General features: G+C 39.6%; 1 protein-coding gene across 3 annotated transcripts; it reads right to left on the reverse strand.

Moving 5' to 3' along the window:
• Positions 1–2739: 2739 nt before the first annotated feature.
• Positions 2740–39103, reverse strand: LOC309489790 (uncharacterized protein). Of its 3 annotated transcripts, none has more exons than XM_082158701.1 (3): positions 39026–39103; positions 9651–11757; positions 2740–2857 (listed from the first exon to the last, which is right to left on the reverse strand). In XM_082158701.1, the coding sequence occupies exons 2-3, from the start codon at positions 11483–11485 to the stop codon at positions 2833–2835; spliced, it is 1860 nt and encodes a 619-aa protein (XP_082014827.1). In that variant the 5' UTR covers positions 11486–11757; positions 39026–39103; the 3' UTR covers positions 2740–2832. The 3 variants fall into 3 exon arrangements, with proteins under 3 accessions (XP_082014827.1, XP_082014826.1, XP_082014825.1); XM_082158700.1 differs by having other exon boundaries at positions 39007–39100; XM_082158699.1 differs by lacking the exon at positions 39026–39103 and adding an exon at positions 21746–22317 and having other exon boundaries at positions 9651–14686.
• Between the last annotated feature and the right edge of the window lie 32986 nt (positions 39104–72089).

The following is a 72089-nucleotide window of genomic DNA, read 5'->3' on the forward strand; positions in this document are numbered from 1 at the left end:
GCAATGTTGTGTTAACATTCCATGAACGTTATGCTAACCTTAAGATAACGTTCCAGCAACGTTATGCAAACCTTAAGATAATGTTCCAGCAATGTTGTGCTAATGTTCCAGCAACGTTATGCTAACCTTAAGATAACGTTCCAGCAACATTATGCTAACATTCCAGCAATGTTTTTCTAACATTAAAATACCATTCCAGCAACGTTAAGCAAACTGGACATTTCAACATTTTTAGAACGTTTCAAGTCAACGTTCCCACAACGTTCTTAGGACATATTTTTGTTAGCTGGGTCAGTCATCAGTTACGAATACTTCCCTCTATAAGCTGACGAACTTGTGCTTCTGTCCACATCTTCCCTTGAGAGGTTTCATCATGATTTTGCACACTGACTTTTTAAATGTAAATACTGTTTAAATGATGGACCTTGACCTTCTGCTCCACCTCCTTTAGCCCAACAATCTTTTCTTAAGTGACTACGCTTTCCACAGTTGCTGCAAATCTTCAATCACTTCTCTGTGTTTATGTTGTATTGAACTGTCGCCACTCCTCTTCGATTTGGCTTGTTTCCTTCTTCATTGTTTGATCTCATAGCCATCTCTAAGCGGCCAGCCCATTGCATAATTTGGTCAAATGTTTCACCTGGGTTGACTCCAAGTGATAAAGCTTGTTGGTATTTTGAACTAAGTCCATCCACAAGTGTGTCAGTAAACTGCACATCATCTCTGTCCGGTTGTTTCTTAGCACAGAGAGCCCATCTCTCGTAAGCATTCCACTTACGCAGAGCATATTCATCTGGAGATTCATCATCCTTTTGCTTAATCAATGTCACTGATGTGAATGGAATTTTTTCACTTCCCAAAATTTCTTGGATTTCTTTTCGAAACACATCTAATGTTTGCCAAAGACCCAGGGGTCGTCCTTGGTCATCAATCCACAGATTTATCCATTGGGCTGTTGTTATTGAAGCTGGCAAGCGTTCCCATCTGCAGGGCTCCAGACTGCGACCAATTGGTCGCATTTTGCGACCATTTTTCCTGCCGGTGCGACCAAATATTTATTTAAGTAGCGCTGGCGCGACCACAACGTTGCCGAGCAGCGAATCCAAACAAAATGAAAGCGGAACGAAAATGAGCTACTCCTTTATGCTTCACGGACCATTTATTATTTCAGACCATTATAAACAGCGTAGCCATGAGCGCAGCGCCACGAACTTGCCAGTCGCAGGCCGATCTCGATCACGTGACACTGTTACTAGGAGATCCAGACTCTGGAGATCCAGTGAAGAAATCCATTAAATTCGCCTCAGAATTAATAACATAATCGCTGTGAGATCTAGTGAGAAACATTCCGATTCTGCGCAGAGTTCTCTGTTATAAACCATAGATATCAGATCAAACAGCGCTAACGTGGAAACCAGGAGAAACACTTATAGAAGGCTTTCAGTCCACAAATCAGCGACATTCACCATGGATTTAATTTAGTAACTGTAACCATAATGTGACAGAAATAGTCAAACGCTTAGATGTACTAACTGTTACTCATCTTTATCCAGCACTTCAAAACTATCATATATAAATGTTATTTTTAATGTGATGACCAACACATTTTTTATTCATCCTTCAAAAATTGTCTTATTTAAACACTCATTTAAAAATAATAAAATAAATAAATTACCATTGTAAACAGTAGGATGCTTATTGGCTATTTTCTCTCCCTAATATAATTTTTTTTCACTCGGTTTGCTTTTTAATTAATATTAAGACATTATGAATGATAATTAAAGTTAATTTCATCTACACCCTAAATTAAGCTTAGTGCTTTATTGTCCGCCCCAGTGCCACCAGATATTTTTTTGCAGAACTCAGTGGCTCCGGTGCCGCTGCCCTCAGATGTTAGTCTGGTGCCTGTGAACTTGAAATAAAACTGCACATTGTAATATCTGTACGTTAAGTCTATTTATTATTAAATAATTTGTCAGTATTACAGTTATTTTGGGGGAAATTTTAATAATTGCATTGCAAGCTGATTTAAGGTGTGCCCCTACATTTTCTGCTTGCGCTCCTAAAATTTTCAGTCAGGGGCTACAGCGCTCCTAGTAAAAAAAGTTAGTCTGGAGCCCTGATCTGTCTCTTGGGATTTTAGCTTTCACAATAGTGTGTATGTCTTTTAATGTCATTTGATGTGCTTCAACCAGAGAGTCTAATTCTCGCCAAAACTCTGTGTTTGGATCTTGTCTCTTCAGAGGAGGCAAAGCTGTGAGAATGGCTTGACGTTCTCCTGGTGTGAATGGTCTCTCTTCTGTCATCATTTCAGATTGTAACTTTTCCCTTTTAACAGCAGGTGAAGAAAAATCAGGACCGTTCTTGTCAACTGTGATCATGTCATCTTGTATAAACACTGAATATACATTACAGTCTTTCCAGCACACACTCAAAGTCCCCCAAAGTCTCTCTTCCCCACATCTTCACAAAATACATTGAGTACAAATGATTATGAATGTATATAAAAAGTATAAAAGAGATGCATAGTACTACTGATTATGAATATTAATAAAAAGTAATAATAATACTAAAAGCAACAGTAAAAGTAATAATAATACTAAAAACAACAGTAAATGGTGAAATTTGTGTCTTCAGTTTATAAGGAAAAATACCACACTGAATGTGTCATTTAGTAAGCAAAAAAGTAGAATAGAGAGAAACAAAACATGTATTAGAAAGCATTTAACTGAATATTAACTTTTAGACAGGAGACGTTGAACTTGAATGTGCTTCCCATTAAACCAGGCCCAAGGCCATGGGTCGCCTGATCAAATGTCTGTCAGTTCCTCCTTAAATACCCGAAGTGTAGGTCTTCCTGCAAATGAAATGCATAAAGATTTGTTTCAATGCACACTGATAGTCATACAAATTTTTTTTTAAATGTATGTCAACTGCAGGCTTCAGTTTGGATATTGAAAAATTAACATCCTAATTTTTCGTTCAAAGTTTGTTTTTATTGTTTTTAACAATATAAAATCACATTCACAATACCCAACCCCTTAGAATAGCATCCATACTGTCCATTAAAACAAAATGGAATTGTAAAAACCAAGTATACATACAAACATGCTAACAAACATTAACCTCCAACCAAATACAAATACATACATAAAAAAAATAAAATAATAATAAATAAAAATATATAAAAAAAGTAAAAAAAAATATATATATAATAATAATAAAGTGTCCATAGTAGTGGCATTATTTAAACAGACTTATCAACATATTCAATAAAAGAGCGCCACAACTTAAAAAAAAAATTTTCCGATCCTCTTAGCGAATATCTAATTTTTTCGAGGCAGAGACAAGACATCATATCTTTAATCCATTGAGTGTGAGTGGGTGCCAAGGGGTCTTTCCACTTTAATAGTATTGCTCTACGTGCGATCAGGGAAGAGAAAGCAAGGACCTTACACCTTGAAGCTGACAACCATACCTCCTCTGGAGCGACTCCAAATATTGCCACCAGAGGTTCTGGCTCTAAACTATACTGAAGGACTGCAGAAAGGGTGAGAAATATGGATCGCCAGTAATGCTCTAAATTGGGGCATGTCCAGAACATGTGAATTAACGTTCCCTCAGCACATTGACATCTATTGCACATAGGGTTAGTACCAGGAAACATTTGAGATAGTTTAACTTTAGATATATGAGCTCTGTGTACTACTTTACACTGTATAAGCGAATGCCGAGCACATATTGATGATGAGTGGACTTGTTTAAGAACACAGTTCCATGTGTCTTCAGAGAGTGGTCTATCAAGGTCTTCCTCCCAAGCTCTTTTAATGCTATCCAGGGATGAAGATGCCAGATGTATCATTAAATTATAAATAATAGCAATTGCGCCTTTAGCTATTACGTTACATAGCAATTGCGCCTTTAGCTATTACGTTACATGAAAGAAACCTATCTAAAGGATTTTCAGAAGGCATCGTTGGGAAGTCTGGTACAAGTGACTTAACGTAATGTCTTGCTTGCAAGAATCTAAAAAAATCTGACTTGGTAAGACCAAAACGTAATACCAATTGCTCAAAAGAAGCGAATACATTATTCACAAATAAATCTTTGAAACATTTTATCCTCTTGTGAGACAAACTCTTGAATGAACCATCCTGCATCGAAGGTGGAAAAAAATGATTACGAAACACAGGGCTAAACATCCTCATTTTTAAATATTTCCAGGACTACTTTCTTTTGTGGAGTAAACTTGGTGCCAGGAACATTAATGAAACCTTATTGTAAAGCCTTTCTCTGCTCTGTGTAGTAATGTTGTTGCGTGATCGAGATCGGCTCACGAGTGTTTGCGCAGCTCAGACGAGTAGCGAGGTTAAAAAGGTCGCAAAATGTGACCATTTAGTCTCAGTCTAGAGCCCTGTATAGTGCTGTATTTCTGCTTTACATGAGCGTGGCGCTGTCAGAGAGCAAATATGTGTTTGTTTTGCATTGATCTGAACTGACAAATTAGACATTCCTGTTGGTTGAACACAAGTTAATGGATATAAATCAATTAACAAAGTGTCCTGTGCTCACCACACACCGGCTATAGGTGGAGAGGAGAGATTTGGCTATAGGGTGATGTGTGGCTAACTTACACAGAAGAGACTTTGTTGCTCAGCACATGAAAATACATTTTTGTTTGTAGAGGGCACATACTCATGCAGCGACCAGCAGCGAGGCACGTTTTGTCTTATGTTACATTTGTTTATTATTGTTTTGTTTATTTTTGCACTAAATAGAAACGGCCAGAGAAAGTGAGAAGAAATTGATTGACTTTTTCCTTGCGCTGTTTTGTTGAGAAACAAGTAGCATAGAGTGGACCGCTTTGATTTTTATTGATGACGGCGTTCCACATGGTGGAAACTCTGAATGAGTTGCCCAACCCAACGCACATCCGATACAGCAGGGACTTTCTCTTAAAGCTGCCGTCGGCAACATTTTTTTGATCATATTCAGTGAAATTGACACTATAATCCGACAGAACAACATAAATAAGGTGGTTTTAGAAAAAAACCCGAGCTTCTAACTCCACCTGGAGCGTGTTATTTGTTTTGCAAAAATCCATCGCTCCCGCTTCATCAGGTCCAATCAGCGCAGGGGGGTGTGAGATCTGACTGTCAATCACAGGTCGTGCACACGCCACAGATACCCCCTCACTCGCGCACGTTAATATCACATGCACACGCCACGCCTGAAGTTCGCCTGGAGATTGCATGAAGCGTGATGGCGGAGAGAAAATCTACTAACAAGCTTCCAATTCCTCGGTTATTGCTATCTATGGATAGATTAGCCAGGGCAGCCTACCTCCGAGTCCATGGTGTTGATAGATGCTGAAGAGACGGACGCGTTCACAGAAAATCAGGTACACACGCACAGTGACGCACTGACGAGCACGACCTCGATGGGAGGGTGCTCGCTGGTAGTGGGGAGGGGCATGAGAGTTGTAAACATTCAAAATTTTGGCTAATCGACCCAATCTGCCAGACTTGCCGACGGCAGCTTTAAAATGGAGCAACTTTCAGGTCAACAACCCTCCCTCGGATTTAATCTTCCCTAACCTCAACTGTTTCACCGATCAATCGATAGGAAAAGGATATGTCATCATCCACGGGGTCTCCTCAGGGGTGTGTCCTCTCACCACTCCTCTATATTCTTTATACTGATGATTGCCGCAGCCGGTATGAAAATAGACACATTTTAAAATTTGCAGATGATTCTGCTATTGTCAGTCTTCTCTCCTCTGAGGAAAGTGATCATGGTCCTGTTGTTGAAGATTTTGTGCTCTGGTGTGATAGGGCATTCTTTAAATTAAATGTAGAAAAAACAAAGGATATGCTGATTGATTTTAGGCATAAGTCATCAACTCCACAGAACACTACCATCAATGGGCAGATGGTGGGATTCGTACAAACGTACAAGTATCTTGGCAGTTTGATCGACAATAAGTTGCATTTTAATTCTAATACTGAGATGCTCTGCAAAAAAGGCCAACAAAGACTGTTTTGCCTTCGCAAACTGTCAAAGTTCCGTGTCGATAAGACCCTCATGACCCTTTTTTATAAATCATACATCGAGTCTGTATTTACATTCTCAGTAATTTGCTGGTATGGTAATCTCACTGTCAAGGCCAAATCTGCTCAACATGACATCATGACTTTGCGTAAACATACACGCCACTTTCAAGTCAAAAGTGGCGTGTTATCTATATGCATTTTGAGCTATCCGTGTGTATGTTCACGCCGAAACGAACCGTCATCTTCCGCGTGTATGTCTACGCCGTTAAATGTCCGAGCGAAACGGAGCAAAATGTACGTGAAATAATCATGTTGGTCCCCTTTGGAAAACGTGTAGATGTCACAGTTTAACAGCCTCAGACGTGAATCTTACACGTACCATTATCCCCGGACGTTTGCTAATCCTACCCCTAAATCTAATCATAACCATTTCTTAAAACTATAGGCTACAATTATAAAGAAAAACAACAGACAGACAAGTATAATCACAATAATTAATTTAATGAGAAAATGTCAAAATCGGTACCAAAAGTTGTTCACGTGATGATGTGTCGCAGTCCTCTCTGGCAGTGGTTTTGTATGAGGTAACAGACAGAGCAGAATTTAAGTTATTAATTCAAATCCATGAAAACGTTAATCCGTCTTCGGTTCGGTTCGCTCTGAGGGCTGCGCGGCAGTGCGCACTTCATTTCAAATGTGAATGTGCATGACGCAATCTGTGACGAAGCAGGCGAGACGAGAGCCAATGAGCGTTTGATATTACTGCCGTAACCATAGTAACCTGTCGCTTCTTGAGGGCGCAATTTTTGAATTTGAATTCATAACAAGCGCGGGGTTTGACGTTTACTGGATAAAGGGCTGAGTTTGGATCTTTTTCTTGCAAATAATATATGGATTCTGAAGGTTTGGATTACATCAAGCTAATAAAATTGGTGTATTTTGTGAATCGATGTTGTGTTGTAAGGTTAGTATAATTATGGTTCTATAGGAACCATAAATAAATTATTGTGATTATACTCGTCTGTCTGTTGTTTTTCTTTATAATTGTTGCCTAGGTAGTTTTAAGAAATGGTTATGGTTAGGTTTAGGGGTAGGATTCGTGGCTCAAACTATCTTTTAATGCCATATTGTTCATAAAAATGCCATTTTCCTACATATCTGTCCATTACGTTTTATCATTTTAATATTGTCCATAAAATGGGTATGTTTAGGTGTGGGAAGATTAACCCCAGTGACGGGTAGGTTTAGGGACTTTTAGGGAGTTGGGGTAGGTCATATCTATATATGAAGAGTTCAGATGCAAAAGCCTCTAAGTGCCATCTGAAATTTTCTTCTAGAATGATCATTTTTATCAAGCTCGTATATTTAAGTTCAGTAATTTCACTTAAATGACAATTAATAGGTAATTTTCATTGCCATTTAAGTGAAATTACTGAATTTAAATATACAAGCTTGATAAAAATGATCATTCTAGAAGAAAATTTCAGATGGCACTTAGAGGCTTTTGCATCTGAACTCTTCATATACAGACTAAGTAATGTAACGTTAAGTCAACGGCGTTGATAAACACGCTGAAAAGCGATTATGCGTGTTGATAGCACGCCAAAAATGGAAATCGAATTGGCGTGTCATACATACGCCATTTCATGAGATCAGTCTGGTTATCTACGGCTCTGTGTAGTAAATGCAGCAGTAATTTATCATTCTTTCTAACTAATATTTCTGTCTTTCTAACTGATCTATCTATCATTCTTTCTTTCTAACTAATCTATCTATAATTCTTTCTAACTAATCTATCTATCATTCTTTCTAACTAATCAATCTATCATTCTTTCTAACTAATCTATCTTTCTTTCTAACTAATCTTTCTATCATTCTAACTAATCTATATATAATTCTTTCTAACTAATCTATCTATCATTCTTTCTAACTAATCTATCATTCTTTCTAACTAATCTCTTTATTTCCAACTAATCTATCTATCATTCTTTCTAACTAAACTATCTATCATTCTTTCTTTCTAACTAATCTCTTTTTCTAACTAATCTATCATTCTAACAAATTTTTCTTTCTTACTAATCTATCTATAATTCTTTCTAACTAATCTATCTTTCCTTCTAACTAATCTATCTATCTATCTATCTATCATTCTTTCTAACTAATCTATCTATAATTCTTTCTAACTAATCTATCATTCTTTCTAAATAATATATCACTCTTTCTTTCTAACTAATCTCTTTATTTCCAACTAATCTATCTATCTATCATTCTTTCTAACTAAACTATCATTCTTTCTTTCTAACTAATCTCTTTCTAACTAATCTACCTATCATTCAAACAAATTTTTCTTTCTTTCTTTCTTTCTTTCTAACTAATCTATCTATCATTCTATTTATAATTCTTTCTATCTAATCTATCATTCTTTCTAACTAATCTATCATTCTTTCTAACTAATCTTTCTTTCTTTCTTTCTTTCTTTCTTTCTTTCTTTCTTTCTTTCCAACTATTCTTTCTTTCTAACTAAACTATCAATCAAACTTTAAACTACTTTAAACTTCAAACTACTAACTTCTTTAAACTTCTAACTTCTTTAAACTTCTTCAAACTCTCTGGTCAGGCTTTCTCAAGCCAACTCAAACTTTTTTTTCTAGTTTCTCTTTGTACACATATAGGCCTACATGCTTTAATAGACGTATTCACGTCTAAACACAATCTAAACAAACTATTATTCAATGCATTACTTCTATATAACTATATATAAAGTTGCTCAAGCAAGTAGTAAAATATTTAACCATGCACTTATATTAAAATCGCATACATAAATAAATCTTGCATGTCACAAAGAACTTGTTTTTCCACCTCCATGAATGAGACGAGTGTTGTTCATTATGTCGCCTTGTTGAAGTAAATGTAGTTTTCCTTGATTTGTCCCCGTCTTTAAGTAAAACTATGATTGTGAAAAATAGTAGAATTTAGTTAAATGAATTTATGGTGAGATTACTACATTTTATTTTATTAAATGCATGCGCTGTCACTTTAATTCAGCGTGTGCACACAGCAGATATAGACCCTGGTGCGGAAACGATCACTGCACTGCTGTATACGCACCGGAACTGGAACGGATTGCCGGACCGCAACCGCGTGCAGTGTGAAAGCTCGAACCTGTTAACATGGGTACGTAAAAAAATATGCACTGCATACGCACTGCAAACAGAGTATGTGTGAAACGGGCGTCACACTCCACGCAGATGCCGAAAGTGTCGCCTTTGTAAGTGACGACAACGATGTGTGAACGACCGTGTAGCTGACTCGTTTGTTAGCATTGCTGGAGGAAGAGAGTCATCTTGCATTGCAAGAGTGCTATACAAAAACGGTGTTACAAAAACGTAAATTATAGTTCGCCTCAAAGTTTTTTATTTGTGAATTTATTTAATTTGTATTATTTCTTCCCCAAGCTCATAAAATAAATTTGGGTCGCACATAAATTGACAGGGTCGGTCGGAAACCAGAACCAAACAATTTTTTTTAGGCCTAGGGTGATGTGTGTCTAACTTACAAAGAAGAGACTTTGTTTCACAGCACATGACAATAAATTACCGTGATCTCAGACTGTGTTTAAGTGGTTTCTCCACTGCATGGATCTTCATGTGTAGCTTCATGTCACTTTTAAAATCAAAACTCTTCCGACACTGATCACACGTGTGCAGCTTCTCTCTGCTGTGGATCCTCTCATGTGATCTCAGATGTGATGATCGATTGAATCTCTTGTCACAGTGTGAACGCTTGTACGGTTTTTCTCCAGTGTGGATCCTCTCATGTTTTTTCAGAGATGATGACTCACTGAATCTCTTGTCACAGTGTGAACACTTGTAAGGTTTTTCTCCAGTGTGGATCCTCTCATGTTTTTTCAGATCTGCTGACAGACTGAATCTCTTGTCACACTGTGAACACTTGTAAGGTTTTTCTCCAGTGTGAATTCTCTGGTGCAGTTTTAAACCGTCCGCTGTAATAAAAGTCTTCTCACACTCAAAGCACAAGTACTCTCTCACACCAGTGTGAGTTTTCTGATGTCTATGTAAATGATGCAGCAGTGAAAAACTCCTTCCACACACAGAACATGAATGTGGCTTCTCCTTCATATGAACTGTCAGGTGTCTCTTTAGGTCTGATGACCTAAGAAATGTTTTGCCGCACTGATCACATGTGAACAGCTTCTCTCCGGTATGGATCATCATGTGAACATTAAGGGCTGATGATCGACTGAAACTCTTCCCGCACTGATCACATGAGAACGGCTTCTCTCCGGTGTGGACCATCATGTGAACATTAAGGGCTAATGATCGACTGAAACTCTTCCCGCACTGATCACATGAGAACGGCTTCTCTCCGGTGTGCATCATCTCATGTGTTTTCAGATGTCCTGACTGACTGAATCTCTTGTCACAGTGTGAACACTTGTAAGGTTTTTCTCCAGTGTGGATCATCTCATGTGTTTTCAGATGTGATGACACACTGAATCTCTTGTCACAGTGTGAACACTTGTAAGGTTTTTCTCCAGTGTGAATAATCTGGTGCCGCTTTAACTTGTCCGCTGCAGTGAAAGTCTTCTCACACTCAAAGCACATGTACTCTCTCACACCAGTGTGAGTTTTCTGATGTCTATGTAAATGTTGCAGCAGTGAAAAACTCTTCCCACACACAGAACATGAATGCGGCTTCTCCTTCGTATGGACTCTCAGGTGTGTCTTCAGGTCTGATGCTCTAAGAAATGTTTTTCCGCATTGATCACATGAAAACGTCTTCTCTCCGGTGTGGATCCTCATGTGAACATTAAGGGATGATAATTGACTGAAACTCTTTCCACATTGATCACATGTGAATGGCTTCTCTCCTGTGTGGATCCTCATGTGAATCTCAAGACTTTGTTTGGTTGTGAAACTCTTCCCACACTGAGTGCAGGTGAAAGATTTCTTGGCTCTTCTTTTCTTTAAAAAAATATTTTTAGTCTTTGAGCGACTCAATGGTTTTCCTTCAGGATTGACATGATGTTCCTCCTCCACTTCACTCAGTTCTCCACTATCCTCACTCAGTTCTTCACTCTCCTCCTTCACTTCACTCAGTTCTTCACTTTCCTCCTTCATTTCACTCAGTTCTTCACTCTCCTCCTTCACTTCACTCAGTTCTTCACTTTCCTCCTTCATTTCACTCAGTTCTTCACTCTCCTCCTTCACTTCACTCAGTTCTTCACTCTCCTCCTCCACTTCACTCAGTTCTCCACTCTCCTCCTCCACTTCACTCAGTTCTCCACTCTCCTCACTCAGTTCTTCACTCTCCTCCTTCACTTCACTCAGTTCTTCACTTTCCTCCTTCATTTCACTCAGTTCTTCACTCTCCTCCTTCACTTCACTCAGTTCTTCACTTTCCTCCTTCATTTCACTCAGTTCTTCACTCTCCTCCTTCACTTAACTCAGTTCTTCACTCTCTTCCTCCACTTCACTCAGTTCTTCACTCTCCTCCTCCACTTCACTCAGTTCTCCACTCTCCTCCTCCACTTCACTCAGTTCTCCACTCTCCTCACTCAGTTCTCCACTCTCCTCCTTCACTTCACTCAGTTCTTCACTCTCCTCCTTCACTTCACTCAGTTCTTCATTCTCCTCCTTCACTTCACTCAGTTCTTCTCTCTCCTCCTTCACCTCCATCGGGTCTGACAGGAAAGAAACAAATGTTACATTTAATTTTCAGTACATCAAAACAATTCAAAGAGAGAAATATAAAGTGAAAGGACATGAAAGTGAGCCCTGATGTAATAGTAGAAAGTAGACAACTGCTATAAAATATTATGATAAGTTGATGCCTTTTTATAATTGATTATATGTCCTTGAAACTTTCCATGAACGAAGTAAATTTATCTTCCAATTATTATATTTAAAACATTATAGGCACAAATCCCATGTTTCTTTAGCAATAACTATTAATTTGATCAATGACACAATTATCTAACATGATATTAACATTAAAATATACAATACTGCCATGTTTCGTTACCAACTTTGAGATTGATATTTATTTGACTAAAACCATTAATTATTAATGGCCGTTTACACTAGACTTTTCCTTGCACTGACTTCCATTCATGCGCATGTTAAAGTGGGACACCAGAAACACAAGCTCAAGTGAATTACCTTTTGACAAATAACACAAGTGTTTAGCATTCAAGTGGAGTGGATTGTTTATTTTAAAATTTTTACTTATTATTATTTGTTATATGTTAAATTTATGTTGTGAGTCGAAGCCTGCAGCCCGGGCCTGCTGAGGCCACGCTGGACAGCACAGCATCCTGAACGTATCAAGAAGGCCAAGAGTTGATCGTTGCCCATTCAGTGATGGTCCCCCACAGTATCAACAGCAGTTGAGGCCAGCAGAGAAGAGAGAGAAGGGCTAGCGAAGAGGCCCTTTAAAAGCAATCATTTTGATCTTCAAAGTACCAATTTATAGAGACCAAACATGGTATGCGTGGGGTTACGTTGACTGTTGGTTCTATAATAAAATACATAGTATCAAAGGGATAATAGTATCAACAGATACTAGTATTTAAAGACACAACACAAGACAGTAAATCATTCACAAAATGTTTTGGAATGCATATTAATTTCATGTTTATCAGTTCTTCGATAAATTAATGCAGGAGAGTCTGTTCTAATATCTGTAGGTTTTGTAGCAGAGGCCCTGTTCACATTGCTAAGAGTCATAAAACCAACTTATCTGATCGTGGTCATGGTGACGAAGACCTTCTTGCCCTGTTTTGGGGGATGGGGCCACAGATCCCAGAGTGAGTTCTTTTGTTCATTATCATTTTTTAAACTATAACAAATACTTGTGCCTGACTTGTCTCAGTCATTACACACACATCCAAACTTTAATTGAGGATAGTAAGAGTGCAAGGGCTTTAGATACAGCTTTGGATGTGACTAGCTTATGGCTCGTTTCCACTGAGCAGTACAGTACGGTACGGTACAGTACGGTACGGTTCGGGTCTGTTAACCATGATCTGGCTAGCGTTTCCACTGCCAACAGTACCCTTACTTGATAGGCGTGGTGTTTCGATCGACGTCATTTTCGCGCGAAGAAGAACATAGTAAACCACAATGGATGACATATACAGCAGATCTTGTTCTTGCTCCTCGACATGTTTGTCACAAGAAGACAAGCGCCGACATTAGGCTTTTCTCAATATTAAGTACGCAAAGTTTGTACTTGCCATGTGCGACTCCTACATGCAAATGGTAACATACAGCGCGTTCTTAAAAGCGTCACTCAGCTCGCGATCTGCTACTCCGGTTATCTCTGTTACTCTGTATGTACATTTTAAGCAACAATAAAACGAAATATGTTATAAAACACTACTCTGCCTCTTTTCGTTTTCATTTAAATAAATTAAACATTATAGGGACACAAATGTGGTTCATGCGCAACGCATATTGATTATTCACTGCACGTTATACGTTATTCTATTTATAACAAAACGAAATTTAAAACACAAGCCTAACGTTACCTCTTTTCGTTTAAATAATACAAAAAATTACACATATTACAGGCAATATATGCATTTGTACAAATGTTGCAATAAACATCAGTGATAATCTTGTAATAAGAAAATGACAAGAAACCATATTTCTTTTTGTAAAATTTCAGTTTTATCAATAATAGCCAATATAAAAGTTTAAGTAAAAGGTACAAGAAGCTATACAATAAGAAATAAAGCAAACAATTCAGTCAAATGTCCAAATGCTGCGCTCTAGTCTAACATTACAACAGTAAAGTTAAATACAAATAGCCTATAATATGAAACTAAACTTAGCCCTCAGCCAAAACGATTGACAGGGAACGAATTATATATTCACGAGACCAAAGATCGCCCGTTAGGTCTGCACAAGACGAATTATATCTCATGTTTTAAAACCACTACCGTCGGAGTCATCGGCGAACGTCAGAAGAACTAACTTAGCCGAGGAAAGGCTCATCCAGCCGGGAAACATGAGCGCCGAGCGCCCGCTGATCGCATGGATCTCACAACCGGGGAAAAACAAATCATCTTTATAAATAAACCACAGATTTGAGCTTTAAACAACTACATTCTCGCCTGAAAAACTCTTAAAATTACATTTCGTGACACAGTAACAGTAGTATTATATTAAACTGTATATAAAAAAATGGCGCTTCTTATGTTGTCATTCCCCTCGTAGCACGCGCAAGTGACGATTCTCTGTCAACCAATCAACGTCCTGCAGTGAGTCTAGCTCCACCTTTTAGTACCGTACCACTGTGCTAGGTACCCCAACGGAAGGGTACCCAAAAAGTGGTACGGTACGGTTCGGCTTTTTGGTACCATTCTCAACTTTTGGCAGTGGAAACGCAAATAAAAGGGTACCGACCCGTACCGTACCGCTCGGTGGAAACGCGCCATTAGTGAACACTGTCCATTGTTGGGTCCCCAATACCGACTAAGCTAATGAAAGATATGCTTCCAAAGGTCATAGATCCTCTTCTTAATATCATTAATTCCTCTTTGTCATTATGATACCACATTACTGAGACTGCTCTCATTAGAATCACAAATGATTTGCTCTTATCATCTGATCAAAATGTACAGACAAAATGTACATTTTTGCTCCTGTCTGCCTCGCTGCCTGCTGTGAGTGTGTTTGCTCTGTGCTGTAAGCTCCGTCTTAGCCTCGTATTTTCCTTGTTTTGAACCATCATCTACTACAATTTCTAGTTGTTTATACTACTACTAAATACAGCTTACCCAACATCGCTAGCTTCCGTTACTACTAGCACAGCACGCTAGTAATTCGCTAGCCTGTAAACGCGCGCCACCCGTGTGCGCTCAGCTATTTTTATTTATTTATTTTCTCTCGCGCGCTCGCGCCTTTGAGTTCATAAAAGCTCAGGTGAGTAAGAAACACTCAACAAACACGGTGAGTAATGTCTTGTCCTGTTATTATCATGCGTCGCGTCTGAATACGTTGTTGTTTTTGGAGCTCTATCGATTTGATTTATAATTCTTGATTTTTCTCGCTGCCTGCTGTGAGTGTGTCTGCTTCGGTGCTGTAAGCTCCGTCTTAGCCTCGTATTTCCTTGTTTTGAACCATCATTTACTACAATTTCTAGTTGTTTATATTACTACTAAATACAGCTTACCCAACCCTGACATCGCTAGCTTACGTTACTACTAGCACAACACGCTAGTAATTCGCTAGCCTGTAAACGCGCCACCCGTGTGCGCTCAGCTATTTTTATTTATTTATTTTCTCTCGCGCGCTCGCGCCTTTGAGTTCATAAAAGCTCAGGTGAGTAAGAAACACTCAACAAACACGGTGAGTAATGTCTTGTCCTGTTATTATCATGCGTTGCGTCTGAATGCGTTGTTGTTTTTGGAGCTCTATCGATTTGATTTATAATTCTTGATTTTTCTCTTTAAACTCGCTTACAACGAACATTTTCTACTTTTCCTCACTGAGAAGCACTAATGTTACTGCTCAAACCTCATTGTTACAACGCGGACTGTTGAGCAGACGCGTCTCAAGCCTATTAGTGATCCAACGCTGCATACTCTTAAAGGTTACGTCCGTGGATCACGGCTGAACGCGTCTTCTCCACACTCACTTATAAACAAACATTTTTATTTTTAATTTTTTTAGCCTATCGTGCGTCTACTCTACACCCCTACCACTAAAAAACCTAAAAAAACCTCATAGTTACAACGCGGACTGTTGAGCAGACGCGTCTCAAGCCTATTAGTGATCCAACGCTGCATACTCTTAAAGGTTACGTCCACGGATCACGGCTGAACGCGTCTTCTCCACACTCACTTACAAACAAACTTATAATATAAATTAGTATTAATATTGATAGCATCACTGGTAGCTTCGTTGCTAACTCACTGTCCATCTGTTAAAATGGCGAATATATCAGATGTAAGTAGTCTACCGCTTGGTGCAGGTGAGGACACATTTGAGCTTCACGCACTGCAGTCTGAGCTGGAAGCTGTTGAGAAACAGATCCACAACCTTTTATTGAGACAGGCCGAGCTGAGAGACCGGTGTTTGGCTCTTGAAACATCACGCGCCGATGCACACAAATCAGTGTTTAACGTTACTAACCCGCTGACTCCGACCGCGTCTACTCCGTGCGTTCCTCAGCATCGGTCGCGATCAGCCATGGTCTCGTTCACTCCGGCTCCAACACGCCACCACGAAGCCTGGGTGGTTCCGCAGCGGAAGACGCGAGTCAGGTTTAGACCAAGACTTTCTCCGACCCTCCCGGTTTTCGAGTTATCGACACAAAACCGCTTCTCCCCTCTACGCGAAACAGAACGCGATGCTGTGATCATCGGCGATTCCATCGTTCGGCATGTACACGCTACGTTAGGTAAAAGTAAGGTGCAAAGTCACTGCTTTCCTGGTGCTCGTGTTTCTGAAATCGCTGCTCGCGCTCCCGAGATCCTGAACGGTGACGAGCACGTCGGAACTGTGGTCCTGCACGCGGGAGTGAACGACATCAGGCTGCGCCAGACGGAGATTCTGAAGAAAGACTTCAGGAATCTAATCGATACGGTACGCAGCACATCGCCTGAAACAACGATCATTGTGTCAGGACCGCTTCCCACGTACCGACTAGGGCATGAAAAGTTCAGCAGATTATTTGCGCTAAATGAATGGTTAATGTCATGGTGCAATGAGCAGAAACTGCTCTTTGTAAATAATTGGAATCTGTTTTGGGAGCGTCCTAGGCTTTTCCGTGCTGATGGCTTACACCCAAGCAGATTCGGAGCGGATCTTCTGTCAGATAACATCTCCAAAATGTTAAATACCCTTTGACTAGTAACCAAAAGTCCAAATCATAGTCTCTGCTGCACCAATTCAACTGATATAAATACTAGTGTAGAACATTGCATAGAAACCGTGTCTATTCCTCGTTTAGTGAGATCAAATAATAAATCTAATGCAGGATCTAGGAAAAATCTAATTGTTATTAAAACAGAAAATGTTGCTATTAGTAAACAAAAACTATTTCTAAAGCTAGGTCTTCTAAACATTAGATCACTCACACCTAAGGCAGTTCAGGGCTCTAGAGTGCGACCAATTTGGTCGCATATGCGACCAAATTTTGTAAGTGTGCGACTAACATTTTTCCTAAGTCGCACCGGTGCACCTAACGTCCTCGCATCCGCTGCCTCTCCACGGACGTTTGTTGGCGTTTGTTCTCCTTTGACGGAACTCACACTCTTCTCTCACGCGGTGCCACAGCTCGCACAACACGACAGCCCTGCTTAATAATGAGTGACGACGGAGGACAGAATTAAACATTCAAACGTAGCCTGGTTACACTTAAGGTCTGTTATATTAGTCTGATTTTATTTAAATTTCGGCTTCCAAAGATTATAAAAAAATATATATTGAGGTAAACCCATTAAAAACTATCTAACTACGCGCAACTTCTTCCCTTCGCAGCATTAGGCGGTCATTTCTCCCTAAAACTCAGAATCAGAATCAGCACGATCAGTGATTGTTGTAAATGCAGTCTAGCTACTGTTGCTAAATTGCGGGACGCGTTTAATAACTGAAAGAGATATTAAAAACACAAAAATCTGCGCAAGAGATGCTGTTCGCATGGCGGCGCGCGCTCCGAAACAGACCGAGACCGGCCGAGACAAGCAAATTATACTTTCGGTTTCATGTGCAGATTGTGCGCGTCTAAACGATCAATTGTACACAAAAGCGTGTCAATTACCGGCTTTGAGATTCACTAAAACAGTTTATGTCTTAAATGGACGTAGTTATGGAAATAGTTGGGAGAAAATGGTGCATCAGTAGTAGCCTATTAGATCTGCATTCTGCACCCGGTCTTAAAGGGGCCGCAGTCTAATAAACATGTTGACGATTGCGCCATTACTGTAAATCAAACAACAAGAGAAAAATCACTCACAGCTCTTGAAAGAATAACTTCAGCTTTAATAAGCATTAATCTATTTATGATAAATTTTACAGTGTTATTTTACATTTTATTACTTTATTAGATTTCTTTTTAGACCATGCCTGAACAGTAATGTTGATAGGCCTTCCTGAAATTAAAGCACTGTGTAGGCCTATATAAAGTGTATCTTTGTTTAATTGTTTATCTTTTGTTTATCTATTGTTTATCTTTGTTTGTTATATATAAAACAAAAAGAACCATAAGAATACAGTTAAAGTACTGTATCGATAAGCAGTATCGGTAAGAGTAGGAATACCGTTAATAATTGTGCTTCAAAAAATAAATAAAAGTTTTTACCTACACCTTCTTGTTTAAATTCATTTACATAATATATATGAATGTGTATAGAGCGTAATAAAAAGGTGACCTTAAAATTGTGGCGTTAAAGGTGATACAGCCGAGGAAAAATTTGGGTGCACCCAAATTTTGTGCTGGTGCACCTAAATAAAAAAGTTAGGCGCACCAGTGCAACCAAGGCAAAAAGTTAGTCTGGAGCCCTGCAGTTATTGTAAATGAAATAGTCACAGATAATAGCTTCGATATACTTTGCCTTACTGAAACCTGGCTTAAACCAAATGATTATTTCGGTATTAATGAGTCTACTCCTCCTGGATACTGTTATAAGCATGAGCCCCGTCTGATTGGTCGTGGCGGAGGTGTTGCAACCATTTATAAAGATATTCTAAATGTTACCCAGAAAACGGGTTATAAGTTTATTTCATTTGAAGTACTTGTACTAAATGTTACGCTCTTAGATGTTAGAAAAACATCCCTATTATCTCTAGCCTTGGCTACCGTATATAGACCGCCAGGGCCTTACGCTGATTTCCTAAAAGAGTTTGCAGATTTTCTCTCAGACCTATTAGTCAATGTCGATAAAGCATTAATTGTTGGAGATTTTAACATACACGTAGATAATCCAAATGATGCGTTAGGAGCTGCGTTTACAGATTTATTAAATTCATTTGGGGTCAAGCAAAACGTCACCGGACCAACACATCGTCTTAATCATACACTCGATTTAATTATATCACATGGAACCGATCCAACCGATATAGATATCATTCCACAAAGTGATGAAGTCACTGATCACTACATGGTAACTTGCATATTACGTACTGCTGTAATATGTCATGCGGCGTCGCGTTATCAACCAGGCAGAACAATCCTCCCATCCACCATAGATAATTTCTCAAATTGCTTATCTAATCTGTCTCAGCTGCTGCCTGAACCCAAACAAACAGATGAACTAGAAGAACTAACTAGCACTATGAGCACCATTCTCTCTAGAACATTAGATGTGGTTGCACCTATTAAATTAAAAAAGGTCAGAGAGAAAAATAAAGCACCATGGTATAACAATACTACGCATGTTTTAAAGAGAGAAACGCGTATTTTAGAGCGTAAATGGAAACAAACTAATTTAGAGGTCTTTAGAATCGCGTGGAAAGACAGTATGTCACGTTATAAAAAGGCCCTAAAAGCGGCCAGGGCTGAGCACCTCCGCAAACTAATAGAAAACAACCAAAACAATCCAAGGTTTTTATTTAACACCGTGGCTAGACTAACAAATAAACAGACGTCACCCGAACAAAATATCCCGTTACAGTTCAGTAGTAATGATTTCATGAACTTCTTCACTGAGAAAATAGAAAGCATCAGAACCACAATTGTAAACGTTCAATCTTCAATCGCGCCTTATAATTCAGCTTCAATTATCACCCCGAAAGAACAATTACAGTGCTTTACAACTATAGAACAAAAAGAGTTAAATAAACTTATCACTTCATCTAAAACAACAACATGTTTATTAGATCCTATACCAACTAAACTACTGAAAGAAGTGTTACCTGTAGTGGAAGATCCTCTCCTCAATATTATTAACTCGTCTTTATCTTTAGGTCATGTTCCAAGAACATTTAAACTGGCAGTTATAAAACCTCTCATTAAGAAACCACAATTAGATCATAATAATCTAGCAAATTATAGACCCATTTCAAATCTTCCATTTATGTCTAAAATATTAGAAAAAGTGGTGTCCGCTCAACTGGGCTCTTTCTTGCAACAAAATGATATCTATGAAAAGTTTCAGTCTGGATTCAGACCGCATCATAGCACTGAAACTGCGCTCGTTAAAATCACAAATGATTTACTTTTAGCTTCTGACCAAGGCTGTATCTCAATACTAGTTTTACTTGATCTTAGTGCTGCGTTCGATACTATAGATCATACATTACTCTTAGATCGACTACAAAATTATACTGGTGTTCAAGGACAAGCACTAAGCTGGTTCAAATCATACCTATCTGACCGCTACCATTTTGTCTATTTAAATGGAGAAAAATCGATCATAACTCCAGTAAACTATGGAGTGCCGCAGGGATCTGTATTAGGCCCTCTGTTATTTTCAATATATATGATGCCACTTGGAAATATTATAAGGAAACATGGAATTAGTTTCCATTGTTATGCTGATGACACTCAAATATATATTTCATCACGGCCGGATGAAAACGCAAAATTTTCCAAATTGACAGAGTGTGTTAAAGATATAAAAGATTGGATGACCCGTAATTTTCTTTTATTAAATCCAGACAAGACAGAGGTAATACTTATCGGTTCAAAAAACCGCCCACAAAACCTCGCACAATACAACTTTAACATCATAGGATGTCCTGTTACTTTATCCTCTACAGTAAAAGACCTGGGTGTTATACTCGATTGCAACCTGTCTTTTGAAAATCATATTTCATATGTTACAAAAACAGCATTTTTCCACCTTAGAAACATTGCTAAGCTACGTAATATGCTATCAGTTTCTGATGCAGAAAAGTTAGTTCATGCATTCATGACCTCGAGACTGGATTACTGTAATGCTTTACTAGCTGGTTGTCCTGCATCCTCAATAAACAAGCTACAGTTAGTCCAAAATGCCGCCGCTAGAGTTCTTACTAGATCAAGAAAATATGATCATATAACACCGATTTTATCATCACTGCATTGGTTACCTATAAAGTTCCGTATTAATTACAAGGTATTGCTACTGACCTATAAAGCCCTAAACGGCTTAGCTCCAGTCTATTTAACGGATCTTTTATCACCCTATAATCCATCGCGCTCTTTAAGATCACTAAATTCAAGGCTTTTGGTCATACCTAGGATATCCAGAACCACCAAAGGAGGGAGAGCATTCTCACATTTGGCTCCAAAACTCTGGAATAGTCTTCCTGATACTGTTCGTTGCTCAGACTCGCTCTCCCAGTTTAAAACTAGATTAAAGTCGCATCTCTTCAGCCAGGCATTCATATAATCCTACAGTTCAAACTACAATCCGGCCTCTAGCTCATAAATGCCAGAGGAGAACTGGCCCCCGACTGAGCCTGGGTTCTCCCAAGGTTTTTTTTCTCCATTAGGTCACCTGATGGAGTTTTAGGACACCATTAGGTCACTTGATGAAGTTTTTCGGTTCCTTGCCACTGTTGCCTTTGGCTTGCTCAGTTGGGGATATTTTGGGGATATTTAATTTAATTTTATCAATCAATAAATTCCTCTTGAAACAAACTTTGTTGTATTATTTTAATTTAATACTGTGAAGCTGCTTTGATACAATCTGTATTGTGAAAAGCGCTATACAAATAAACTTGACTTGACTTGACTTGATCATGGTTGTATCTCTCTATAAGTGTTACTCGATCTTAGTGCTGCATTTGACACTATCGACCACAACATCCTTTTAAATAGACTCAAACACTTTGTTGGCATTAGTGGAATTGCATTAGCATGGTTTAAATCATACTTATCTGACCGTTATCAGTTTGTAGCAGTAAATGAAGAGATGTCTTATAGATCACAAGTTCAGTATGGCGTACCACAAGGCTCAGTACTAGGACCGTTGCTGTTCACTCTGTACATGCTACCATTAGGAGATATCATTAGGAAGCATGGCATTAGTTTTCACTGTTATGCTGATGATACTCAGCTCTATATTTCTTCAAAACCTAACGAAACTTACCAATTCACAAAATGAATGCATAGCAGATATAAAAAACTGGATGACTAGTAATTTCCTACTACTTAATTCTGAAAAAAAACAAAAAACAGATTCTAATTATTGGACAAAAAAAAGTCCTCACGTAATAACCTAGAATACTGTCTAACACTTGATGGCTGCTCTGTCAAGTCTTCGTCGTCGGTGAGGAACATGGGTGTGCTCTTTGATACCAATCTTTCATATGAAAGTCACGTGTCTAAAAAGATCTAAAAGATATCTAAATTACGCCATATGCTCTCAATGAAAATGCAGAGCAATTAGTTCATGCGTTCAAGACATCAAGGCTAGATTATTGTAATTCTCTACTGGGTGGTTGCCCTGCACGCTTAATAAACAAACTACAGCTGGTCCAAAACGCAGCAGCTCGAGTTCTTACCAGAACCAGGAAGTATGACCATATTAGCCCGGTTCTGTCAACACTGATGTCCCTATTAAACATCGTATAAATTTTAAAATATTGCTGATTACTTACAAAGCACTAAATGGTTTAGCTCCACAGTACTTGAGCGAGCTCTTAACGCATTATAGTCCTTCATGTCTATTACGATCTCAAAATTACGGGCAGTTGAAAATACTTAGAATATCAAAATCGACTGCTGGCGGTAGATCCTTTTCCTATTTAGCACCAAAACTTTGGAACAATCTTCCTAACATTGTCCGGGAAGCAGACACACTCTGTCGGTTCAAAGCTAGACTAAAAACACATCTCTTTAACCTAGCATACACATAACACATTATAGACTTCTATAATTCAATGTTAGGCTGCATAGATAAGGTCAGCCGAGACCGGGAACACTTCCCATAAATCCGGATGTACTCGTTACATCATAAGAAGAATGGTATCTACGCTAATATTAGTCTCTGTTTATCCCGAGGTTTACCGCAGTCCGTCGGATCCAGGCCGTATCCAGATCTGATTAAGGACCAGCGCCTGGACATGACAACAACGCAGTCCTGAACTGTCAACTAGTCTTCTCCCCTATGAAGGCCTCCTTCCCTTTACCTCTATACAGATAAAACGTTGTCGGGATAATTCCGGTTCGCGTGGCTATGAAGACGCGACGACAATTTCTGTATTATAAATCTTTAAGGCATAAAAAGTAGTTTGTTGAGAGTTGATTTTGTGAAGGACAACACGCCTGCGCACATATTCAAACACGCATACGTCAACGCCCGAACACGTGATACACATATGCGTGCCTTCTGCATTTTCCCGGATTTGTGTTTCAGAGGTTTGCGCAGAGAAAACGGGTAATCATTTGCACCTTCGAACCTATTTCAGGGAGTGCGTTCTCGAGACACTAGGCACTTTTTTGTGCGGATGGGCAGCCGGAGCGCGTTAAAGGGCACCTATTATGGAATTTTGAAAATTACCTTTCATGTAGTGTGTAACATAGATCTAAGTGAACAAAAACATCCTGCAAAGTTTTATAAATGAAAGTTCACCGTAAAAAAGTTATTGTCTCTCAAAAGTAGGAGTCGACTCTGAGTCAATTTAATGAATCGTTTTTCCAATGAGTAATTTTCCTTTTCGTTGTGACGTCAAGACGGAAAAATTTCAAATTGGCCGCGCCCACTCATTGCGCACGCACGCAGACACCAGGGAAAACTTGAAAACATCATGTCGACAACAAAACGCTGTGTTCTGAATTGCGAATCAAAAGCGATCTTTTTTCACTGCCCAGGGACTAGCATGTGAAGAATCAGTGGCTAGAGTTTATATTTACAACTATACCACGCAAGTAACGTTATAGCCCAAACCTTGTGTGTTGTGTAAGTTACGATCAGCGCAGCTTCTAGGTCTGTGAAATGTTAGTCGTTGTTATTGGATTTGTCAAAGAATAGAGCACAACCTTGTAGTACTGCAGTGCTTTGTGACACCTTGAGGCTGAGACCAGCAACTCGCCCTAGGGTGCCGGCTTGGGACCTGGCAATAGTTTTGGAAGGCCTGTCAGGGACTCCATTCAAGCCCCTAGATTCGTTCTGACTTTCAAGACCATCTTTCTTCTAGCTATTTCGTCCCTCAAAAGAGTCGGAGACCTTCAGGCCCTTTCGGTTTCTCCCACCTGCCTTGAGTTTTCACCCAGGATGGTCAAGGCATTCTTATACCCTAAGCAGAGATGCGTCCCGAAGGTGCCGACCAATATTCCGAGGCCTATTGTACTGCAGGCTTTCTGTCCTCCTCCGTTTACTTCTTCAGACCAGGAAAAACTGAATCTCGTGTCCAGGGCGAGCACTGGATACTTGTGTCCACAGGGCTGCCCAGTGGAGAAAATCAGATCAGTTGTTTGTCTGCTTTGGATCACCCAAGAAGGGTCTTCCAGCCTCTAAGCAGACAATCAGCAAGTGAATAGTTGAGGCTCTCTCTCTTCCCTATCTCCCTAACTATCTCTTCCCTTCAAGAGGTTTGTGATGCGGCGGGTTGGTCCTCGCCGCTCACATTTGTGAGATATTATAGCCTGGACTAGTGTTGTCACGGTACCAAAATTAAAGTATTCGGTACCAATACCAGTGAAAATCCACGGTTCTCGGTACCAATTTCGGTACCAAAGCTTAATTTAGATTAAATTTACATAATTATATTAAAGTGTATATCACAAAGATGGAAACTGTAGTATTAAAAACACTTTAAAATAAGATTCCATTTGTTAGATAACATTAGATAAAATGACCTAACAAAAAAAACAATAGTTATATACTGTCGCAATTATTCTCCTTTAGGGGTTAATTTAAAAATACATTTTTAAAATCAAAAGTTAACATTATTTCTGTTAACATTATTTAATGCACAATGAATGAAGTGAACAAACATGACCAATCAAGTGTTTTGTATTAAATAACATTCACAAACATTAATTAATGTTGTAAAAATATATTGTTCACTCAATGTGTTATGTTAGATAACGCATTAAATTATGTTAATGAATGGTATCTTATTGTAGCATTACCAAACTATACAGGAGATAAAATATGTTTTATTTGACTTGACTATACTTTTATTTAATCCAAAACTGTATTCATATTTAACTTTAAAAGGGCTTTTTAAACCTGCTAAGAGTTATCCAGCCAAGAATAAGACTAGAACTGCTTTTCTGACGGACTGATATTAATGACGGCTTTTTATTTCTCATCTCCATAAATATATCTAGTAGTAAAGCTAATGCAAGGGCTAGAAATCAATTAATAGGCCTATGTCACACTTCCTCGTCGTCATGGAGAGCGTTTGTACTCCCGTGGCGTCTGTCGTTGCTATACATCCATGAACGCACATGGAAAAGCGAGCGCGCCGCTTCTATTATGAGCGCGCTTGCCGCGCGGCATTTGAAATAACGTATCTGCACGCGCAAAAACATCAGCACCACATCAGCAGCAGCACCGCCGATCGCCATCAGCGCTTTTATGAAGAGGACGCAACTGCACGCGCTTCGGGCATGCACGCGCATCAAGTACCGGGTTTGAGAAAACCTGGTACCGTGACATTTAAAAAAAAATTTGTACCGACTTGGTACCGAAGTACCGGGTCTTTTGACAACACTAGCCTGGACCTGGACGTATCTTGCCGACAGTTTTACATACAGGCAATTTGGCATATTGGGAATTCTTGTTCCCAAAGCGTCATTGATGCAGCGCGAGTTCCCTCGAAAGAGAAAGTCTCAGGTTACCACTGTAACCCTAGTTCCCTGAGAAGGTAACGAGATGCTGCGTCGCCCTGCACATACTTCCTGCATCCCTGTGATCGACTTTGCTTTGGCTCTCGAAGCTAGCGCCGGTTGCACAGGATGTGCTTTTATCCTTTAAAAGCCCGTGACGTTCCTTCTTTCCAATGGACTAGTTGACATACGTGCTTCAGACGCAATCACGTAGGGGCGTTCCCAAATCATCATCGACGCAGCGTCTCGTTCCCTTCTCAGGGAACTAGGGTTACAATTGTAACCTGAGACGTTTTCTTTGTAACAAAATACTGTTGAAAAACAAACAGAACTAAACTACATTGTGGAGATGATTCGAGCACTAGGGGTAGGAATCTCTAGGCACCTCACGATTCGATTACGATTCAGAGGGCTGTGATGCGATGATAAAACGGTTATTGATGTATCTTTTTTCTATATATATTCTTTTTTTACTTCCAATATATTTTATTAATTAAACAAATGGAAGTGATTTGACAATAAATGTAGCGATAGAGTTTGTAATTCGCTTTTCTTTTTCCAAGTTGGGTGGAAGCTTTTAAAGTTGTCCTGGTTTCTGATCAGACGTGTGGTTTATAAAAGAATTATGCACCGAATTTGAATGCTTCCAATTAGATCTCGCTGCGATGTTATTAATTCTGCTGTGAATTCAAACGCTTTCTCACTGGATCTCCCAGCGCTGTGTAATAACAGTATAGTGTGATTGAGATCGGACCACGAATAAACCTGTTCTGTTTCATTTGATGTTTCTTGTATGTAACAGTAGATTGTAATGCAGAGGGTGCCAGTCGGATTTCTCGCTCAACCATCATGCGTCTCTGCCTTTCGTCAATATTTCGTTATCAATGAACATTTCCGAAATCGGAAATTGATTTTTGACATTTGTGATTCGATTCAGAATCGTCAACATCGCGATGCATCTAAGAATTGATTTAATCCCCCACCCCTATCGAGCATGTTGAAAATGATTCTTCAATCAAGTTTTCTTGCATCTACGATTAAATGTAAATTAAATGGCTACCGTTTCATACTGAGGTAACTGAGGCTTACTGTCTACTGTAAACCACAAATGATATATTGCCTATTCCACATCTCAAGCACAGGCATAACGCTTGCCACAAAGAACCGGCAAAAGTAACGATTATGCGTGAGTCTGTCAGTGTCGGCTGCAAACAAAGTTGGTGATGCTGACTCGCCATCCTCGCAGCACTTAGTGAACGGGCCTATAGAAAGAAATGCACACTTCATACGAATTAGCCTACATAAGCAGAGAGTAGGTCAGTTCTTTTCGGTTTGAATTGTTTTGTTTAAAAGTACACATTTCAAGCTTTCTATACATATTTCTCAGGTCTGTGAGGCAAGTATAGCTTATACACTGAGTTTTTGTTTATTTATGAGGCGAGCTCCAGTTCACGCGCCGGTGTGTCCTGATTATATTGTCTGCTATATTTGCTTCTTATTTATTAAATCCTTAAATTAAGTTACAATTTATACAAAACGAAATTCACTATATACGTATAAGATGAGTAAGATCATAAGATGCCCAATATATCAGGAGACATATGGGGAGGGTCAGACATGATTTTGACCACTTAAGTTTTGATTTGTAGAAAGCCTTTTCGTTAAGAATTTTGCCTTCTCACATGGTGACACAGGTTCGTGGATCTTAGTGTTGTGATTTCGGTTTCATGACGTATATCGCTACAGCCCTAATCAACACTTATTCAACAAGTCATTCGGGATCACCAGCAGATCAACTCACTTTATTCTGAGTGTTTGCTGTTAGAAACACATTATTTGAGTCAGATAGATGACAAAAGCCTATTAAACTGCTCAATTGAAAGACAATACTGTCATTTCTCACACTATGACATGGATAAAACATCAATAATACATTTTACACCATCATGACTATAAGTTTGCGTGTGCACTCGCAGCCTTTTGTTCTGTGCAAATGTAAGTTGTAATATTGTGTTTATTTTGTGTAGGCCTATTTATATCTGATTTATCTCATACAGGATGCATTTGGTTAAGAATTAATGTAGTAAAGTGTATGGTATTGCACGTACAGTAGGGCTGGGCGATAAAACGATAACGATATGTATCGCGATAGACACGTAATCAATATCAATAAAAAATGCGTTCAATAAAACGTTCAATAATTTTCTTTTCTTTTAAAAAAACAGAGGTTGTGAAGCAAGTTTGGTTGCATGAACAAAGGCACTCACTCTCTGGTAACCTAGCAACGTAGGGAGTGTGACACGCTAAAGGGGTCGCACACCGGACGAGAAGCGCAGCGCCACGCCGCGTCGCGTCTAGTCTAGGACAACTCGAGGTATCGCACACCGGACGCGCACTTTCTCAGTTTATGGCCAGCAATATTGTTATGTTTAAGGACATTAAGATCATGTTTGTACTAGGGATCGACCGATATGCATTTTTCAGGGCCGATGCCGATACCGATTATTACAGATCAAGTAGCCCGATAACCGATATTTTGAACCGATATGTGTCTAGTGTAAAAATTTAAATTAATGTCAAAATTAAGAATAAAAAGGCCTCTGACAAAGACTCTCTTTAAATTATTTTAACATATCTTTAATTCTGAGAACTATTCATAATAACAACATCATTAATAATAACAACAAACATAAAAAGTAGTGGGAGCATCCAAATAATAGAGGTGACTATTCTGTACGCGTGTGTGAAAAGCAGGTGATTAGCTGCAAACAGAGGTGGGACAAAGTCATTGTTATGCAAGTCACAAGTAAGTCTCAAGTCTTTGCCCTCGAGTCCCGAGTCAAGTCGAGTCAAAGATGAGGCAAGTCCCGAGTCGAGTCAAAAGTCAAAGCCAACAAGTCTCAAGTCGAGTCCAAAGTCCTACCATTTTAGTTTCGAGTCATTTCAAGTCCTCTTACCACAGAAATAAAATGTATACAAATCATGTACGTCTGTAAGATTTGTATTTATTTAAACCTCTTTTTATACAATGACATTAATCAAATACAGTAAAAAACAGAAAATTAAATTTTCACAAAAAATGCTTGTATTTCAACAGCATATTGCACTAGAACAATGCACAGCATGCAGCTTCAGTCCTGTATTGTATTAACCTCATATTGCAAAACAGTTTAACTTTCAAATAGACATGGGTCGTTTTAGCCTAAACCTTTTTAAACATGTCATCAATAAAATCCTCACTCCTCAAAATTATCACTTCTGAAAAACTGGACCAACCTGATAATATAATTGGAATGCGTGTTGCAGTGCGTATGCGGTGCAAGACCAGCACGCGCAATAGTGCTTTCACATATGCTGCGTTTGCAGTGCGTGATCCGCGGCTGTACCACAAATACATACTCACTATTTGTATTTCAAATCCAGAAGTTATTAGCATCTTTTATTTAAAAAAAAAAATTGTCAGCATTGCGATTCTCTTTGTACACACGTATACACTCTTTAATAGACGTATTCACGTTTAAATACAATTTAAACAACGTATTATTTAATGCATTACTCTTATATAATTATATATTAAGTTGCTCAAGCAAGTGGTAAAATATTTAACCATGTACTTATATTAAAATCGCATAGCCTACATTTTAAATTAAAACTTAAAATTGACAAAAACAGCAGACTCATACTCTTTCTTTTGCATAATTTAAATCTTTATACAATAAATCTCGCATGTCACAAAGAACTTGTTTTTCCACCTCCACGAATGAGACGAGTGTTATGTTGCCTTGTTGAAATATGTATTTTCCCTTGATTTAGGCTACCCCGGTCTTAACGTCTCAGCATTGCGATTCTCTTTACACATATACACTCTTTAATAGACGTATGCACGTTTAAACACAATTTAAACAACGTAGGCCTATTATTCAATGCATTAGCCTACTTCTACTTATATTAAGTTCCTAAAGCAAGTGGTCAAATATTTAACCATGTAGGCTACTTGTATAAAAAAAACAGCCGACTCTCATGTCTTTTATTTTATATTTAAATTAATACAATAAATCTCGCATGTCACAAGGAACATGTTTTTCCACCTGCACGAATTAGACGAGTGTCGTTCATTATGTCGCCTTGTTGAGGTAAATTGTAGTTTTCCTTGCTTTACCCTGGTCTATAAGTGATTATAGTATTTAATTAATCGCGTTTATGGTGAAATTACTAAATTTTTAGGTCAATCTGTGTTCATTTTGACCACGAAACATGCGCTGTCACTTTAATTCAGCGCGTGCAGCACATGTGCAGCACAGCAGAAATAGACTCGGTGCGGAAACGATCTCTGCACTGCTGTATACGCACCGCACCTGGAACGGATCGACGGACTGCAACCGCGTGCAGTGTGAAAGCTCTAACCTGTTAACATGGGTACGGAAAAAAATACGCACCGCTGGCGCATACGCACTGCAAACGGAGTTTGTGTGAAACGGGCGTTATATGCTGTCGAATCAAAACAACGTGGGACTACAGTGTTTGGATGTCGTGCAGGCAGCGCGCGCGCTCGCTGCATGCATACAGCTGGTGCACATTTTTTTCACAGATGCAGATAAACTGAGAGCGGCGCGGCCGTGTGGACATTTTTTCCCCCAGTTTTCATGGGAAGTAGCAAGTCTTCTCGAGTCAAAAGGCGCAAGTCCAAGTGAAGTCACGAGTCATTGATGTTAAAGTCCAAGTCGAGTTGCAAGTCTTTGTACATTTTGTTGAGTCGAGTCTGAAGTCATCAAATTCATGACTCGAGTCTGACTCGAGTCCACACCTCTGGCTGCAAATAAAATGCTAAATATAACATACACACACACATACAGTATGTATATATATATATATATATATATATAATACTGTACTATATATGTATGTGTGTGTGTGTATGCATGTTATATTTAGCATTTTATTTGCAGCTAATCACTACACCTGCTATTGCATGCATAATGTGAACATTATTCATATGAATATACCAAGAAGAATTGCATTAAGATCACATACAAACCATATTGTAATAGTGTTTTTTTTTTCTTTATTTTTGATGTGTGAAATGTTTGTTTGACTGTTTATCACGACGATACAAACTAGGAAGTATACAGGACAGCGTCATCCAGAAACGTGCAATCAATGTGAGATTATTGACAACTAACGTTATTCGTCAAATGAGAGAGCGCGGCCGCGGAGATAGATAACTAATCAGGGATAGGGAGCTCGCGTCGCGGGCGTCAGAGCTCGCGCTTGATGCCCTTTCAGCTCTTCAAAATTGCATAATGATAATTCTGAATCTGTGACAAATTATTTTGCAATCATGTGACGTGAGAACAATGCAATATTTCTCCAAATATGCGCAATTTTTTGACTAAAAGCCCAAACGGAACGGACACTGATGTTCAGTGAAGCGATGTGAACAACACAAAAACCGCAGCAGATGTGAGTGAATTCATTCGTGTTGATAATCTATTCACAATATAACGTTAAGTTGGCCGAATGGTGAGAGAAGTACGTTTTAGTTTCACTAGCACTGATGTGAAGCTCCGTTAAAGCATATCACTGCAATGACGGACACTGACCGGGAATTCACAGTATAATAACTGAACGGCGCTTGTCATCATAAATCGATTAGGTGTTTTGCAACTTCAGTGTAATGATTTAATGCAACTTCAGGAACGTTTACTGCTTTCTTACCTTCGAGAGATAGATAACTGATGTGTGATGATGATCATTGATCACTGAAGCAGCTCCTGTTAGCAAGTGCTTTCGGTGTGAGAGCGGAACATTTTCCAGCCGCGCCAGCCGTATTGATTGGCCGGACTTGTGACTCCCAACAAATCAGATGGTCGATGGGCGGGGCTTAGTCTAGGACACAGAGCAGTGCGCTCTGACTGAGGTGGCTGGATCAGTGCCAGATCGCGCATTTAAAAAAAAATTTTTTTATCGGCAAATCGGTTTTTAAAATGGCCGATACCGATAACAATAAAAATGCTTAATATCGGCGCCGATAATCGGTCGACCCCTAGTTTGTACTATGTTATGATTGTACTGTACAATTAAATACAATAGTTGCTGAGTCTGTGATCTGAACACTTTACCTCAGAGTGTCCGTTAATGAGAATATCACCTGAAAATCCGATAACATCAGCTATTTTCATTCCACCAGCTGATTTCTGTAAATGAATGTAAAACTGAATGCATATAGCAGCACAGGGTGAAGTCAGTATTAACTATGATTTGAGATAAATAAATGTAAATGTATTATAAACTTATGTAAATGGCGCTCTGTGGCGCGGCAGGATTTTGAACAAGGTCCTGAGCCGTAGCTCACTCATAGAGAAAAATGTGTTCGAATATTTAAGACGTGGTGCTGCACTTCTCGTCTGGTGTGCGACCCCCTTAACAGCCAGTCATGTAACAGTATCATGTTTGGTTGCGCCATATCATTGTCTCGTGTTGGATTCTTCAGTAACAGAACTGGCGTGGAGTGATAAGTGGAAAATGAGTGCCACAGCGAACGAGGAAATTGTCCTGGTCCTTATTTTAAATAGGTCATAAAAAATATCAATAATTATCGATATCGACCGATATGAAACGCTTATATCGCGATACAATTTTCATCCATATCGCCCAGCCCTAACGTACAGTGTACAGCAATGCACGACTAATAATGACTATTGGACTGTCATATTACATAACATTATAAAGAGAACAATATTGTAATAAAACATTTATTATTTGGATTATTTGGGTTTAGTTGCCGTGTCGCGTTGCTCCAGAAATAGCACGTCCACAACATAAGTAATTCTGAATGGCACGTAACCCAGTGATGGGAATAACGGCGTTATAAATAAACAGCGTAACTAACAGCGTTATTTTTTTCAATAACGAGTAATCAAACTAATTACTGTTTCCTCCGTTACAATGCCGTTACCGTTACTGTCACTAAAAATGCGGCATTACTATAATTGAGCTCACTGAAACCGTTTTCACCCGAGTAGGCTCTCTCTCAGCCACATGAGCTGCAAAGTTTTTTCTCTGGTGTGTGTGTGTGTTTATGAGGCGCCGGACTGGCTCGACAGTGCGCGAGAGAGACCGAATGTGAATTACACAATTCAGCATTAGAATAATCTCTGTAGCATATTGGTATCATATAGCCTACAATGTTTAAATTAGTTTATATAACATAAACTCCAAAATAACCTGCAGGGAACGATGATAATATTTTAAAGGTGTCCTAGAATTTGAAATTGAATTTATCTTGGCATAGTTAAATAACAAGTGTTCAGTACATGGACATGACATACAGTAGCTATGTTTCCATCAACTTGTCAATCGAATGATCTGAAGTTCGGTAAAAAAAATCATGCGAATAAAGCTGGTGAAAGTGTGTTTCCATCAAACGGCTTTAAAGCGAATAAAAACCTGCGTGTAATGACGTCACATGCTGTTTTGCGATCAAATTGGTATATCGAATTGATTTGAGACATTTTAAGGTGTTTCCATTCATTTTCGCACTGAATCGCACAACATTCAAGCAAACATTTGCGAACAAAGTTTTGCTAGACAAAATGGTCCTGGATCGCGCCATCTACCAACAAATGATCAATATTGCACAAGTTGTAATAGTGCAGAGTCCTGCACGGGTCCATTTTTGGAGACCCGCCCCCGCAAAGTTCAGCACCAGATCTGACCCGTGCCCGCGATAAATCGCACACAAGCTAAAATCATTCCATTTAAAGTGCTTTATTTTTTATCTCGCACCTCTCTCAACATCACAATAGCCTCATGAATGGGCTAATGAGCGCGAAAGTGCGCTTTGTTTTGGGCCATTCAAGTAGCCTAGGCTACCTCCAGTTCACGCGCGGGCGCCTCTCCGTGTCCTGATTATTGCCTGCTATATTTAGCTCTTATTTATTAAATCCAGGAAAATGGTTAATTAAACATTGATTAAAATTAAGATACAATTAATACAAAACGAAATTCACTTTAAAGAAAGTCTTTCTACAAAAACAAACTTAATAAAGTGGTCAAAATCATGTCTGCCCACTCCATTTGTCTCCCGATATTCGGGATCATCTTATTCATGCTTTTTTCACTTTTCATATAATCAACATGAAATAAAATTATATATATATATATATATATATATATATATATATATATTATTTTATTTAAAAATGAATATGGAACTAAATCGTTTTTTAATGTCTGGGCTACAACACATAGGCTTATTAGCCTGCCCTACAATCATTGAATATTATTTTGCTTGATTGACGGGTTTTTATTTAAAAGAGCGTAGCCTACACAATACTTAGGCCTACTAATTAATATTATTTTATTGCATTTGTATTAGTTGTTTGAAGAGTAAGAAATAAATTAAAAAAATCGGTCGATCTTAACGCAAGTTTACAACCGGCCAGTCGGTCGGACTAAAAGGGGGAAAAAATGTATTGGGTCGGTCCTAAATTGACAGGATCGGTCGGGTAACGGCAAACAAGAATATTTTTAAGGATGACCAAAACACATATTTGCGAGTGTGTAATGGCAATTTAGACATACAAATATTGCACATATTTTTCATCCGCTACCCACCCGCAAGGAGTTCATTATCCGCCCACATCCCCGCCTGTGAAGTTTAGGAATGTCACAAACAATCCACCCGTTTTAGCCACTTTTATGCGGGTACCCAAACCATTGCAGGACTCTAGGTGCTTATGTGACAGCTGATAGCGACATTATTTGACTATTATGGCATTTCTTAGATTTTTGCTATAATAGCCGTTTTATTTTTCTGTTAAATTAAATTCAAAAAGTATCTCGTCTGCTCGTTTGTCCACTTTGACGACACCGGCCATGTGTGCAAACCAGACAGTATATAATGGGTGCAAACTGGGCGGAAAATAACTAAAACTTCTTCTTTTGTGGCGGGTTGTATCCATAAAACTTATCGCAATCCATTATTTATTCGGCAAATAACGTTTCCATCAGCGTTTATCGCATAAACCGTACATCGATCAAGATAAAATCCGATGAGACCGACCGTATTTCATTTTAGTCGATATTCAAGAAATTCAATCGAATTTTACTGTTTCCATAAGGCATTTTTCATTCGATATCACATAATTCGGATAAAAACGTGTTGATGGAAACATAGCTAGTGAGTCTCAAACACCATTGTTTTCTCCTTATTTAAATCTAGTTTTTTGAAAAACACCCCTGAAAAATAGGCGAATCTCCAGATAACACCGACTGTGACGCAACAGTCGGGATCATTAATATGTACGCCTCCAAAAATTTGCATATGCCAGCCCATGTTCAATGCCAGGCGGAACTGCGCAGTCAAATCATCGGAAGTTCTGCAGGTGAATAAACAAGCAAGGATCATAGGGAAAATGGCAGATCTATCTATCTATCTATCTATCTATCTATCTATCTATCGGATACCGCTACAGTTTAATTCGAAGTTGTTAGTTTGCTCTGCCCATTTCACCACGGACTGTTTTTCTAACCTGGAACAATATCAAGCAGCCAGGTTTCTCTCTGCGTTTCATACTGACGAAGGGGGCAATTTCAACTAACGTTATATTCCCGCAAGCGGTAAGTAGTGATTTTATTAACAATAATTTACACTGTGTTATCTAGATCCAGCGCGATATTGTTTTTTCCTCGAAAGACATCATGGCTTGCAAACGAGCGAAGCATGGCAGTTGCTCAGTGTTTGGATGTACAAATGAACACAAAAGTATTTTTTTAGTTCCTTCATCCGAGCCTCTGGAGAAGAACCAGTGGGTTATGTGAAAATCTGATGCGTAATTGTTCAAGTTCAGAAAGATAATCTTTCTCTCAAAGTTGTTCAACACTGTTTATGCATCAGTAAATTAAGCCAGTGACTAAACGCTCAACTTCACGTCGTTTCTCGCAGAAACTGCGTTGCAGTGATAAGATCTTCATTCACGCGATCAACAGGCTGTCATCTGCTCAATGCTCATCACTGCAACCTTTTATGTGATGGGAATAGATCTAAATACTTAAAAAACTTCTCACAATTCGTTAATCCCGATAGCTGTAATAGTAAAAACATATAAAAGCTGTAATAGTAAAAGTTTTCCAGATAGTTCTACATGTAATGCCAGATATTTCATATGCAAGCATGTCAGCCAATCACAGCAGTGGGCGTTTACATTGAAGTCTCACAGCAGACACGCCCCTTCAAACAGAGTGTTCAAATCAGGGGATGAAATCAGGCTAGGAAATATGCCTTTTATTTCTAAATTATAACAACTTTAGATCTAAAAAACATACTAACATTATAAGGGCACCCCAGGAAACATTATAAAATAATAAAACAATCCATTCTAGGGCAACTTTAATATAAGTTTATAAGTGTCTCTCACATTGTCCCACAGCAACATTAAAATAGTGTAGATAAGTGTACAATGTTTTATAATAATACGGTGTTCTATTTAGTGCCCATTTAATTCATTTAACATTTCATATTGGGGGTATCCAAGAAATTTCTTATATTTAAACTTTTTTTTTTTTTTTTAAGTAACGCAATAATTACTCTCCCTGGTAATTAGTTACTTTTGTAACTTTTCTTACTTTCTCAGCTCTCAGATTCTGTCGATTTAATTATGAAATTCAAACAATAAACACGGTTTTGGTGCTTGACAAATCGCTGACAGAGTTCAAGCGGCACGTGAACCGATCATCTGTTACTCGCCGCGTCTTTAAAATTCGAACACATTATTCTCTCTGAGTGCACACACACCGGCGTCGCCATTCGGCGTCTGTCCGCGGCGCCCAGCAACGGCTCAGGACCTTGTTCAAAATCCTGCCGCGCCACAGAGCGCCATTTACATAGTTTTATATTAAATGTACATTTATTTGTCTCAAATCATCATTAATGTATATACTGACTTCACCCAGTGCTGCAATATACATTTAGTTTTACATTAATTTACAGAAATCAGCTGCGCTGATGAAAACTGCTGATGTTATTGAATTTTCAGGTGATATTCTCAATTCATTCAGTTAACAGACGCTCTGAGGTAAAGTGTTCAGACTGGAGACTTAGCAACGATTGTATTTAATTGTACAATACAATCAGTACGCTGCGCTTCTCGTCTGGTGTGAGACCCCCTGACCGTAGTCAGACCAGGGCTGGACTGGCCATCGGGCATATCGGGCATTTTCCCGGTGGGCCGACGTGCTTTTTGAGCCGACACATCTCATACATAATTTTTATTTTTTTATGGCCCATAAAATTTTGTACATCGGTGGCCCATTCGTTTTGTTTTGCTTAACTGGCAGCGCTGGGTTTGTGCCGGTGTAATGCATTGGTCAAATGTATTTTTTTTCTGACAGACCGGCCCATGAAACACGTAGATCAGCGGCCCATTGGTTCTTTTCTTGATTGACACTGGGCTGGCCCAATCACAACTTTAAACGAGTGAGCGAGCGTGCAGCAGTGTCAGTGTGTATCCGTCAAAATAGTCAGCAAGATGGAGAAGAAACGCAAGGAATGTGCAGAGAAATAGCGTGAAAAAATAGAAACAGGCCCTTAAAGCAGACACTTTATGTGTCAAAATATATGTTTTCTGCCCTTCATCAGCTCCAGTGGCAGATGATGATAGTGAGGAGGATCAGGAGAGAGATGATAAAGTGTAGAGTCTGCGGTAAGCAGAACTACTTTCAAAACACTTAGGCTATGTCATGAGTGTAGGAACCCATAACCCAGTTACAGATCATTTCCACATCTGCATAGGTGACGATTACTGCAATTCACTAGAAATTGAATGAGAGGCGTTTGTAAACCATGTTTTCCGCCAAAATAAAAGCTTGATGCAGTTTGCGTCAAAATAAAAAAGATCATGTGCTTATCTCTTTCAAGTATAGAAATTGGTACAAAACTAATTATGAAAGTTTCCTTTATTTTTTAGCGCATTTGTTTTACAAAATATGGCTATTACTGTCATTGGATTAATATTAGAACTATTATTATGTAGTAGGTGTAATGTAAAGAGTTAAAAGAGTGAATTTTTCTTTGTTTAATTTGCACACTGAATATGGGTTGGAGCTTTTAATTTTGAACTGTCAAAGTGCACCAGATTGATGAATTTAACATTAAAATGCACAACATTTTCTCACGGAAACTTTTTTTGTCCCAGTCCAGCCCTGAGTCAGACCAATGTCGTCTGCAAATTATGCAAGACCGTCGTCGGTTTCTCTATGTTTATTTAACACTTTGCACTATTTTATTACTCTTTATTAAGCATTTCTTACTCATTTATTAATTTTGCACCTTAATGTTAGGAGATAATTGTTAAGTGTTCATAGTGATTTTAGACTTATGTTTACATTATTATAATTATTTGAGTGTTTTCCATGGTTGTGTTGACATTTCTGCCTTTATAACTGAGGGGATTATAATCAGAGGAGGGTTAAGTTTAAAATATATATATATATTTTTTTTTTATGTAATATATTTCTCTCCTGGTCCTTTAAATAGGTAATTATCAATATCGATATGAAACACTTAGGCTACTCATATTGTGATACAGTTTTCAGCCATATCGCCCAGCCCTACTACAGATAAATAACTACAGCAGCATAATATGTCCAAATTAATCTAATATCTTATCTAATCTAAAATATAGTTTAATCTTATGATTCATTAATCACTATAAGTTAGATCATTATAATAACATTTTATATGCGCAGAAACTGAAAATGATCATAACACTTTTGAAAATAAAGAGCACCACAGAGCACTATTGTACGAAGAGTAGAACGCTATACATAATTTTAAGTAGCAGCTAGGCTATTGATTTAATGTCTCACCTGGCTCATTAGGTAAGAGTAAAATAAAGTAAAGCATTTAGCAGATCTGTTCCAGTATGACACTTGAGATCGATATAATCCATTCATTCCCTTCATAGATCTCAAACTTTAACGTTTGACTTGACAAAACAATCACACAAACGAACACAACATCGCTCAGGTCTGAATGTACTCAACATATTCTCCTCATGCTCGCTGCTGCTGCACTAAATGTTTATTTCAGAAGGAAGACGCCAGAAAAGACGCACAAGTATCGCTGTGATCGATGAAAACAATACAGAAATGAGCCTGTCGCTTAACCAAACTGTATAAAGTGTGTGTGTGATGGTTGTGTAAATGTGATAAATACCGTGAACTGCTCTCCTCACCTCAGAAGACTCGACGCTAAAACTTTCAATGAGGGAAGAGACCGGAAGAGACGGCGCGAGCGAGCGGTGACGTTATCGGCACGCGCGTACGGGACACCCCCGCAGCCAATCAGGACCACGCAGATTCAGCTTCACTAGTAGCCTTCCATTATTATTATTATAGAACTGAAGTGACTCCAGTTACTAAAGGTGAAAGGAACTTTTTCAAGATAAGCCCAAAATAGGCAGAATAGGCAGAGGAGGATTATGGTGTTAGAATTTTTGCTTTATATATATATTGCATTATATATGCATTATATAAATAGATTAATATTCACAAATAAATGTAAAGATATTCACAAAAAAATATATCAAATTCACAAATAAATTGATTAAGATCCACAAATAAGTGTAAGGAAATTCACAAAAAAAATATCAAATTCACAAATAAATTAAATGATTTAAATAAAATAAAATTACAAATGTTTTATTATGTTACAAACACAACTCTGCCTGGCATTTATTTGTGAACCGCTTTCTGTGCATTTGTAAATCGCTGCATGTATCTGTGAATCTCTTCTGTTCTTGTGCATTAGCGAATCCCCTCACGCATTTGTGGATTTTGAAACACTTCTAGCGTCGTCGTGCAGAGAAATCCACAAAGTGGACTCCACCCACCGTTTACTCAAGCCAATCAGATAACGGCCACAAATCACGTTTGGCTTTACACTCGGGGCGATCTTGCTCTGAAATAACTTTGCTCATTCATCATCCATCTGCACTGGCTCAAATAGGAAGTGTAGGCTGCGCATAAGGCCCATACAATTGCTACAGCAAAGGATGTTTAAAATTTGGATTTTGTTAGAATTAGACCATTAGACTGTGTATCAAGTCAAGCCATAATTTTGATGAGCCTTGGAAAAAGCCCAGCAAACATCGGTCCGACGGCAACGTCGTGTCCCTGGCCAAAAATAGTCGCGGTAGGACGGCATAAATCCGTAAAAATATGTAACACAGAACATTTCGTAAAAATGCATTCAGATACATTTGTACATGTCCACAGTTCTCTGGGGTTGCATGTATAATTGTTATTTTGACTTTTAGCTATGTGTAGTTCAATATACAGCGGAGGAAATTGAACACGTCACCATTTTTCTCAGTAAATATATTTCCAAAGGTGTTATTGACATGACATTTTCACCAGATGTTGATAACAACCCAAGGAATCAGTATACAAAGAAACCAAAACAAATAAGCTCAGAAATTAAGTTATGTGTAATAATGTGAAATTACACAGGGAAAAAGTATTGAACACATGAAGAAAGGGAGGTGCAAAAAGGCATGGAAAGCCAAGACAACAGCTGAAAACTTACAGTAATTAAAAAGCAATCCAGCCCCCTGTCAGTGGAAATTAATAACGGTCTCATTGCCAAGGTGTCACACAAGACACATCTCATGATGGGTAAAGCAAAGAGCTGTCTCAAGACCTTCGCAACCTAATTGTTCCAACACATAATGATGGCATTGGTTATAGGCGCCATTCTAAGCTTCTGAATAGTCCAGTGAGCACTTTTGGGGCCATAATACGGAAGTGGAAAGACAATCATTTCACCATAAATTTGCCTCGACCAGGTGCTCCTCGCAAGATTTCTGACAGAGGAGTGAAAAGAATAATCAGAAGTTGTCCAAGAGCTTCAAAAAGACCTGCAGATAGCCATAATTATCAGTAATCAGTAAGTAATGCACTCCACCGCCATGGCCTGTACGCACGCTCACCACGCAAGACTCCATTACTGGAAAAAAAAGCATGTTGAAGCTCATTTAAAGTTTGCTGCACAACATTTGGAAAAGCCAGGGAAATACTGGGAGAATTTAGTGTGGTCACATGAGAGCAAAATTGAACTGTTTGGATGCCATAATACACACCATGTTTGGAGGAGAAATGGCAGTGCACATTACCCTAAAAACACCATACAACTTGGTGTTGGCTCTTTTTAATTACTAATAGTTTTAAGCTGTTGTCTTGGCTTTCCATGCCTTTTTGCACCTCCCTTTCTTCATGTGTTCAATACTTTTTCCCTGTGTCATTTCACATTATTACACATAACTTAATTTCTGAGCTTATTTGTTTTGGTTTCTTTGTATGTACTGATTCCTTTGGTTGTTATCAACATCTGGTGAAAATTTCATGTCAATAGCACCTTTCACATTTCGTGTGGAAAAACAAAACTCATTATGTCAAAAAGTCCGTGATAATACAAATCAGTGTGGGGGCTTACATTTTTTGGACTTCACAACTTTAAGCAATACCTTCAAGATCAACTGGCTCAGACAATAATTCATTAATAATCCAACATCACTATGGGATTTTATTCCAAACTATATTGTCTCTAAAATCGGTGGCTTGAATTTTCTGTTATTATGCAATTATAATATTAGCAAAATCCCAATCAAACTGTCCAATTTTCATAAACACATGCTTTTGGCTTGGTCTCTCTTATTTAAACATAACTTCTCACCTCATCGATATTACATTTGGAATAATAAGGACATTCTCTACAAAAATAAATCTTTATTTTTTGAAAACTGGTACAGAAATAATATTTTACTTGTTGGCCAACTCTATGACACAAATGGCAGACTGTACAGTTATTCAGATTTTTTGCGGAAATTTTAAATTCCTGTTTCGGTTAAAGAATATGCAATTGTCTTTGATGCAATTCCTTCTGGAATCAGAATGCTGCTGGGAGGCATTCATTTCCCATGGCCACTGACTCTCAATATGGATTTATCTGATACTGCTGTGGGGAGTTTGTGCTTTTCTAAAAATAAAACAATCAGGACTTTATACCAAAAAGATATTGTTACAATTCCTTATATAATCCCATATTGGAACAATTTAATAGAGAATGTCCCTTGGAAAAACGTTTGGTCTTTGCTTTTCAAATATATTCTTACTAATAAAGTGAGAGAAGTTACGTTTAAATTAATTCACAGATTCTACCCAGCAAAATGTGTGCTTAAAGGGATAGTTCACCCAAAAATGAAAATTCTGTCATCATTTACTCAAACTCATACAGGTTTGGAACAACTTGAGGGTCTTTGTTCTGCTGAACACAAAGGAAGATATTTGGAAGAATGTTTGTAATCAACAGATCTCGGTCCCCATTGACTTCCATAGTAGGAAAAAAATATACTATGGTAGTCAATGGGGACCGAGATCTGTTTGGTTACAAACATTCTTCCAAATATCTTCCTTTGTGTTCAGCAGAACAAAGAAACTCATACAGGTTTGGAACAACTTGAGGGTGAGTAAACAATGATAGAATTTTCATTTTTGGGTGAACTATCCCTTTAAGCGGTATAAACCAGGGCCCGTATTCATAAAGAATCTTAATGCAAAGAGTAGCTCCTAGTGACAAAATTCTAAGAAAATTCTTAGAAATGTGGGCGTTTACTCTTAAAATTAAAGAAAAAATCCTAGTAAAGAAAAAAGTAATTCAGAAAGCATCTTAACCCTTAAAAGAGGTCTTAAGGTCAAAATTGTTAGGAGCACGGACGAGGACTTTTAAGAGGCTTAAGAGTTTCTTTAGCAGAGGAGAAAATGACAGAAAGACGAAGAGGGAGAAGAAATGTGTTGCAGACAATGAATAACAGTGAGTTAATAAGACGCTATAGATTAGATCGTGTAGGGATCATGTTTGTGACTGATCTTATTAGAGACACGCTAACATCTCCGATACAGCGCATATGCCATAGCGCCAGAAATGAAAGTAATCACTACATTACGATATTTGGCAACTGGGAAAATTCCATGTTTGATACATTAAAACCAACATTTAAACCAACATTAAAACCACCACTTAAATAGACATGCCAGCAATCAGTGTAATTGGCTTAGAATGATAAAAATTGTTCCACTCTTTCCAATCAAATACCTTATAGGAAATTAACTGCATGGTAAATAAAAAAAAGGATTTATATACACATATATAATGTGTGTGTGTGTGTGTGTGTGTGTGTGTGTGTGTGTGTGTGTGTGTGTGTGTGTGTGTGTGTGTGTGTGTGTGTGTGTGTGAACGGTCAAATAGGAAAAATGACGCATGTAATTTCAAAGTGAAGGCTTAGAATAGACCCTATACTTAAAATCACTTTTTTTTTTTCCTTCTTGGACAACCAACCAATCACAGTCTTCAAAAGATTGTGTCATACATAGCAACGGGGTCAACCCCGCCTCCTTACTAAGATGAACGGTTTTGTCTTTTCCTTACTCAGAGTTGCTCTCAGATCGGTCCCGAATCGCTTTTAAGCTAAGACTCCTACGTAAAAGTTTTTAAGCTAAATTAAGAGTTTTCTTAGAGGATTCTTAGAATCTTTATGAATACGGGCCCAGATATTGAATCTGAATGCTCTTTCTGTAAAAGGTCAGATGAAGATATTTCCCATTTATTTTGGAAATGTTCCTACACAGAAATATTCTGGTCAGATGTTCTTGAATTTATCCAAACTTATCTCGTTACGGATTTCTCATTTTGTTTTAAGGATGTTTTCTTTGGTGTGGTCGACATTAAGACGGACAAGGAAGGAAAATATTTCATTATTAATCTTTTATTTCTACTCGCTAAATATCACATCCATAAATGTAAGTTCAGGGGCTCTAAACCTTTTTTTTCCTGTATTTGAAAGTGAAATAAATGAATATTTGGACTCCATAAAATATTCAAAGAACTGTAAAGCTCTGAAGACTGTGCAGACATACTCAACACTTGTGACGTCACGTGACTGAATGATATTGGAACTCTTATAACTGTAAGTGATGCTATGAATTGGACTCATTCATTTTATTTTATTTGAGTGTCATGCACAGAATTTGTGCCCAGCCCACATGGGCTTATAAGACACTGACATTTCAAATGAAAAGCGGACCTTATACCATTATAGACAATATCATTACATCTTGGGATAGAGCGTTCTTTGCCTTAATTAAAGTCCAAGCTTTCTCCACAAATGTTGCCACACTAAACCAGTCATTACTAAACAACCAGCCCAACATATCCCCTTCAGATAACCAAAATAAATCAGGATTCTTACATTGAATCTTTTCAAACAAAACATTTCTCAAATCATTATACAAAGGACAGTAAAACATAAAATGAAATTCATCCTCAACCAAACTCAAATCACAGACAGCACAAAGCCGGTCTTCCTCAGGAACCCCTTTATACCGACCCACTTCCACCTCCAAAGGCAGCACTCTTGCTCTGAGCTGTGCACACAGGGATCTCTGTCTCCTTTTCATATTACAATTCACATTGGGCTCTGTGGAAAAGCAGACCTTGAACTGCACATAAATTCTCAGTTTAGGTTTATTTAACACTTCTAACTCCCACTGCTTTTTATAAATATCAAATAATGTTTCTTTTATAATAGGTATTTTAAATTGTAAATTATTCTGAAACAAAATTTGAGAGTTTACTTTATATGAGATCTCATGAACATCTTTAGTCCAGGGGTGCCCATTGGCTTTATCCCAGTTAAAGACTTTCCTGGTAAGTCTATAGTCAGGTATAGGCTCACCAAACGATTCCACAATCTGATCACTTCAACCCTTTGCCTCACCACACAAGGCTCCCAACCCATGTCTCCCTCTACAGCTACCTTAGGGGCGAACCTATGAACACCGAGAAAACAACGTAAAACTCTATGCTGAACAGAGTTACACTCAGGACTCTCCATAAATCCCCACACCCCAGCAGCATAAAACAGCACAGGTGCAACCACGTGAATATAGGGAAACTCAAATCAGGACATACCTTCATCTTATTAACCACAGACCCCAATGCCCTTCCAGAAGATTCCCCCAAAACTCTCCTGCCCACAGAAAACCTCATCTTTTCTTGAAAAACAAAGCCAAGGTACTTACATGTTGCAGAATAGCTCAACAATGATTGACCAAAATAAAATGCATAATCACTTTGGCAGGTAGATGGCTTTCTGAAATGCACAATTTGTGTTTTCTCTAAATTAATAGTAAGTCTCCCCAATCATTCATAATATTCAAAAAAATTTGCAACTCAATTTCTTTTTCTGCAATCAACACAATATCGTCAGCGTATAAAAGAATACTAAGATTAAGGTCTTCAATAGTTATTCCCAGATTTGCCATTTTAATTTCTTGTGCCAAATCATTAACATAAAGAGCAAATAACGTTGGAGAGAGAACATCTCCTTGTTTTACCCCAAACGGAGTAGGAAACCAACCAGTCCTTAAATCATTCACCTGAACACAAGCTACTGGTGCCTTACACAGGGCTTTAATTGATTTATAAAATGTACCATTAATCCCATAATTAATTAATTTATACTCCAGGAGGTCTCTGTTTATCCAATCAAACGCTTTTTTAAAATCAACAAAACAAACAAATGTACTTTTTCCCTCCTGTAGCCGTGCTCTCACCACGGATAATAGGACATAAATGTGGTCAATACATGCCCTATTTTTCCTGAATCCATTCTGCTCATCAACCATTATTTGATTCTCTTCAATATACTCGCAAAGCCGATTGTTCAAAATGGCAGAATAAACTGTACTCAATAAACTTATACCTCTGTAATTTAGAGGTATTCTAGGGTCGGCCTGAGAAGACTTGGGGATTGGCTTGATGATTGATTTCTACCATCCTGATGGAATGACACCACTACAAAAACAATTTGTAAACAAACAGTGCAGAGTATTCAAAAGCTTGGGACATTTAAGAACTTCATTTGTCAGTTCATCTTCTCCCACAGCTTTTTGTAATTAAATTTTTTCAATTACCTTCTGTACCTCCGCCACTGTAATGTCACTATTTAACAAGTCATTTGTTGAAAGCAGTGGTGGACTAACATTATTCCCTTCGAGAACTGCCTTAGCCTTACAGGCATTTATAAAAAACTGGTCATCAAACTGATAGGAGCAGCTACTAGCAAACAAGTTGCTATAATCTGCCTCCCATCTTTCCAACACCTGATCATTTTGAAAGACAGATTCTCCACTCTCTGTGATAATTTCAAGTGGGATAGTTTTTTTTTCTTCTTAGGCCCAAGCTTATTTATTTCTTGCCAGAAGTATTTGGAATTACTATTATGAAACTGTTCCAGCTGAAGAACATTCCCCCTCCTATAACTCCTTTTGTAAGCTCTGAGCTTTTTATCAAATTCAGATTGACCACTTCTAAAAGCTCTGTATAACTCCTGCCTTGAGGAGGGATCTTTACATTTCAAGTATTTGTTCTCAGCCATACGAAGACTTTGCCACACACTCTGCAGTTCATTATTCCAGTATGGCTGTTTGATTTTATACTGCCTTCGTTTAGTTCTACTATACATTTCACTTTTGGGTCCGTATTTGCTAATTTCCTTGTTTAATACCATACAGAGACGTTCATAACAATAATTCATATTATCCTGTGTTTTTTCTCCAAGTTGTAATTCCTCTCTTATGACACTTAGAGCATTATCACAAACTTCAGAATCAAGAAAGTTATCATGCAACTTTCTTATCAACCTTTTAGTTTGTAGACCAAACTCGATATCATTCCCAACACACAGAATCTGCTTTGTCTGAAAATGCAGATAAAGCGCAGAATGATCAGGAAGCCTACATCTAACATCTATCATATCTATCCCCTGTAGCCCATTTTTGTCCACCAGGTCATGAGGGGTAAAAACACTAAATTCAGAGCATGTTTTTAAGTCCACATGTGGGATCACTAAATAATCCACCACAGCCCTCCCCTTGACTGATACAGAGGTGAAGCCATCATTTTCAGGATTAACACTTCCGTTCAGAACACAACATTTAGAATCTCTGAGAAAATCAATGAAACTTTCTCCGTGTTTATTTAGGCCTGCATCCAAGACGACTCTGGGGGGGATGTCGTCTTCATCAACATAATCTCTAAGGTGCGCAATGCGACTATTTAAATCCCCACATATATAAATAGCATCGAAATCAGCAGCATATATTAATGACAGCAAATGAGCAAAAAAAAGATCCGCATTACGACCCCATGGTGAGGTTTCTGGAGATAAATAACATGAAATTACCATGAAGGAATACTGAGAAACAACATGCTTAAAGCGCAAACACAAAATTCCATCAAATGTCTTATCAATGGATTTTATAATGTAATAGTTCAGAAAGGCGGTTTTAACAAAAAATACCCACACCTCCAGAGGCTTTTACTGCTTTTTTGTGTGCCACCCTGTTATGTCCAATCCAAGTAAATCCACTGAGTTCGGGGGTAAGTATAGATAAATGAGTTTAATTTAGAGAAATAATGTCTGGCTCAAGAGACAACAGCAGATGCGCTCTAAGTTTACAGTTATTTAGCGTCCATCCATTAACATTCCAATGAACCAAGACAACACAGTCAGCACTTACAGACTGGCCATGGTCTCGTCACACCCGAGGGCCTCTTCCTGCAGTATCCTCAGGACCAACGCGCTTAACCAGTCGCCCATTACCGGCCACGTAGTAATCCTTTGCAGCAGGGATCTCTCGAAGAAGGGTCCTTAGATTAATCTCCATCAGCCGCTCCGCGTGTGATTTTGCAGACGATATAAATACTCTTCCATATGTATCACTGTCTTTGAGTTTAAACTTCCTCCGAAGCACCGCAACTTTATCCCGAACCGTCTCTAGCTCCACTTTCACAAGCGTAGGCTGCCGTCCTCCTCTCGCCCCCACGCGCTCTGCGGCCACCAGCTTTGGCACCGGGTCACAGTGCAGTCCCTCACACACCTTGACCAAAACGTCCTCATCCTCCGAGTGAGGAAGCCCTCTGAGTGAGGACTACTTGTTGACTAGCCTTCCTGGACTTTGCAGACTCCCTGGGATATGTTTTATTTATGTATGTATTATGTAGTTGTGTGTATGTGTATTTGTAAGTGTTGTTTGTAACTGCAAATACTGTCAATAAATTAATAATAAAAAATAATAAAAAAATAATAAAAAAAGAGAAGCTGCGCTGGCTGAGTTCTCCAGCTACTGTCGAATCGCTCTCGCGGTACTTTGATGGCATACGTCACAGTCACGTGGCGCCGGCGCTGTATCAAGTAGGACAAAATTTCTAACCGGCATGCACTGCTTCAAGTCAGCCGCTGATCGGTCTGCGCAGAGCTGCATGAAGTCCAACAAGCCTATAGTGAAACACTTTGAGGCTTTGTTTGGCCATAGTCACGTGACATGGGTGTTTTGAATCACGCTTCGGATCAGTGTTTCGAAACATCTGCGCTTCGGGATCTCGCAAAGCTTCGGAACGACTGTTTCATGTCAGCCATCCCTAGCTTCAACAGAGTACCCGCCTTCAATGAAGTTAACGGAGAATGGAGAGGGGCCAGACTCTTTGTACAAATTAAATGTACGAGAGTCTGGTAGAACCAGGCTAATTTTTTTCTGGCGGTGAAGCGAATGGTAAAAAAAAGAAAAGAAAGTGGAACGAAACTGCGCTACTCGTTTGTGCTTACGGACCGTTTATTAGTTTGGACCATTTCGGATATTTCATAAGTCAGGAGGTGTTTTGCATAAATGTTAACATATCCCAAAACGTTTCTGTGATTTACTGTGGTTTATTGTGTTTATATCTTACACTACCATACAATGAACTATTTGTGCAGGTGAGGTTAATGCACAATGAAAATAGGCAAGTATCAGGAAGGAGACTAACTTTACCTGATTCCTCACCTATGGCCTCAGCTTTAAATACTTAAGTAATGCTTTATGGCCGTGCCTTTTTGCATAATGAATATAAATCCTGTCTGTATGCAAAGAATGAATCTTCAGTTTTTGATCATATTTGAAATGTATTGTGAGTGTATTATCGTCACTTGGAGGGCAGTTTAATGTGCTCTCTATATTAAGGCAGTTAATGTGTTTGGCTCAGGTTTGCTCTGTTACAAAGTTGCTCTCTAACCATACTCTAAGATTACCAATTTTGTGATCACTTAAGTGAAATTTTAAAACGTGATTTTGTTTGTTGTACTTGACGAAGTTACATTAAGTTGCAATTTTTCTTTCAGGGTCACATAACGAACAGCCATCTGTCAGACGTAGAGTTCAGGAATCCTTCTCCAGGCCATCTGGCAGAACCAAAGAGACATTGCATTTGTTTCTTGTTTAATGTCCTTCATAAAGGTGTGTTTTTGTTTGTTTGTTTTTTTGTGTTTTTTTACCATATAGTTATGGTGTTTATTGATTAAAGTGTCCTTTCTTACCTTACATATTTTTCACCCATTTGTTTTTAATGTCTCCAGTTCCAAATTCTTTATTATCATCCCAGTCCCAGAGGACACCCCATTTTATGTGAGAACTTTGTGATTCGCATCTTATTTTATACACAATATACCTTAAATGCAAACATACATTTTTCTAAATAATTGTTCATACAGTTACAAATATAGAGCCTATAATGTCTGTCATTGCTCAAGAAAAAGCTAAAGTACAGCCAGCTAATTTTATAGTAACTAATGCAGTATTACACTGTGAAGTGAACATTTGAACATCAGTCTTATCACTTAGCAATTTAAAATATGTAGACCAGGTGTAGCCAACCCTGGTCCTCGAGAGCCACTGCCCTGCTTGTTTTCCAACTATTCCTGCCCTTCCAGCCTCTGACTGACAGCACACCTGATCCATTATTAGTCAGCAGGAACGAGGGCAGGGATAGTTTGGAAACAAGCAGGAGAGTGGCTCTCGAGGACCAGGGTTGGCTACCTTGGATTTAGTCATTGTGAATGATTATTATATGGCTACAATAGTTGACTATATCCAATTGGATTACAAGAAGTCTAAATCTTTGCTACATCCACAAAGTAGTTAAAATAAAACAATATTGTTTACTGTTTTTATTTAACTACCCTCTTATTTAAGTTTGTGTGTGTTTTGTTTTCATGAACAGAATTTCCAAATGTTGTCTTGCCTCTTGACCGCTGCATTCGGGAGAGAGCACAGAAGTGAGGGTATGTGTGTTAATGCTCTTCTCCAGCCATGGGGTTGTCCTATCCAAAATTGAATTTACATTTGACAAATCTTTACGTTTTGAAATAGCTGGCACCAGACCCTCAAGGAGCGCTTACCCCATGTCAACTGAAAGTGAAAGAAATATTATATATTTCTAATTATTGTGAACAGCGTGATTTTTTTTTTGTTTTGTTTTGTTTTGTAAGATAAAATCAGAGATTGATTTGGTAAATATGGATGATGCTCAAAGACTGAGATGGCTGTTCACATGTGAAACATATAAATTAGCCAATTACTATCTTGAGAAAGCCTGGGAGAAGAGGAAAAAAACTCTTTATCGAGATTATCTGTAGATGAGGATTTGTTTGTGTGTGTGTGTGTATATGTGTATGTATATATTTGTATTCATGTATTTCTCAGAATGATTTGTATATGCGACCGGAAGATGTTTGCTAAATGAGTTTGTGGTGTCTTGTAATCCCATGTGGGATGGGCCAAATGTTTGGCATGACACAGAAATAAAATGTAACTAAGTATATATGGTGTGTTTAAAACACTGGCTTATTTGGAGTTTGTTGTCAAGCTTTGATAGAAGTTCAAGTATTTCACCAAGTATTGAATGATTATTGATACCATTGTTTTCGCTCGTTGTCAATTCAGTCTCCCCTAAATTGATCTTTAGGCTACTTGGAATTTTTTTTTTTTTTTTTTTTTTTTGAGGTGAAGTAATCCTGTGTAATTTCTTTCACAGAATCATGTAAAATGCCTTAATGGCGATTTTCAACATGAGGAGTGTTGGCCAAATTGAAAAGAAGTCATTGAGGGGTGACAGTGATTGTGTAGTTCGGGTTCTCCGCTTCTCAGTGAGGGCTTGATCGGGTTCAGATGCGGCAGATTTGTGATACTTGTGTATCTCAAGTTTCTCTTTTGTTTTGCAATTGATATATATATTTGTTTACTTATCTTGTCGCTGAGTTATGTAGGACTATTTAGGCTAATATTTATTTATTTTGAAAGCCGTAGGGAGGACGTTGCCATTTTTTTTTTAATGAATCGTTTTCTCTTGTTTATTGTCAGTTGGGGAGGGAAGACTTTTGTCATTTAGGCCTATTTGGGATTTTTCTTTTGTTAGGTAGCCTAAGAGTTATATTTAATTCCTCTTTAGTTTGATTCACTTTTGTTTGTTATTTTGACCTGAACCCCTCCTGAAGAGTCACGCTTCCTGATATTCATTTCTGTGTGAATAAGCTTATTTCGGTCACTATATCTCGCTCTGTAGTGTTTGTGTGTGTGATCTGGGGCAGGAGAAGGGATATATCAAACTATTTTTTTTTTTTTTTTTTGCCATCGGCATTCCTAATCCTAGATGGGAGGTAGTGACATAAATAGAAAAATAATAATATTTCGCAAAGATAAAAATAAAAACTGTTTGGAAGATATCACTGACCATGTATTTAACCATTTACTGAAGTTCATTTTTCATCTCTGTTTTTTTTTGTGTGTTTATTTAAAACTAGAGAAATCTGATATTTTAATCTCATATCTGTTATTTAACAGTTGATATGGTTCTTTAATGCTGATCTAACAGCAGAAACACTCGCCGGGTTTAAATCCCAGTTGCTCAGGCGGGGCATGTTGTCACACTGCATTACAATGAGCCACTAATATAACTATTCTATTCTATTCTATTCTATTCTATTCTATTCTATTCTATTCTATATTTAAAGAGGTTTAACCGGGTTTACGGAAAAAAAATTACTTTTTTGACAATTTTATATAGAAAAAATATAAACGCATTGTAACGCAGTATGACAACATGGAAATTTAACACAACTGTGCAACTGGGATTTAAACCCGGTGAGTGTTTCTGCTGTTAGATCAGCATTCATGACTTTAAGAATTGTTGGTTAAAAACTAATAAAAACTATTAAAGTCAACAAATGTGAATAAGATCATTTGTAGCAATAATAAAATATAATTAAAAAAATAATAATAATTAAAAAAGCACTTCTGAATCTGAATATCTTTTTTCGTGTTTCTTGTTATTTGGTAATGTTTTTAGCGGGTTTTTTTTTTAAACAAGTATTATAGAAATTAATGAACAAAATTATCAATATAAGAGAAATTACAGGAGATGAGATTAGCATCAATGCTTTAAATGCACATTATTGCACTTTTTCACATGTTTTTAAATGTTTGCTGTAATAAAAACACTTGTCATGGAATAATTAATATAATTAATAATTAATAACAGTTGATACTTACGTAATGTCAAATTCAATAGGAGTTGGATAATCTGGTATTTTCTTTGAAAGATAGTTGAAAATTTGTTATCTTTTTATGTCTCGATTTCAGATTGTTTATCGCAATTTATACTACAGGGCCGTTGAATGCTTGAATCTGATTGGTTGACGAACGTTCTAAGGTGTGCATTATTTTCAGGGAAACGCACGGCTAAAGTAGTTCCAGGCAGGTCTTGACCGCATTACAGTTCCATATCACTTCGCCTAGTCAACCGTAATAACGGAAAATAGGATACAATTCATAACAAGAAAAAGCATAAGTCCCATGCGCTTGATCTGCAATTTTCAATGTCTAGCTTCACAATCAATGGAAACATGCAGTTTAATTTTAATAAATAAAGTATAGGCTATATAGTCCTATCTATAATCAATAGAAAATTAAACTGAATAAAGGCCAAATAAATGGATAGTCCTGCAGCACGGATTTTTATTGCAGATAACAAATAAATAATTATTGATAGGCCTACTTGTTAAAAGGGCTTTGAGTTTCATTTATTTGGCTAGTCTACTGTCATCTGTCAATAATAGGGAAACAAATGAACGAATTAATTAAAACGAATTGAATAAATAAATAAATAAATAATATTGACGCACATGCTTTTCTGTCTCATTATTGCAACATCTCTCTCTCTAATAACTGCATTAATAACTGCATAAAGCCGAAGACACACTTTAAGGCCGGTTATGAATGTAATTTGATACTTATGACTAATCATGCCCAAACGCGCGTTCAGCGCGTTCAGTCTGTGTTCAAAGTCTGTGTTTAAAATCTGCTGCAGTCGATGAAAACAGTCAGAGAATGTGTCAGCTAGTCGTGTGTCCCCAGCATTAGGCTGCTATCAGTGCAAATCCGTTGTTTAATGTTTGTTAGTTCTAAATGAAATGTTACGGTGAATAATATGAGGTCTGAACAATCTGCAAACTACAGCAGTGTAAAAATCAAGAGCATGTACAAAATAGCACATATTCACTAACAACTGAAACTATTTTGTTGTAAAACTGCAGTTAAATTAACTTAAGAAATTTTCATATATTATAAAAATACTGCGATACTGTAAAATGATGACAGCTGGGTGCATTAACAACAATACAATATATTCAGCACATTCTGGTTCTCACTATATTATTTTGACGTGTCTGCTAGGAGTTTAATGCCAAATGAAAAGAATTGCCTACTTACTGCGTTTGCCATTTCGTGTGGTATATGTTTTCAAGAGAAGTGCGATGTTCTTCAGCTCTGTCCTGTGATGACTGTGAGATCCGCTGCTGGCTTTTAAAGGCTTTCCCTCTGAGGGCCACACCCATGAGGGCTTTTCTTTAGAAATGAAACTTAACTTTTCTTACATTATCACACAGGAAATGTGTTAGTTCAAAACAAATAATACAAAAATGATAAAGAGTATAAAGATAAAGCAAATTGTATAACAAAACAAGCTAAAACATGCATGCAACATGCAATATTTTATACAACCAAAGCCAAAGATAATCAGTTTCTCTTAACCGAACCGCTTTTTAGCATGATAAAGGATGTTTAGGGCTCGGGCAGCTTCTCTGTAATCAAACAATGGTTTTCCTGCGCATACAAAACATCGTGTATGGTCTGTAACTGTCATTTCTTTGAACTGTCTATCATTATGTGTCCCTGAGTCACTCTAAAACTGAATCTTTAATGGTGTTTGTGTAAAGGTGATTCATCAGAGCAGTTACTCAAATGAAACCTTTCTGTGTTTTCATCATTGTGCCATTAACACTAGCCCAGCTAACTTTTCTTTTGTTATAAGAACGATCTCCAAATATTCCGAGTTGGTTCTGGAAACGTGAAAAATGTCAATTTTTCTTGACGTTTGAGGAGCGTGTTTTAAAAGGTATAATGTTCCTCAAACGTTCTTTCAACATTATAGGAACGTTGATTTCTAACATTCGAAGAACGTAAAAATTTCCAGTTTCCTACTAGAATGTTATTTAAAGGTTAGTGTGATGTTCCTGAAACATTCTTCAACACAAACTACAACTTTCTTCAGACACAGCCTTAGATGAACTGAAGATAAAAGACATCAACTCTCTGAAGATCTGATTAAACAACTCCACAAACAGCATTACCAGCTTCACTTATTACTAACCAGACTGACTTTATTTCTGTCACACGTCTACAGAAGATCTTATTGAGAATTAACAGAGGTTTAGATGTTGATGTCTTATTGAAAATGTCACCATTATGGAGATCAGTGTTTGCTTTAGTTGGGCTCTTGACCCTTGACTTTCATTAAGTTTGTGATTTATCAGTAATCGCAGGTGTTCATGGAGAAAAACATTTCTGTTTTAATAACAGATGAATGACTGCTTTTTCTGTAATTGATGACTTCAGGAATTGAAACACTATTGAAAAATATTAAACTCAACAAATGTGAAAAAGATGATTTGTTACAATAATATTTTGTTTCAGATACTGATTGTTGATTTCTGTGAGAGTATAAAACACTGAATTTGTTAAGGTTTTGTTTTTCTTCAGTCATTTATACACTCACAGACATCAACATTCGGTATATGAAACACAACAATGGTGACATTCTTCATGCCAGCATACAAAACACATTCATGGCTCCCAGCATGCATTGCGGCTTGAATAAATTATGCAGATGAATTATTTTTTGATTGTCACCTTTGTTGAGGTTTGTATGATGAATGCTGATGTCTAAGTGTGTCGTTTTTAACTTTTAAATAATTTTGGACGATCTTACACAAATTTCTTCAGTTACAAACGATTTGTATTACATAATTTCAGTTCATTAACTTCTCTAATCACTTTCAAGTTCTAAAAGTGAGCTAATCTACAGTGAAAGCAATTTTTTATTTGCAGTCCTTTGTCTGTTATTGAAACAGAAATGTTTTTCTCCATGAACACCTGCGATTACTGATTAAACACAAACTTAATGAAAGTCAAGGGTCAAGAGCCCAACTAAAGCAAACACTGATATCCATAATGGTGACCTCAAACAAAACATTTTCAACAAGACATCAACATCTAAACCTCTGTTAATTCTCAATAAGATCTTCTGTAGACGTGTGACAGAAATAAAGCCAGTCTGGTTAGTAATAAGTGAAGCTGGTAATGCTGTTTGTGGAGTTGTTAAATCAGATCTTCAGAGAGTTAATGTCTTTTATCTTCAGTTCATCTAAGGCTGTGTCTGAAGAAAGTTGTAGTTTGTGTTGAAGAATGTTTCAGGAACATCACACTAACCTTTAAATAACATTATATTAACATTCAGGAAACTGGACATTTTTATGTTCTTGGAATTAATCAACGTTCCTATAATGTTGAATTTTAAATCAAAATGAAGTTGAAAGAGCATTTGACCTCTTAAAACACATTCCTCTAAAGTCAAGAAAACTGGACATTTTTCACGTTCCCAGAACCAACACTGAATATTTGGAGAACGTTCTAAAGTCTGTTAGCTGGGAAGGTCCAGTTGTGGTTTATTCCTTTGCTCTTGGCTCACATGTGGCATTGCTATGGCCTGCTTGTGGCCCAGATCTGGCAAACAGGAGCGATGCGCCCAAGTGCCGTCATTCCACACTGCATGTGGGCCAGATCATCTTTCCACGGGTGCCAGATGTGGGCCGGATATGGGCAGACACAATGTTGCTATCTGGGATATGTAGAAATGATCATTCTTGCTAAATGTGATGTAAATATGTCCTGGATGTAAGCTGCTCATCCCAAATAAGGGGAGTGACAACGCTACTACAGTGTCCACAGTGTTTTCCTCATGATGTGCCAGGGAAGAGAAGCACCTGTGTTGCATTAGCAATCAGGGATCAAAGCCATAAAAGGTATGATGTATTTGTTGTTTGGGGGAGTTTTTGGGGCTGCTGCTGAGTTCTTTGCAGAGGCTGCCATGCTGGGAAGTGGGTTGGAGATAGATGCGTGCGAATAGACTGGGAGGGACATTTTGTAGGCGTTTTCCCTTTATCGATATCTTTGAATGCGGGAACCCACGCCCGGTAGCGGGTAAGGAAGCCAGCAGTACACTCTCATTTTAATGTTGTTGATGTGTGTCTTGGTATTGCTATGTTCTAGTGTAATGAAATTATGCATGCTATAGGTGATCACATGAATTGATTTAATGCATGTATTTAACAACCTTGGTAACCCCATGCTGAGTATATTGTCCTGTTGGATTGATGCTTTATTTCTCTTTAAGCTTATTGATTAAATGTTATCATTAATTACAAATACATGATTATTGTACCTGTCACTGCATCAACCTGCTGTCCCCCAGGGTTTTAATACTATGATTGTCCAAAAATAAAATTGTTATATTTAAGGAATTGTGTACTTGAGTGTTTTCCTTGGTTATTGAGCCACAGAAAATCATTGGTCCAGTAGAGAACCTGTAAATCACCCTTATTACGACTTGGGGTGATAACATGTAGGCTAAATACTAAATAAACAGACGCAACTGAATAAGTAAGTCTGTCCTCTTTCTTTTTTTAAATAGACCTAGTGGTAAGCCACTTTATTTCTGTGCGGTTAATGTACAATTTTGACACAGATGAATTGATCAATTTATCGGTTTTTATTGTAAACCTGTGGTAAAATGTCGATTCTTGGGTTTTAAATATTCAAGTAAACAAAAAAAATGCCAGCAAACGGTTGCTTTTATCGTGTTTGTTTGCGATCGCGCTGTTTCCAGTGATTTCTTTCTGATTAGTTTTCTGATGAGACTTCCATTTGTTGGAGAAATGCTGGGTTAGTGTGATGTTGTTCCAGAGAGGTGTGTTGTTACAGGCGTGTTTTAGTGAAGCGCAAAAAGCAAAAACTTTTCCCAAAAGCATCGTTGGCCAACTATGTTCACAAGTTCCGTTGTTATCAGCATAGTTCAACAAGTGTTTCCCTAAACCATCATTCAAACATTCGCAAACAGCATCGCGCAATTGTGTGGCTGGAACGACAGATCTCGAGCTGTGGTTAGAAGTTAGTTTGCATGACATCTGGACTTAATAAATCCTTATCTTAAACAAAATAAGCAAGCTGACATTCAGAACAACCTGTGACTTTAATTTAGAATACATACAAAAGTAATTTACGTCTAGTTTGTCAAGAGATTTAAAGCACCGTTTTGATTGCGCATGTGAGCCTATGATTGAATCTGGAAATAAAGCAAAATGAGAAAAAATGAGAAAAAATGAGAAATAGTCCACAGATGTCTGTCTGTAATTTATAGCAAACATCTAGTGTTAATTCGATCTCAAAAAGATTAATTAAAATAAGTTATTACTCCACCACGTGCGTGACGTCATAAACAAACGACAACTTTGCGACAATACAGTTTCGGGAAACAGTATAGTAGTTAAGCAGCGAGTTACGCCGTTGTTCGGGAAACGCAACGGCGTAACTCGCTGCTTAACTACCATAGTACAATGCATCGTTGAAGAAATCAACTAGCTAGTCACGACTGTTTCCCGAAACTGTATTCACGAGTTCACACTTACAGTAAGTCAGATAGAATAAAAGCGTATTTGGCGTGCTGTCCGAGGAGAGGGCTCCAGGCTCAGTATTCGGCCCGAACCCAGAGTACTCCCCCCGTATTCCTGGCTGGGAAGAAAGAGCCAAGAGTGAGGAGTCAGGGTGGTGGAGGAATGCTGAAAAACTGTCAAGGAATGTTAGGTGAGTTGACAGAGTGGATAAATGCTTCCTCTGATGCTGATAGGGTAGACAGAGTAATTGTTTGATGACAAGTAGATTGGATTGATTATTTGAACGTGCTCCTCCCGAACTTTGTTTATAAAACATAATTTGTTGCAAAGTTGTCGTTCAACCACGTTGGTTTATGACGTCACGTGTAACGAGTTATAAGTACAATCCAAGCTTAATGTATTGTTGTTGTTTTTTCACTAAAATCCTTATTTTATAACTGATTTATTTCTGTTTTTCTTTGAGCAATATATGTTGATTCTGCGATTCACTCTCTAGAGACTTTTATTTTGACATTTTTCTGCCTCTCTCCAGTTCGCATTGCACATGCTGGGGAGAGGTAAGCGTTTTTCAGAGCTCTTCAATTTATGAGCAAATTAAGTTTGCAAAGTGTGTAAGTAAATTGATTTAATACCCCTTGTAAACAGTACGGATACTGTATAGTGTGTTCCCTTTCGAGGGAACTCGAACTGCGTCGGTGACGACACTAGGGGAACGCCCTTCAGCGTAGCGCGTCTGAATTTATGAATGAAACTCAGTCCAATCCTATTGGCGTTGCGTGATGACGTAGTGTGTGACGGCATATACGGATGTGTACAAAAGCACGCCGGCACACAGAAATGTCAGCTTTTTGCTATTCAGCAAGCGCTCTGTGTGTGTGAAAGTCAGTTCGTTCTATTTGGTGTTGTTTGTCTGTTCATATATATTACCACATCATGTCCAGTGTGCAGTTTAAAAAGTGCGTGTTCCCATGCCCTCGTTTTATTACGGCTGGGGACACACACGAGATGTGTGTGTCATGTTTGGGAATGCAGCACGCCCAGGCAGCCCTCGAGGGGGCTGCTTGCGGTCACTGTGAGACTCTTTCTATCAGAGTGCTGCGTTCCCGCCTGGCTTTGTTTTCTGAGGACGGCCAGATGCGCGCTCCCCGCGGTTCAGGTCCCGCATCTGCCGAGGCGATGCGGCGGCTTCAATCGTGGGGCTCGCAGCGAGAGCTTGCAGAGGGGATCGAGACTGCCGAGGCACTTTCTCGATCCTCATCTGAGAGTTCGGATTCCCCTATCCCCCGTTCGGGAGCCCGCCCCGCGGCTTCTCCCGTTCGGGATGTAGACCCAGTACTGCAGCTGTCTGATTCTGAGGAATTAGACGTGCTCAGTATTGTGGAGGGGGATCTAAATGAGACACAGCAATCTGTTCAGTCTGCACCAAGTTATGATGAGCTTTTGGAGGTTGTGACACGGGCTGTGGAAAAATTAGATATTAGTTGGCCGCAGGAGAGGCAGGAAGCACGCGTTAAAAGTAAACTAGACGAGCGCTTCCTGCAACACCGCGCACAGCCTCCACGCCGGTCTTTACCGTTCTTCCCGGATTTACACAACGAGTTGTGTAAATCCTGGAACAGGCCATTTTCAGCGCGCCTGTCTAACCCCCCAATGTTAAATTATAGTAATATTGTGGGGGTTAAGGAGAACGGATATGGGATGATGCCTCGGGTTGAGGAAGCTCTGGCCAGCTATCTTTCACCTGACCTTGCATCATCCCTTAAAACACCGGCACTGCCCACCAAGCCATGTCGTACTACATCTGCTTTGGTGGGCAGAGCTTATATGGCGGCAGGTCGGGCTGGTGCGAGCCTGCACACGATGGCTATCTTGCAGGCGTACCAGGCCGACCTGTTAAGAGAAATAGATCAAGGCGAGGGTCCTACTATGGAGGATATAGCTGAGCTTCGCAAAGCCACAGACCTGTCTCTCCGGGTTACCAAAGAGACGGCCCGTTCCATCGGTCGATCTATGGCAGCTCTGGTAACCACGGAGAGGCATCTGTGGCTTAACCTCTCAGGCATCAAGGAGAAGGACAGGGCCTTCCTCCTTGATGCACCCATTGCTACCACTGGTCTGTTCGGCGAGGCGGTTAATGCTGTCGTCGACAGATTTCAAGATACAAAAAAGCAGAGCGAAGCATTCAAGCAATATCTCCCACGCCGTTCAAGGTCTAGGAGGGCGGCTGCTAGAGATCAGTCACAGCCATCAGCCAGCTCCTCTTACCGCCAGAGCCAGAAAGGGAGTGTCGCTTCTAGAGGTCCCCCTCAAAAAGCTTGGGACTCTAGGCGGCGCTTTCACCCACAGCCTCCTGAGAAGGCGGATCTGAGGACCGTCATCCAGTCTAGGAAGGCAAAGGGAAAGAGGTCCTAACTCCTATGAGACCTCGGAGGGCCGCCCCCCCCGAGAGAGAGCGATTGAGGTCCCTTCTCTCGTTGGGCCCTCAGGAAGCTGGCGTCAGTATCCCGCCGTCTCTGACGCTTCGGGACACGCTAGCTTCCAGCGAGCACACGCTGGTCTGTCTGCCCCAAGGGCTTGCAGCCAGTCAGCGTTTGGGTTCGCACACCGTGAGTCGTTGTCGGTCTTTCCCTGCCGGTCCTCCGCTTCAGGGTGCCGTCAAGGACTTGCACAAAACACTGGACACCAGCCCCGAGGGGCTGGTTCCCTTGGTGAATTTTGCAGAGGCATGGCAAAACCTCGCGAATATTTCTCCATGGGTCCTGCGCACTGTAGAAATTGGGTACAGACTGCAGTTCCAGGTCCGCCCACCAAAATTCAGCGGGGTGGTCTGGACTTCAGTGCACCCAGAGCAGGGTCTGGTGTTGGAACAGGAAGTTCACTCGCTGCTGGAAAAAGGGGCCATAGAGCATGTTCCCCCACCAGTCAGGGAGTCCGGGTTCTACAGCCGGTACTTCATAGTTCCCAAGAAGGATGGAGGGTTGCGTCCAATTCTAGATCTAAGGCACTTGAACCAGTCTCTGAGGAGATTCAAGTTCAAGATGCTCACTATTCCCATCATCGTGAGTCAAATCCAATCCGAGGATTGGTTTGTCACGATAGATCTAAAGGACGCATACTTCCATATATCCATCCTTCCATGTCACAGGAGGTTCCTGAGGTTCGCTTTCGGGGGCGAAGCGTACCAATATCGGGTTCTTCCATTCGGCCTAGCACTCTCCCCTCGCACATTCACCAAGTGTATGGATGCAGCTCTGGCCCCGCTGAGGCTCCAGGGCATCCGTGTGCTGAATTACATCGACGACTGGCTAATCCTGGCCCAGTCTCGAGAGTTGGCAGTTCGGCATCGAGATGTCGTCCTTGGCCATATTCAGCACTTGGGGTTGAGGCTCAACACGAAAAAGAGCGTGTTGACACCCGCCCAACGGACGACGTTCTTGGGGGTGGTATGGGACTCGACAACGATGCAGGCACAAATGTCTCCTGCACGTATCGAGTCCATATTGACCACACTAAACAGGGTGAAGCTAGGCCACACCATCACAGTGAAACACTTCCAGAGAGTGTTGGGTCTCATGGCAGCAGCGTCCAGCGTGATTCCTTCTGGCCTTCTGCACATGAGAGCCCTGCAGTGGTGGTTGAAAGCCAAGGGGTTTTCCCCGAGGGGAAATCCTTTCCGCATGATAAGGGTTACGCGCAGATGCCTTCGTTCCCTATCAATGTGGAAGAAACCTTGGTTTCTGTCCCAAGGTCCCAAGTTGGGAGCGTTATGTCGCCGAATTACGATTTCGACAGACGCCTCCCTCACGGGCTGGGGCGCGGTCATGGACGGCCGCTTTGCGAGAGGTCTCTGGCAGGACCATCATTCCTCTTGGCACATAAATTGCCTAGAAATGTTGGCGGTGTTCCGGGCTCTGAGGAGCTTCCTGCCAGACCTCCACGGTCGCCATGTCCTTGTGAGAACCGACAACATGTCGGTGGTGTCTTATTTGAACCGCCAGGGGGGTCTGAGGTCGCGCCCTCTGTGCAGACTGGCGCATCAGATCCTCCTGTGGTCCCAGCGGAGACTATCGTCTCTCAGGGCGGTGTATGTCCCGGGGGACCAGAATCAGGGAGCAGACGTCCTGTCAAGGCAGGGGCTGAGGCCCGGGGAATGGAGACTCCACCCCGAGACGGTGGAGTTGATATGCGAGAGGTTCGGCCCGGTGGAAGTGGACTTATTTGCGTCTCGAGAGACGACACACTGTCCCCTGTGGTTCTCCCTCACGCATCCAGCCCCGCTGGGGCTGGATGCCATGGTACAGACGTGGCCGAGGCTACGTCTGTATGCTTTTCCCCCGATCGCTCTGCTCCCGGGAGTTCTGGAAAGGGTCCGTCGAGACGGTGTCAGTCTACTATTAGTAGCCCCGTCGTGGCCGGCCCGAGTATGGTTCTCGGATATCATATCACTCCTGGCAGGCCAGCCATGGCAGATCCCTCTGAGGAGGGACCTGCTGTCCCAGGCAGGGGGCTCAGTTCTCCACCCTCGGCCCGAGCTGTGGAAACTGTGGGTCTGGCCCTTGAGGGGGCACAGTACCTAGAAGCCGGCCTATCTACAGGAGTAGTTGAGACTATTCTCAGTTCCAGAGCTCCCTCCACGAGGAAGTTGTACGGCCTGAAGTGGAATGTATTTTCCATTTGGTGCAGAGAGCGTGGATTGGACCCAGTTAACTGCCCGGTGGCTTCAGTACTGGAGTTTCTCCATGACCGCTTTTCTGCTGGACTTACCCCATCCACACTCAAGGTTTATGTGGCTGCCATTGCGGCTTTCCACGCTCCTCTGAGTGACGGGCCTCTGGGGAGGCATCAGCTGGTCGTACGCTTCCTACGGGGAGCCTGGAGGATGAGACCTGCGACTCGCACCAGGGTTCCCACCTGGGACCTGGCAGTGGTCCTCGAAGCGTTGGCTGAGGCCCCCTTCGAGCCGCTGGAGTCGGCTGAGGCCAAGAACCTGACTCTCAAGATGGCTTTTCTCCTTGCCATCACCTCTCTTAAGAGGGTGGGAGATCTCCAGGCACTCTCGGTATCTCCTCAGTGCCTGGAGTTTGCTCCTGGGAGAGTCAAGGCCATCCTGCACCCCAGTTTGGGCTATGTCCCTAAGGTGCCAACCAATATGGCTAGGTCTACGGTTCTGCAGGCGTTTCATCCCCCACCTCATGTGACGGCAGAGGATGGAAGACTTCACCTGCTCTGCCCTGTCAGAGCATTAGACATTTATGTTCAGAGGTCTTCACAATGGAGGAAGGCGGACCAGTTGCTGGTGTGTTTCGGGTCCCCCAAGAAAGGGCTTCCCGCCTCTAAGCAAACCATCAGCAACTGGATCGTTCAGACTATTTCCCTGGCCTATCAGGTGCGCAATCTGCCTTCACCTATGGCCGTGAGGGCTCACTCTACTAGAGGCATGGCGTCCTCCAAAGCCCTCCTTTCAGGGACTCCTATCCATGACATATGTGAGGCGGCGGGCTGGGCCACTCCGCACACATTCATGAGATTCTACAGTCTGGACCTTCCCTCTACACCCGGTGCACGAGTGCTTTCGTCCTAAGTTGTGCCTGAAGACAGCTTCACACTAGGATGAGCGGGGTTCGTTGTGGTATAGTGGGTATCTCGTTCCCCTAGTGTCGTCACCGACGCAGTTCGAGTTCCCTCGAAAGGGAACGTCTCGGGTTACGTATGTAACCCTTGTTCCCTGAGAAAGGGAACGAGACACTGCGTCGGTTCGCCACACCTCACCCCGCCTGGAGCACTTGCTTCATAGCAAAAGCTGACATTTCTGTGTGCCGGCGTGCTTTTGTACACATCCGTATATGCCGTCACACACTACGTCATCACGCAACGCCAATAGGATTGGACTGAGTTTCATTCATAAATTCAGACGCGCTACGCTGAAGGGCGTTCCCCTAGTGTCGTCACCGACGCAGTGTCTCGTTCCCTTTCTCAGGGAACAAGGGTTACATACGTAACCCGAGACGTTCTGTTGTATGTTATATGTTATATGCGTGATATATCGTGTGGGCTGTATGATATGTATCAGCAAGGTTGTTGTATCATACAGGTGATGTAATAATGAGATGCTCACACGCCATATTTATCAACTTTATCGATGTTGATCCACAGGTATTTCACTTTTATTGTGTTTTACATTCTATATTGTGTTAAAAGATTGGATGACCCGTAATTTTCTTTTATTAAATCCAGACAAGACAGAGGTAATACTTATCGGTTCAAAAAACCGCGCACAAAACCTCGCACAATACAACTTTAACATCATAGGATGTCCTGTTACTTTATCCTCTACAGTAAAAGACCTGGGTGTTATACTCGATTGCAACCTGTCTTTTGAAAATCATATTTCATATGTTACAAAAACAGCCTTTTTCCACCTTAGAAACATTGCTAAGCTACGTAATATGCTATCAGTTTCTGATGCAGAAAAGTTAGTTCATGCATTCATGACCTCGAGACTGGATTACTGTAATGCTTTATTAGCTGGTTGTCCTGCATCCTCAATAAACAAGCAACAGTTAGTCCAAAATGCCGCCGCTAGAGTTCTTACTAGATCAAGAAAATATGATCATATAACACCGATTTTATCATCACTGCATTGGTTACCTATAAAGTTCCGTATTAATTATAAGGTATTGCTACTGACTTATAAAGCCCTAAACGGCTTAGCTCCAGTCTGTTTAACGGATCTTTTATCACCCTATAATCCATCGCGCTCTTTAAGATCACTAAATTCAAGGCTTTTGGTCATACCTAGGATATCCAGAACCACCAAAGGAGGGAGAGCATTCTCACATTTGGCTCCAAAACTCTGGAATAGTCTTCCTGATACTGTTCGTTGCTCAGACTCGCTCTCCCAGTTTAAAACTAGATTAAAGTCGCATCTCTTCAGCCAGGCATTCATATAATCCTACAGTTCAAACTACAATCCGGCCTCTAGCTCATAAATGCCAGAGGAGAACTGGCCCCTGACTGAGCCTGGGTTCTCCCAAGGTTTTTTTTCTCCATTAGGTCACCTGATGGAGTTTTAGGACACCATTAGGTCACTTGATGAAGTTTTTCGGTTCCTTGCCACTGTTGCCTTTGGCTTGCTCAGTTGGGGATATTTTGGGGATATTTAATTTAATTTTATCAATCAATAAATTCCTCTTGAAACAAACTTTGTTGTATTATTTTAATTTAATACTGTGAAGCTGCTTTGATACAATCTGTATTGTGAAAAGCGCTATACAAATAAACTTGACTTGACTTGACTTGACTTAATGTTATGTGTATTTTGCATAATTGTTACACGCCAGTTCGCATTGCACATGCTGGGGAGATGTGATGTAATAATGAGATGCTCACATGCCATTTATCAACTTTATTGATGTTGATCCACAGATCCACAGATGGTGAGAAGCCCATGTTGGGCGTGACTGTTAATAAACATCCCCATTGTGGTGAACCGCAGTAACGGTGTCCTGGTCCTTCTTATACACAACGCAGAGAGACTATGGGTGTGCCGGTTTCAGAATTGGTGATGACGGTTATGACATGAGTCAAATGTGACGGTTCGTAACATAACCGGAGTGGGGCGTGGGGCGTTAGTCTGTTATAGGACAACTTAGTTTGAATAAACGAACAGACACTGATTAGGTACTTGATCACCTAAATAAAAAATAAAAAAAATAATATTTGTGTAGTGTTCAATATTGTTATCGATACAGATAGCGGATGGGGTATTATTTCATCCGCAACCGCATCACATAGGGCTAACTCATCATCCGCACCAACGTTTTTTGACCAGATTTCAAAGCCGCACCCGCCCGCCATCCGCTGATTGTTTTGCGGTCTATGGGCGATGCAATGCTCTGCTGATGGGAGCCGCAAGAAAGCCCTTGTCTGTTCTAGAAAGAATGCAGCAAAGATATTTAATGCTAATGTATGAGGCATAGGCCTACGCTGAGTTTCATTCATTTACGATGAGATGCGCTCTAGTTCACAATGCAATGCAAGTGAACGCTGCGCGCCCGCGCCTCCATGTCACGGTTATTAATTAGTGCTGCAAACTGTTTGCGCAATGATTTGCTCTGAAAAAACAAAACGCAAAAAAAATAAATAAGAGAGTATGGGCGAACGAGTGGATCCGCATATGCGAACAGCAGGGATTGTCTGTGCTACAGAAAGAGTTGGAGGTGAGTACAGCCTGTTTATATCGGAGATGTAGATGCATGCTTATATTTGGCTGACGGCCCGCGTATTTACCCGGTGACATCAACCCATGCCTTGCTCTGATTGGCTGTAGCTCATGACATCACGAGGTTGAGTCGTGCGACAGCTCTGGATATCTAGCATGCTAGATATTTTTCTGAAAGTTTTGATATGATTTCTTGAAGATAATGGGAGTGTTTTGACACCATGCCAGTAAATTTTTACATGCAAGCAATTTTTTTCAAAAACAAACCGTTTTTCTCGGTTTCTGAGTTGGGTGTGTACAGTATATCACCTAATCTAACTTTAGATCTAACAGCAACTGTTAGCTAGGCTTAAAATACGTTTTACACAGGGTTTGATGAAGTACAATGTTACAACTAATCCGCCAAGTGTACAACGATTATGAAATGAAAACAGGGAGCCACACAACTTTTCAGGTTTGAGCAATTATTTATATATTTATTTAGCCACATTTACCTTTATTGGACTTTCAGAAACAATGTTGGAATTTAAATGTCAAAATATGATTTCTTTTCACATTTGTGTAAAACCCTCTAAAATGTGATTTGAGCTTGTTTTTATTATTATTATTGTGATTATTAATTTAATTATTATTAAAATAATTACATTTTGATTTAAAAAGCAGATATTGCATTTGAAAATTTAAAGACATGAGAAATGAATGCAGCTGGGGGTCTGAATTTATGCTTAATGTTGCTAAATGCAACATTTGACACATACACAATCAAACTTTAATTACCTAAAAACTGTGAGACTTTGGATTTAAATAAAACAGAATAGTACATTATAAACTGCTTATTGTTTCAATCCCACTTTATGCAGTCAAACACCGCAAGGAAGGTCCTGATTACAATTCAAAAATCAATATTTTGCCCTAAAAAGATTACACACTTGGGATCTATTAGGTTGCTATAAATACACGACTAGAGAGTTCATCCTTCAGTAATAAGCACTGTTTGCTTTCACAATAAAACAAACTGGGCTCGATGAGCTCCAGCACATTATTACTTTTCCACAGTTGCATCATTTTACTGCTTGCCTCCAGCCACAGCTTCTCTGCTTGCTCACAATCACATGGACCCGTCAAGTAATTGATTCTACTTTGAGAAGAGCGCCATGTGGATGTGTTTTTTTGTTTGTTTTTTTTACCCTAATGAGAGGTCTGATGGAACTTGTGTTAATTGAAACAGATCATACAGCTGAAGCAGTGGGAAAATCATCAATGTTAAGTATCAGCCATGAGAATAATCTGGGATAAATGAGCAATGGATGGGAAGAAGGAGAGATGAAGGGGTTCGAGACAGCAGGCGGCAAAGAGCGATCTGACTCAGCCTGCATGTGAGGGTGGGTGTAAAGAACAGGGTTTTCAGCGGGACAAAAACCACTGACACCTAATCATTACACCCACCAATGACAGATATGTTATTACTGAGGGTGGAAATAATTAAGTGAAGTCAGCAAGTCAAGGAATGCAATTTGGGAATAGCTTTTCAAAGAGCAGGTTGCCTTGTGCCTGTGGTGGGGCAGCGGAGGTGGTACTTCCCCTGTGGTGTACAGCGATACATTACTGTGTCACATTCTAAAGTTGGACAAGAGAGAGGAAAACCATGCTGCGTTTTGATGTGTTGCCACTGAGAAACTTTTGAATTGTTCTCTCACAAAAACAAGCTGTGTTGAGTGTACCTGCATTTTATGTCCTTGTTATATCATGCATTTTTAATGAACTGCATCATTGTTTAATAAGCTTCTCTTTCTGCTTCCATGGAAATATAATATTTTTTCTTAAAGTATAAATTAATTATTAAGTTCAGTTGGCTGTGATCATCAGGCAATATTTTTTTAGAGTACATGGAGCCATGTCCAGTGTCCAACACAAAATTTTAATTTTAAACTTAAATGTTCTTACATGTTTCTATTAGTATCCCTCCTGAAAAAAATACAATAAAATAAACATATAAACAGCTTAAAACTGCTTAAGATAATTTACTATACTTATATCTGGTTTGAAATTTGGCTGCTTGCCGAACCCCTCTAGTAACTGACCAGCTAAGACCAGAAAACCAACCAGCCAAGGCTAAATTAAGAATTTCTTGCAATGTTTTCTTAGTTGTGCTAGTGTTGAAATATCTCTATTGCTACCACAGAGAAACATAACGTCAACAGGGCATCAAAGGCTTGCTTAAATAGGTTGGTAATTTGGATATACTGTATTTCCCATGATGGCATCATCACTCTTGAGAAACTTGTATACAATAAGATGACCAGTACAGCAGTACCTTCCATGGTAATAATAATAGTAACTTTAAAACCCTTAAAAACAAAGTAATTATTTAACTTGATTCCTAACAAGCAACATTAGGATCACAGAACAATCTGTCCAGTAAAAGATCATAGCTGAGTGTGCTCAGCAAGCATATTGGTTAATGTAGCTCAAGCCACATTTTCTCTTGTGCTGAGTGATATTTATTACTACACCATCTGTCTTAATATGAAGCCAATGCTAGGCTGGAAAAGACCAAAGAAATGTGTAATAATAAAGAACTGAATGTGTAAGCTAATGAGCATTAACTGCATATATCATCAGAACATTTCCTAAAAACATTTCATTCACTTTCCCCTCTCTGTATAGATATATTCCAGCTGTCCCTGTGTAAAACTACACCTTGGACACCTCTCCTCCCTGTAAATACGGTGCTAATGCTCATTACAGAGAACATCATTAGCAGTCAGAGGAAGAATAGAAGGCAACCTCCATCCAAAAGATCCAACATGTTTTCCATGTTTCATATTTACATGTTTTACCAAGCAGCAAATTCATTTAAAAACAACAGAGGTGGCTTGAAGAGATTATTCTCTAATCATATTGTTGCCGATCTAATGCTCAGGTTTTGATGTAAATGAAAAGGAGAGGGAAAAGGGACAGAACAAGGCCACCAACCCCAATTACATGTCCTGGTAGTGACATCAGCAGCTTGCTGTCACCATAGTGATGGAAACCTCCTAGGGAATACAGAGACCTGGAATGCTAGTAAACATCTCAATGGACAAAAGCATAACCTTGTCCCCTCGGTCAGCTGACATGTATTTTGGGCTACAGCATTATTCTTCAAAAAGTGTTAGTATTTGTTTTTCAAGCCAAATCACTTTATGACCATAACTTTAATGTGCACTTCGGTTTTCACCATTATGATGTAATGTTGGTGGGTATATCATCGCAGATATGTTGAAAATGTACAGTCGTTAAATAGAGAAAATTACAGTGAGCGAATCAATAAAATCATAATAAATAAAATGCAGGTTTATTGCTTAGTCTAGTATTGTGGGGGAATTTCCTCAATGCTGTAATAAACTTTAACCCTCACATTTTTGGGTAAAAAGTAAACTATGCTATTTGGATAAGAAATAAACTTGTTGGCAGAAAGCGCCCGGGAAATTAATATGAATTCCTATATGGGTAAGTGTACCTATTAAGCCCACCAAAATCTAAGTCTAGGTTTTTTACATAGATATTGACATGGTTTATAAGAAAAATAATTTGTTAAAATGGAAGATTTATCTCTCATTTGAAGATGTATTAATTAGTTGATGTACATTTTAGAATGTAAAATTAAGATAATTTAGGAATAAAGTCAGAAGTCTGGCATGGGCTTAATTGGTACTTTGGCAACATTTAAGCCCGCATATGTTCCAAATAAGCCCACTTCATGATTGATTCACAAAATAAAAATTTATTGATTTTAAAGAAGTAAAAAAATATATTTATTCAGTGACAGGGAAGTATTAAAATAATTCCTTTTGCTAATGTTCGATTAGAGCCCTGGGTGGGATGGGTAGGTGTTAGTGGTCGGTGGTCTGGAGCCTTAGAGTGTACTCACACTAAGCACGGTTGCCATGAACCGGGCCCGAGTACGATTGTCCCCCCTCCCCACTCCCCCTCTGGCCTGCACTCACATAGGGTTTCAGCATTCGTGCCGGAGCACGCTTACTTCATTATGGTGCGACGGTTTCGGGATAAACAGGAAGAGCGGCGCTCTCACTGAACACAATGGAGTCCAGCACGGTTAGCGCTCACACTGCATGCGAACCGCGCCCGAGTCCAACTGAACCGTGCTCTGGCCCACCTCTTCCAAGCGGGCCAGGGCCGGCTAATCGAGCCGCGCCCGGGCACGGTTCGGAGCACTCACACTAGTCAAACGAACCGCGCTTTGGTGGTCAAACGCACTCGGGCACGGTTCAAACTGGCTAGTGTGAGTACACCCTTAGATGGAGTCAAGCTGGCAGTTTGACCGGGTGTATCTCGGGAGCCAACCCGAGTTGGGGCTCCATACTCTGGGCTTAGGGGGGCCTCCTCCTGGCCCCCCATGCCGGGAGTCTGGAGCCTCAAGTTGGCTTGGCTCCCGAGTTATGGCTGGTCAAAGGTGGAAGTTTGAGACTCTGGGGTTAGGGGGTTATGGAGCCTTAAAGAGCACCTATTATGACTCTTATCACAAGATGTAAAATAAGTCTCTGATGTCCCCAGAGTATGTATGTGAAGTTTTAGCTCAAAGTACCCAACAGATAATTTTTTACAGCATGTTTAAATTGTCATTTTTTGGAGCTCAGAAAAACATGCTGTTTTAGTGTGTGCCCTTTAAATGCAAATAAGCTGCTGCTGCACGGCACAGGGGGCGGAGCTTCACGAGCTCGCGCTCAGAGCCAGGACAATCTCATCTGATAATATCAGAACAGAAACTCTCAGTTGCAGTGTTCATTTCGACTCGGAGTCGGACAAAAATGCCCACAGAGCCAGAGAATATATGCTGTATGGAGATAGAACAGGTATAGTTTAGTTATTTAATTATGCTTATAACTTATTTGTCATCTGCTTTTATCCACTATTAATACAAGCCTGCTGTAGCAAACCCCGTCCGAATGATGACCAAAATACACTGACGAGTTCAGTGAAGTTTATTGTACATCACAAAAAAGATGAGCGTTAGTTTTACTCCAGAGAATCACTGTAAGAGCTGAATAAACACAGTAAAAGAAGTGCGCATTAAAGTCTTTCGCATAAACTCTCTCTCTCTCTCCCTTTCATTATCATCAACGTACACAGCGAAGTACACAAAACACTCGTTACAACTAACAGTAAACAAATATATACACACCTTTTCAGTGGGTTCTTAATAAACTGGTAAACCTTATATCGTAAAATGACTCGATGAGCTGTCATAAAGTGCGTGCTTTAACTTTCATTTCTGCCCTGGTCAGTAAGGGCCTGTCGCTCCGGAGACTGTAAGCTGGATCACAAACAGTACTGATCCATCCTCGAGTAACAACGAGAGTAAATGAAGACTGCTATGTTTATTCTTACATCCAACAACAAAACACCTCAATCGCTTAGGAGACATTCTTGTCAACAGCTGCTCAAGCTTTGAAACAATGGCAGACTCTGTGTCCAGCTCACTCAGGGCGGGTCTATGCTCAAACTGCAGTGTCAATCAACAGTCGTGGGAGGGGCCTGTGCAAAGTGACGTCACATTGCCCCGAATCTGAGAACAGCTTGTTCTGAGACAGTGCTTATGATTTATGGGGATTATAAAAAAAGCACTGGGTGGATTTTCATCATTATAGGGTGGTTGTGTACACACACTGCCAACACACATTTATGTTCAAACACCATGTAAAAGTGAATTTTGCATAATAAGTGCCCTTTAAGTCGGCTTGGTTTCAGAGTTATGCCTGATCAAAGTTCCACAGGAAGTGATCATATTTCGGGAAGAAAGCCGAGTTAGGGCTCAATACCCCCGGCATAGGGGGCCCACTGGGTGACCCCTGGAGTCCGGAGCCCAAACTCAGCTTGGGTCCCGAGTTTTGCCCGGTCAAAGCTGGACAAGAAGTGGTGGTATCTCGGAACCGTATGGTCCCAGGGGCTAAGGACTATGGGGAATGTAGGGTCCCTCTGGGACCTCTCCATGACCTGTTATACATAAAGGACTTTAGGACAAAACGGGCTCTATCTCATTTGAATGAATCTATGTAATTAGTAGGCCTATCTAAGTAT

This window comes from Leuciscus leuciscus (assembly GCF_965113295.1).
Source record: "Leuciscus leuciscus genome assembly, chromosome: 1".
NCBI classification, from domain to species: domain Eukaryota; kingdom Metazoa; phylum Chordata; class Actinopteri; order Cypriniformes; family Leuciscidae; genus Leuciscus; species Leuciscus leuciscus.

Bases quoted from the DNA above. Each gene is read 5' to 3' on its own strand.
- LOC309489790 (XM_082158701.1), bottom strand. From the start codon at position 11,485: ATGAAGGAGGAAAGTGAAGAACTGAGTGAAGTGAAGGAGGAGAGTGAA. The intron at 2,858-9,650 runs GTAATTTATTGT...TTTCATTTGCAG, and splicing joins AAACACAGTCTGAGATCACG to GAAGACCTACACTTCGGGTA.